Genomic DNA, 72,089 nt, shown 5'->3' with positions numbered 1-72,089 from the left:
AAAATACTCCAGAATGCAAGATGTGTTAGGCTAGTGTAGGTGTGACATTCCCCAATACATAGGTATTAATTAAACAATGATCAGCATAGCAATCTAATCAGTAAAATAAATATATATGAATCCATTAAACCCAGAGACAAGTGCTTTTGCAACACAGCCTAGTTCCCACCAAGGTAGATTGCAAACACTTTGACCTGTACTTGTAACAATACTGTCTCAGCTAAAGAAAAAAAAACGTTTACTTACAGAAAATTCAAGCTGCTGTAAGAAGCCAGACAAATCAGATGTTACAGTTTGTTGTCCATAGTATATCAGGTCAGTGTTTGAGCCAAAATGGCCAGGAAAATGTTTTTTTTTTTTTTTTATTAATGGTACAAAGATTTTCAATCTTTGAAAAGTGGAGTTGCTATAAAATGGTCCATCTCTAAGCAGCTGATATGTAATTTCAATGTGGTTTCCAGCTCTAAAGCTTTTTAGTGCTGCTTCTCTATTAGGAATTTTATGACAAAATAGCTAGGAAGGTCACTATTATTAACTTTATTATTAATTTTGTGCGGCCTTTCTATTATCAACAGGCTTCCTATGTATAGCAGAGTCTGTAGGTCCTTTCTTATGAAGATGATTCTGTTTGCACCTTCTAGTTTTTCAGGGATCCCTATTATCCTTAAATTATTATATCAGGCATTGTTCTTCATATCATCTATCTTTGATTGAACCTTTTGTGACTGTGTCTGAATATCTTGAGTCCTTGTGAGTGTGCAGTGATGATCTATCTCTCTTTTTTTTATTTTACAAAGTTTCCTGTAACTGCTCTAGACTGAAATCATGTTTGGCAAAAGATATTATGATTTTATTAAGGTATACAATCAAAGTCTCTATAAGCAATGAGAACACTTCAAGAGGCGTACTGTTTACCCTCATCAGTCATGATGCCTGCACATAGAGACAATTCTGTTGATCATTTTTCTAAGACAGTTTTTCACCAGGCAGGATTTGTTCATTTATTAATTATTGAACACTTTTTTTATTAAAATAAACTGGCTTGAAGGTATTGAGATAACTATAATGTTGCATGATTGCCTGTTTGAGGAGGAACTGACATCCATGGTGCTATTCCCATTTTTGTGCTCCTGCATACTGTAAAAGCAAGACCACTTTTTCTGAAACATAGCATGCATCATTTGTTTGAATGGAATAAAGTGCTCTTCGTCCCCTGCACCACTTAGTATAATCTGCTCTGATGCTCTTACACCTTGGGATAAAGCGACTTACTCTCTCATAATGGCCTCTGCAAGGTGTAACTACTGAACAGGCTTATGTGACATCTTGGTGAAATGCAGTCACCCAAAGGAATTGTGCTCAATAGTAGCTTTGTTGCTGAGTCTGTGAAAACCAAAGTTTTGTCCTGCACTGAAATACAATGATGTCAATACAACAATGTAAGTACAATGACATAAATAGAACAATGTGCCACAATCCTAATAACTACAAGCATAAGAACCTGACAAATTTCCTTCAAACAGCACAATTTATCACTGTCTTACCTGAGGTTTACAACAACTCATGTAAAGGACACTGTGTAATTAAATTACTGCAATGATATCAATCACTCAAATCCTACAATGTTTTATAGAAATATAGTAGCAGTAACCATGTAAGTATCCTTGGTTATATAACTACTCTAACAGTAACCACATAAATGTCTTTTGATATGCAACTGCACAAAAAGTAACCTCGTAAGTGTCCTTTGATATGTAATTGCACTAACAGTAACCATGTAACTGTCCTTTGACATGTAAGTGCACTGACATTAACCTCATAACTGTCCTTTGATATGTAACTGCATTGACAGTAATGATGTAACTGTCCTTTGATATGTAACTGCATTGACAGTAACCACCTAAATGTCCTTTGATATGTAACTACACTGACAGTAACCACGTAACTATCCTTTGATATGGAATTGCACCGACAGTAACCACATAACTGTCCTTTGACATGTAACTGCACTGACAGCAACCATGTAACTGTCCTTTGATATGTAACTGTACTGACAGTAACCACGTAACTGTTCTTTGACATGTAACTGCACTGACAGCAACCATGTAACTGTTCTTTGATATGCAACTGCACAAAAAGTAACCATGTAACTGTCGTTTGATATGTAATTGCACTAGCAGTAACTGCGTAACTGTCCTCTGACATGTAACTGCACTGACAGTAACTGCGTAACTATCCTTTGATATGTAACTGCACTGACAGTAACCAATTAACTGCCCTTTGACATGTAACTACATTGACAGTAACCATGTAACTGTCCTTTGACATGTAACTACAGTGACAGTAACCATGTAACTGTCCTTTGACATGTAAGTGCACTGACATTAACCTCATAACTGTCTTTTGATATGTAACTGCATTGACTGTAATAATGTAACTGTCCTTTGATATGTAACTGCACTGACAGTAACCACCTAAATGTCCTTTGATATGTAACTGCACTGATAGTAACCATGTAACTATCCTTTGATATGTAATTGTACCGACAGTAACCACATAACTGTCCTTTGACATGAAACTGCACTGACAGCAACCATGTAACTGTCCTTTGATATGTAACTGTACTGACAGTAATCACGTAACTGTCCTTTGACATGTAACTGCACTGACAGCAACCACATAACTGTTCTTTGATATGCAACTGCACAAAAATTAACCACGTAACTGTCCTTTGATATGTAATTGCACTAGTAGTAACTGCGCAACTGTCCTCTGACATGTAACTACACTGACAGTAACTGCGTAACTGTCCTTTGATATGTAACTGCACTGACAGTAACCAAGTAACTGCCCTTTGACATGTAACTGCACCGACAGTAACCACATAACTGTCCTTTGACATGTAACTACATTGACAGTAACCATGTAACTGTCCATTGATATGTAACTGCACTGGCAGTAACGATGTAACTGTTCTTTGACATGTAACTGCACCAACAGTAACCACGTAACTGTCCTTTGATATGTAATTACAGTAACAGTAACCATGTAACTGTCCTTTGATATGTAAGTGCACTGACAGTAATCTTGTAACTGTCCTTTGATATGTAACTGCATTGACAGTAACCACGTTACTGTCCGTTGATATATAACTGCACTGACAGTAACCATCTAACTGTCCTTTGATAAGTAACTGCACTAACAGTAAATGGAAAGCTGTCCTTTGATGTATTACTGCACTATCAGAGTAATATACTACCTGCTACATGAGCACAACTATGTGCACATTTTTGAAAAAAATCTTTGAATGCAATTGAATGCACAGTATTGCATTGGTAAGTTTTGCTACCTTGCAGCTTTTGGGTCCCTGATTAAGTTGCTGACTGCCAAACTTATATCGTAATCTTTTATCCACATGAATATTTCCTGCAATACCCAGATTCTTCACATTCCAACAATATGCAGGAAGGTGAAAAGGAGATGTCCAAAGTTGCCCCTAGGGGTGTGTGTGTGTGCTTGTTCGAGTATGTGTGTGTGCGTGTGTGTGTGTGTGTGTGTGTGTGTGTGTGTGTGTGTGTGTGTGTGTGTGTATGTGTGTGTGTGTGTGTGTGTATGTGTGTGTGTGTATGTGTGTGTGTGTGTGTGTGGGCACATATGCTGCAACAGGATTGTGTGAAATTCGGGAATGTTTTCTGATTCATATTCATTGCTTGACATGATAGTGTACAACCCAGTGTGATAGTGAAGTTAATAAAACAGGGTGAATAACTGCATAAATGAATGAATGGTTCGATGCATGGATGGATGGATGAATAATTAATGATCTTGAAGGAAAAAACAATATTCAGTATGGAAATATACACATAAGTTTTTTTTTAATTACAATATGTTAACTTAAACTTAAAAATAATACTCCTTTGTTTGAATAACATCATCAATAAATTATATTTGAAATATAAACAAATGTTTACTTTTACATCTTCAAAACATTATAAATGTTAATTGGAATGACTGTTTTTTTCTTTTTGTTATATTCACTTAAGGTGTATCCTTTTGTTGATTTTCAGTCAATGAAAAAAGTCAATTGTCCTTGGTGGTCACTTAGACACAATTAACCTGCTTTGTGCTGTCTCTAACACCGTTCACTTACACCAGCTGTTGTGCAATGTTTGAATTAGTGAATTTAGATACTAGGTCGTGGGCAAAGCCTTTCAAATAGGAATAGTTGGAAGTAGTCTTCTGCAAAAACATTGTTAATGTTTTGTGTTTTATTTATTTATTTATTGATTTTATATTTTCATGAAAAATATTTTGTTTTATGTGTGAAAAGTCGTCAAAATATTACTTGAAAAATGATGCTCATATGAGACGTTTACTGTATATCACAATACACTGTAAATCATATTGCAGTTTTAGCTAAACAGTATATACTCCAGTTGTCATGAAATATAAAAATGCCAATTTCGGAAGTGCAATAATACATGGTGGCATGTATATAGTACTGAATTTATCACTTTACCATGAACACAGTCTTACAACTGGGATTGTTTATAACTTCTGAGTGTGCAGTGATGGCTGTATTGTATGGAATCACACACAAACAGACACACACAGAGATGCAGACAGTCTGATGGACACACACACACACACACACACACACACACGCACTCATATACCAGATACACCTGTATGTACCTGCATCAATACGTTCAAGTACTTTAGAGCAATAGTCTCCTTAGCAGAAAATGTATGAAAGGCAGCATTATTAACACAAAAGGAGAAAGACAAATTTCACCTGTCCTTAATATATCCATCCCTCTATAAAATCTATGTAACAATTCACTTTTACTGGACTTCTAATTTTTTGTGATTTGTTTCCATTACTTTATTTGTAATTATCTGGCTTGCATATTCATCTTTGTAGGAACTGTCATCAAGTTTCTTGAGCCAGGAATAGCTGTAAATATCTTTTCTCTGGTTTGCATTCACTTCATTAAGTAATTATTATTTTGTGTTTTCTCTGGTTTGCATTCACTTCATTAAGTAATTATTATTTTTTGTCAGACTTCAGCTACTTCTTCCAGCAGTGAGTCATTTATCATAAAAGCAGTTAGAATATGTTAATAGTCTTTTTCAAAACTGATGTTTTCTTCTCTCATTGCTTCTTTTAAAGCTGTTGCATTTAAACTAATTTAAGGATGAAGTAAAGTTTGAAATCAGACCTTTGTTTTTTGTCAGAAAATTGCGAGAACGCAGGATAGATTTACTAGCAAATTGTTTAAGCATTACTTGGAAACAAAAGTTGATTGTTTAATGATAACCGCTGGAACTATGACTCTCATCTACAAAACTGCAATGTTTGTCTCACACAACATTGATTTATTTATAAATGGATTGCTGTTATCAGAAAAGCAGTATTTTTACTGAAATGACTGTATTTCTTACATTGCAATTTTTATATCATATATTATTCTTTTTTCAGTTGTTTTCTTATGTTTATCACCAAAGCTGTACTGTTGTTTTTGTCCAGTATTTCTTTTACGTTGTTCAGTCTGCATATAAGTGTTTTTAAAAGAATACAGTAGATGTTAACTGTGTAGGAGTGGTAAGTTTGGTGGGTGGTATCAGCTATTCAAACACCAGGGTTTGTTGTTCTACTCTATTCATTCAACAGATAGTGGTAACGGTCCAACGTTTCCTTGCTTCCGTAATTCATAATCAAGTTCTACTCATATAACAAAATATGCAGAAAGGACTAGTACAGGAAAAGAATAATCAGTAAGGCTGATGAGAATAAAATTATTGCAGAGAATTATGATTCTTTAGGCTAAAAAGGCAGTTTTAAAGATTTTAAAACTGTTGCCAATTTTTTTCATGTTTCTTTATTTGTTTAGTCTCAAAGGTCATTCCTTGCTAAAATACTTTCCTAGAAATACATTTTCTTTCTATGCAGTAGTATGGTGTTTTCTTAGCAATGAATGACTGATTGTACAGCCTCTACCTAATTAGCATGGGAGCAATTATTATCCTGCGCCTGTCTCACATCAGATAGTATGTCTAGCTTTTTTCAGATTAGCATGGATTGCTCTGATGTGCGACAGGCTCAGGCCAATCATAGCTCCCATGCTAATTAGGGGGAAGTTGGACACACAATCCAATGTGAGACAGGTCCAGGCTAATCATAGCCCTCCTCCATTCTTAAATCCCACCTCTAGTAATCCATATTGTAGATAAATCAGCATTTCACTGATTTGAAACTGCACAAATGTTCACTCAGCATCATTAATAAAGGCTCTGGTTTTCAAGTTAAACAGTCTCCACAATTTATTGAGTAAAGCAAGCAGCCATCAACGTAGGATTAAACTGCTACTCTTTTAGAGGCTCCAAGTGGGCTAGATCAGCTGGAAAATTCATTTAAAAACACTTTTTAAGGTGTGTAGCTTCCTAATATGCCTTTTTAGGACTATTTGGTATTTTTACCTTTGTTCATTTTCTCCTCTTAGCAAGGAGGAATGGGTTGGATAAGCAGGATCAATACCTTCAGGAGTGTGTAGATATTAAAAATGTTATCAAACTTAAAATTAGATGATCAGGGAAAAATTAAAGCTGGGGCAAGTGCAACCAGATGACTACTGTTGACAGCATTACAGTATTTAAAATCACACAGTTAATGAGTTCATACAGCAAGTTAGTAATCTGCAAAAAATATAAAGAGCATATATATCAACATTGTCTAGACCCAAGTGCCTTAGAGAAGGCAACATTAACTGTTGAGAAAACAGAAAACAATTTGGTTTCTTTATCAGCCATAATGATTCAACAGCATAAGCAACGAAATGAGAAGGGTTAGCAAAATCTCTCTCACAGGACAAAGCGTGTTCAGCATTGTGTAGGTCAGATTTTGATCCAGCCACATGGGATGGTGACTGTCCTTTGTTATCTGATAATGAGCACAAAGACTGTCATATTCTAGGTATGCTAATAGCAGAGGCACATGCTGTGATAGAAAAGAAGGGTATTAGTGCTGACATGTGACTTGGTCACATGAGTGGACAAAAATGGTGACGTAACTAAACAGAACATTTACATCTGATCCGAAATTATAAGCAGACACCAGGAAAAATAGATTTAACTGGGATTTGTTAGGTTTGGGACTTTGTGGGGTAATGCACTGCCATTAAATGAAGTGGCAATGCACAGATGTGCTTTCTTGGTGCTCCATCCACGCTTATAGCAGATTAATAAGGTAGCAGACTAACACAGCCTGGCAGTTCAAAATCATGGGGTAAAAATCTGAGAGAAAATAGCTTTTGGAAATTGTGTATCCATGTGAATCATGGCTGTAACCCAGCCACTGGGGATGCATAAGCCAGTGCATTTCTTTGTGCCAGTCCCAAGCCCGGATAAATGGGGAGGGTTGCATCAGGAAGGGCATCCAGCATAAAATTTTGCCAAATCATACATGCAGACAACAGTACAGATATACATACCGGATCGGTTGAGGCCCGGGTTAACAACGACCGCCACCAGTAGTGTTGGCCAACAGGGTGCTGGTGGAAATTAGGCTACTGTTGGCCGAAGAAGGAGAAGAGGGGAAAGGTATGTCCAAAGGCAGGTAAAGGCTAGGACTGTGATAGTAAGGGTCGGAACTTTGAATGTTGACAGTATGACTGGGATAGGGAGAGAGCTAGCTGATATGATGGACCGAAGGAAGGTTGGTATATTGTGTGTGCAAGAGACCAGATGGAAGGGGAGCAAGGCTAGGTGTATCGGAGGTAGTTTCAAATTGTTTTATCATGGTGTGGATGGGAGGAGAAATGGCATAGGCATTATCCTGAAGGAACAGTATGCTAAGAGTGTTTTGGAGGTAAAAAGAGTGTCTGATAGAGTGATGTTTATGAAGCTGGAAATTGATGGTGTAATGATGAATGTTGTTAGTGCATATGCTTCACACGTTGGGTGTGCGATGGATGAGAAAGAAAAGTTTTGGAGTGAGTTGGATGAAGTGGTAATGACTGTACCCAAGGGTGAGAGACTGTTGATTGGAGCAGATTTCAATGGGCATGTTGGTGAAGGGAACAGAGGGGATGAGGAAGTAATGGGTAGGTATGGTGTTAAGCAAAGGAATGCAGAAGGTCAGATGGTAGTGGATTTTGTGAAAAGGATGGACATGGCTGTGATGATTAAGTATTTTAACAAGAGGGAGGAGCATAGGGTGACATACAAGAGTGGAGGTAGATGCACAAAGGTGGATTATATCTTATGTAGAAGGGCCAGTCTGAAGGAGATTGGAGACTGTAAAGTGGTGGCAGGGGAAAGTGTAGATAAGCAGCATAGGATGGTGGTTTGTAGGATGACACTGGTGATCAAGAAGAGGAGGATGGGTGCTAGGGCAGCACCAAGGATCAAATGGTGGAAATTGAAAAAGGGTAATTGTAAGGTGATGTTCAGGGAAGAGTTAAGACAGGCACTGGGTGGCAGTGAAGAGTTACCGAATAGCTGGGTAACTACAGCAGAGCTAGTAAGAGAGATGGCTAGAAAGGTGCTTGGTGTGACATCTGGAAAGAGGAAGGAGGACACGGAGATCTTGTGGTGGAATGAATAATTACATGAGAGTATACAGAGGAAGAGGATGGCAAAGAATAAGTGGGATTGTCAGGGAGATGAAGAAAGTAGACAAGAGTATAAGCAGATGAGGTGCATGGCAAAGACAAAGGTGGCAAAGGCTAAGGATAAGGCATATGAAGAGTTGTATAAAAGGTTGGACACTAAGGAGGGAGAAAAGGACCTGTACTAATTGGCTAGACAGAGGGACCGAGCTAGTAAAGATGTGCAGCAGGTAAGGGTGATAAAGGATAATGAGGGAAACGTACTTACAAATGAGGAGAGTGTGTTGAGCAGATGGAAAGAGTACTTTGAGGGTCTGATTAATGAAGAGAATGAGAGGAAGAGAAGGTTAGATGATGTGTGGATAGTGCATCATGAAGTGCAGTGGATTAGCAAGGAGGAAGTAAGGATAGCTATGAAGAGGATGAAGAACGGAAAGGCTGTTGGTCCAGATGACATACCTGTGGAAGCATGGAGGTGATTAGGTGAAATGGCAGTGGAGTTTTTAACTAGAGTTTTTAATGAAATCTTGAAAAGTGAGAGGATGCCTGAGGAATGGAGAAAAAGTGTTTTGGTACCGATTTTTAAGAATAAGGGTGATGTGCAGAGCTGTAGTAACTACAGAGGGATTAAATTGACAGTCACAGCATGAAGTTATGGGAAAGAGTAGTGGAAGCTAGGTTAAGAAGAGAGATGATGATTAGTGATCAGCAGTATGATTTCATGCCAGGAAAGAGCACTACAGATGCGATGTTTGCTCTGAGAGTGTTGCTGGAGAAGTGCAGAGAAGGTCAGAAGGAGTTGAATTATGTCTTTGTGGATTTAGAGAAAGCATATGACAGGGTGCCTAGAGAGGAGTTGTGGTATTGTATAAGGAAGCCGGGAGTGTCAGAGAAGTATGTAAGAGTGGTACATGATATGTACGAGGGTAGTGTGACAGCGGTGAGGTCTGCAGTGGGAGTGATGGATGCGTTTAAGGTTTTAAGATGGAGGTGGGATTACATCAAGGATCAGCTCTGAGTCTTTTCTTATTTGCAATGGTGATGGACAGGTTGACAGACAAGATCAGACAGGAGTCCCAGTGGACTATGATGTTTGCAGATGACATTGTGATCTGTAGTGAGAGTAGGGAACAGGTGGAGGAGACCCTGGAGAGGTGGATATATGCTCTACAGAGAAGAGGAATGAATGTCAGCAGGACTAAGCTAGAATATGTGTCTGTAAATGAGGGGGAAGATAGAGGAATGGTGAGGATGCAGGGAATAGAGGTGGCGAAGGTGGATGAGTTTAAATACTTGGGATCAACAGTTCAGAGTAGTGGTGAGTGTGGAAGAGAGGTGAAGAAGAGAGTACAGGCAGGATGGAGTGGGTGGAGAAGAGTGTCAGGAGTGATTTATGACAGATGAGTACCAGTAAGAGTGAAAGGGAAGGTCTACAAGAGGATAGTGAGACCAGCTATGTTATACGGGTTGGAGACAGTGACACTGACAAAAAGGCAGGAGTCAGAGCTTAACGTGGCAGAGTTGAAGATGTTAAGATTTGCACTGGGTGTGACGAGTATGGACAGGATTAGGAATAAGTATATTAGAGGATCAGCCCAGGTTGGAAGGTTTGGAAAAAAGCCAGAGAGGCAAGATTACATTGGTTTGGACATGTGCTGAGGAGGGATGCAGAGTATATTGGGAAAATGATGCTAAGGATGAAGCTGCCAGGTAGCAGGAAAAGAGGAAGGCCTAAGACAAGGTTTATGGATGTGGTGAGAGAGGACATGCAGGTGGTTGGTGTGACAGAGCAAGATGCAGAGGACAGGAAGGAATGGAAACAGTTGATCTGCTGTGGTGACCCCTAACGAGAGCAGCCAAAAGAAGAAGAAGAAGTGCATCATGGCTATAATAGCTCTGGTAGGCATATACAATTTGAAAGGGAAACACAGCAGGTCCATTGGTGCAGCTCTGCTCTGTCAACGCAGTCAAAGCTGTAGTTCACTGTAAAGCTAAGAAGGAACCAATTTCTTTCTCCATGCTATGGATGATCATAAACATTAAATGACATAAACTCCCTGGATGACATGCTGAGACATCAGACAATGCAAGAACTATTGCAGGTTGTCATAACAGATCCAGGTGTCAGTCTGTCTAATGGTTCTGTGCCAGAGAAAAAGGCGGATGAATTGTGATAAATAACTGGATTATGGAGAACTGAGAAATCTTGCCCCTCTACTTGCAGTTAGTGTTCCAGACGTCATCGCTCTAATGGAAAAGATATCTTCAGTTACTAAACTATACCCTTTGATCTCTGGCTTGGCAAATGCCTTTTTCAACATTCTGATAGCGAACAAGAATAAAGGTCAATTTGCATTCATTGAGATGGCAAACAGTATATTTTCCAAATTACCTTGCAGATATTTGCAGTCTCATACTGTGCTACAAGAAACAGATTTAACAAACTGCAAATGAACAAAGTGAATGTATTTCATAACATCAGTGACATCATGATTACAAGTAAACAATCCAATGTGGATATTGTTTTGCAGATTGTAATTTCTACAACACAGTATAAAATGATTCAGTCTTTGTGATTATTTCCAGGATCATGCTAATGTGAAACATGACTGAAAATATGGATATCACCCCTACTTGTTGCATATTTCCTGAGAGAATCCACCAAAAATTGTGTATGAAATCTTGGAAGACTTGTGCAAATTCTATAAAAGTGCATCATACTTAGAAGCAGCCACATCTCCATGAAATACCTCCTGCACAGCCTATTTTAATTGGAAAAATAACCCCACAAAGACTGTTTAATCTTCAATTGTTTTATATTCCATGGACAATGGATCAACTGTATTTAATAGACTGAGACATCTGGTATGCCATGGACAACAAAGCAACTAAGGACTGGGACATGTGGTAAGATATGCCAAAAGCTGTAAACTGGTAAAAGATACCAGAGTTAATAAATGCATAAAATGTTGACATAACAAATATTGATCCATATTGCAGTACTGAAAATGTAAAAAATGTTATACACTCCACCGAGGAAGTAGATGTTGAATTGTTAACCAGTGTAGACCTAAACACATTATAAAGCATGTTGAATTTTATATGATATGATTTAAATTCAGCATTACAATAATTAGACAATCATGATCCAGAACTTAAAGTGTAGTTGATAGTGCATGGCTCAAATGAGAGTATAAAAACATATCAATCATACCACTGGTTTTTGTGCATCAAAGCACTGAAATTATGCCGAAAATGGAACAAAACATTGTGCTTTGTGACCCACAGTAATGCATATCAGCAGTACTTATTCTTTTATATGCATTATTAGATATACACACTATTACTGATTTTTGTAAATCTATCAAACTGACTAGATAAATGTCACTATCCGTGTTAGCGATGAGTCAGCAGTGAGCAGCTATATACATTAAATGGACAACTCTGATTCATCCAGACTTTCAGCAAGTTACTTAACAAGGGCAAATTGTGTTGGAACTACTGAACATGACTTTGAGAGATTGCACATCAACTGTGATAAAAAAAATTAAAGATAAAAGTACTGTCATAAAATTCAGAAAACCATCTCCATGAATACAAGAATTGTAATGTTATTGCATTGTTTATCGCTTGAACATGTTTATAATTTCTTCCCTTCATGTTGTTTTGCTGTTTGCATTGTATCATGCAAAAAAAAGTGCAAATTGTTGTTTAAAAACATACAGCTCCTTTGGCTTCATGTCCTTCTTGAAACAAATCAGAGGAGTCAGATATGTGTTTTATTTTATTGGTTTGCTCCCTTATGTCTGGCCATGAAAAGCATGAATTTGAATTAATTAGATAGATAGACATTATGCTTGCTAGCCTATTATGATATGGTTATTAGTGAGAATGTTTTTTTAATAATCTTGTATTGATTGATCAGAATTTCACATTTAAGTTATAAAATACATGAGATGAAAATATTTCTTGCAACGTTGTATCTCATACCCTGACATTTTCAACCCAATACTTGTGTATCAAAATAATAAAAAGGAGAACTATGCAGTGGCACGCTCAGTCTGTCTACCAGATTGGGGAAGCTAGTGTGTAAAAAATTAACTGAAAAAATATCATAGTTTCTTTTTAATTTATGCAGACAACTCAGGAAACTAAAAGCTATTTTTGATAAATGTCATAAGATTTCCAAGTTCTCAGAAAGTACTGCATCTTTTCTCCAGTGTATCTAAGCCAGGGCAGTTGCTTAATTTGATGACCTTCCTCCCCTTTTAGTCTTAGGACTCGAGTTTGATAACCAGTGTTTGAGTACCTTTTATGGATCAGGACTCAAGTTGCCTTAGTTGATTGATTCATTAATTGATTGCTTGAATGGCATAGTATGCAAGATGATTTTTTTAAGTAACTGATTTTTTGATTAAACTGCTTTTCGCTGCAACTTGGTGAGCTGTCTTACTCTTTCATCTGTATCGTGGTTTACCACCTAGTCTCGGAATCTAAATGAGAACCCAAGAGGCCAAGAAACCAAGAAGTCTGTATAGACATCAAAAAAGCAGTTTGGGAAACAGTCTGTAGCTTATAGTGAGGTAGATCAGCCTCTAGCCACCCTTGCAGGTAATGTGGTTGAATTAGATTTCCCTGAAGATGTTAATTTTTCAGGAGCAAGCAGGTGAAGAATATTTTGAAAGTTTGTTTAAATGTGTTACTCAAGGACAGCAGGCCTAGAATTTCTGAGTAATTTATTGAGAAAGAGTTCAGTAATTCCCAGCAGAAGTCCCCCCACCTCAGGTTTTGAAGGAGGAGGGTAGGGAGGTATCATCTCCTCATCATCAAGATTTCAATAGCTTCCATTAGCAAACATCTAAGTGCTAGTGGGGTGAGGAGGGGGTCTGAAAATATCTATTAGTGGCTGCAAGGAACACATCTCTTTTTGAGGCTCAAGTGTTATATCAGAAGCACTTGTTACAACACATACACCTGTTGGTATTAAGGATAAGATCTGTCATGTGGAATATGTGGATGTGTTTGATTTGACTGCTGCTAATATGAATTCAGCATCTTTTGGAGGCAGAGGAGATGAAAGCCAAGAATTTAGAAGTAGTCCTTGCCTTGTTGTTGAAACGGCAAACAAGTAAGTTTAGGTTTAAGATGTGGGATAAATGGGATAGCGACTTCATATTATATTGTAGGGATTGTTGAGAAGGGGCCTCAAAAGGCTTTGCATCTGTTGTCATATATTTGAGCCTGCAAAAAGCATACCATGATAGGGTGGGTTGGCCTGGCTCTGGTATGACCAGAATTTCCATAGGATGAAGGTAATGAATAGGACATTGTGATGGGGCAGTATCATAAAGATACTTGGCTAAGTGTGATTATCTATAGGCCAAGACAACCTGCACCCAGAGGTTGGTATGAACAGGCAAAGCAAAGCCTTCTTGGGCCTTCAATAGACGCAGAAATATCAGGTGGGTTTTCCACTTTGCTCATGTCTGAGCACAGTGTGCTAAATGGAACAAGCTCATGAGGGTCAGGAGTTCCTTCATGGGTTTTGGGTACTGTCTTTCTTTCAAGACAATTCCCAGAAGTAGAGTCCTGCATTGAGATAGAGGTCTTGACCAAGAAGCCTTTGATGTACCCAGGCATATGAGCAGTGCAGCATTTGTTTTGGGATTTAGTTTTCATTTTTTTTCCCATTAAATCAGATGTATCACAGAATGGGAGGATTTGCAATAACCTGAAGTCAGTTAGTGGGAAGGAGGATGCAGTCAGTAAATTGCTTAAGAAACAGATAGCTGTGGGTAGGGTAGCTGGTTCCTTCACAGTTCCTCCCTTAGCCCTCTTTTGACCTTCCCCACTGGGTCTCATTTCTAAGAAGAAAACAGGGGAGTTCAGGCTGATTCATCAGTTACCTTTTCCCAAGGGCTCATTAGTGAATGATTGTATTACCAGGGGATGATGCTGGGGTACATCATTCTTCACTGGAGAAGGCCATTTGAATTATTAAGTGATTCTGGGACCCTGAATTTTAAAACTGGATATTGAGGCTGCCTTTCATTAGTTTTCTACCAAGAAAATATATTGGCTGCTGTTGGTCATGAGTTTTGAAATCCTATTTTGTTTTGTTATGGCCTGCCTTGGGCTATGAGGCGGTTTACAATACATTTGAGAAAATCAGCACAGCCCTTCATTGGTGCTTGCAGCAAAGGGCTCACCAGCAGGTGGCAGTACATTATTTGGACATTTTCTTGATTACTGACAGTGTGATAGAGGTTACTAAAGAGGACATGGATCACTTCATCTACCTGTGTTAATAACTTGGGGTGCCACTTGCTGCAGATAAAATTGAGGGTCTACTAAAATCATTGGATTTCTAGCACTGGAAATGTGGCTTTTTTGTATTTTCAGTTGGCTTGAAATAATTTAGATAACTTGAGGAAGGTCATTGTTGTATACCTTGCAAGGTGTGGGTACGGGAATTTGTGGAACTATTGGGGGTCCTTAACTTAGCCTGCTGGGCAGTTTACCAAGATAGGACACTTATCAGGTCCATACAATTTGTTGAAGGGTGCTCAGAAAGAGTATCACTGGTAAGAGTTGATACATGAGTCAAGGATGACTTCCAGTTGGGGTATACATTCCTAGCTAACTACAATGCTGTCTCCTTATGACAAGATGATTAGATGCCCTCAGAGAGACTGCGCCTTTTTAATGATACAGCTGGGGGACATGGGATCCGTGCTTTCTTAAGCTTGAGGGTTACTTATTTGCAGTACCATCTCCAAAGAAATGGTCAATGGGGCGAAGGAGAAATATAACATTTTTAGAACTTAAGCCATTCTGTGTTGCAATAATAGCATGGTAAGTATAATTTTACAACAAAAGAGTAATGCTCCATTCTGGCAATTGGACTATTGTGAGGGTATTAAGCAGAAAATAACCAGATTGGTTTGGGTGCAGTCAGTGTTAAGATTATTGGTTCTTTTTAGCCTCCAAATTAACTTTTCTTTTTCTGCCAATTGTATCACTGGTGAACATAGTGCATCAGTTGATTGTTGTCCTCACTTGTGTATTCCCAGATGTCTGAAAATGGCTCCAGAAGAATGGAAAAATGGCACATTATCCTGCTGGAAAATATGAATGATTGTAAAAGAGTGATGGTTCAGATGTGAAATTCATCCTGAGCAGTTAGCAAGAAAAAAGCTAATGGGGTGACCTTGCAGACATTTTGGAGGTTTTACACCAGCTTGCAACAGCAGGACAGGTGGTGTTTGCTTTCCCTTTCTATTTATCATATCATGTCTAGATGTTTATTGAATGAGCCAATCAGGCCAACTCATGTTCACCTGTCAGCCTTTGACTAGTGAGCCAGGTGTGTTGATTTTGATAGCACGGAATGTATTAAAGGGTTGGCAAAGGATGCCCTGTGTCCTATTGGCAAGGAGTTGCTACCCTCCATAATTAAAGGAGTGCATTCAGTAGTCATTGATTATCACATATTTACCATGTATGCTACATTTATGCTCTGGTTATGTACTGGAGCTAGTGAGATCTTGCAGTCATTATACTAGATGGGGGGTGTTTATAGGGAACACAGTGTTTTGTGTTGATCTCTAAGTCTAAGACAGATCAGCTGAGGGTGAGTCATTAGATAATCTTTAGTACAGCAACTTGACTGCTGATTTGCCTGGTGCAGTGTGCGCTGCCTCTGCAAAGTAGCTTTTGGGACCTATCCAGGGGATTTGCTGCTTCAGCTACACTTGAAGTTTCTGGTCACTCAAATGACTTGGGTTGCATGCTTCAAAGGCCTTGGAGGTGCAAACCTTGCTTATTCAAGGTTATTCTTCACACTCCTTTCAAATAAGGAGAGCTACTGCCCCGGCTAGGGAGGATCAGTCAGTCCATTGAAATCTTAAAGTGAAAGGCAGGTGATCCTCCAGAGTACTTCTGTCATATGGTACATAAGATTGATGTATTTGTTGTAGTTGCTTAGATGAGTTTGTCTGGTTTCAATTTCAGGTGTCAGGCTTGTTGTAACATAAGGGTATTCATTCATACTCTGAGCCACTAAGAGATCAGTGGTGTAGATGAATGGCTCAAATTTGAGTTTCTACTCTCTCATCTTGGAAAGTGATTTGGAAGAGTTTACCAAGACTCCAGGAGGATCATTTCTGGTCAGTGATGGAATATGTTTTTCATTGGGTAGGCCAACCTCATGCTCTGTTGATTCATTTAGAGGCCAATGATAGTGCTTTTGTCTCTAAGCCACAATTGCTGTCCTGCTCTTCAGGAGCCTTATGGCCATAAAACAGATGTTCCTGGTATGACAGTAATATGGTTGTCAATAGTACCTAGGCTGTAGTGGACAGGAGCAGCAAGGAAGTTCTTCCATCAAAGAATTGCCAAAGCCCCTCCATTCTTGAGCTTTTTTGTCATTGAGCACCTGGAATTTGTGGACAGTAGAGAATATGTTTTTCTTTTGACGGGATTAATTTATACAGCATTGAGTCTGAGTTATGTAATGGGCAGCTCTCATTTTTTCAAGAGGTTTCTGGTAGCACTAAATCTGCAGATGTCCAATGAGTATGTTAATAAAAGTATGGGTTACTTGAAAAAAAAGAACTATAATAAGTGAGGTTTTCTACACTGATTTAAAAAAAAATGGGTGTGTTTGTTAGTTACAGTTGCAGAAAACTTGTCAGTTAGGGATGTTGTAGATTTGCTTTGCGGGCTAACACACTTATTTGGTTGATGTCATTGACCAGGTAGTGGTAATCTTAAAAGGCTAGAGGTGCTCATGGGATAATGAACATGACAAGGAAAAGGAGGGAAATGGCTGCTTATCACAGCCTGGTGGGCTCTCACTATGTGGCCTTTTCCCTTCTCACCCCCCCCCCATTTGTTTACTAGTCCACTTGCCATGATTATCACATGGCTGTGCTAGAATTATTTTTGTGGTAGCCAAAGAGGAACTGTGATTATTCCAATTGGTTTGGGGGTGGGATAAGCAGCCTGGAATAATAAGGATGTTGTTCTACCTAGCAAAGGTGCTTTCAGGAATGCTGAGGCCTTAATGAGTGCTTTACCATTCTCATGACTAAATTATGCATACTTGTTTATTGGTTGAGATGAGTCATTGGTCTAATGGTATGGAATGGTGGCGTCATCAAATACACTGGTTGCATTGGCTTTATGCTTGATTATTTCTTCATTGGGATGGCTTTGCGGACAGTATGATGGCATGCACAATGGCATATTTGTTAGCTTTGCTATCATACTGCACTTGCTTTTCTGGTTTGGTTCACATCTAGGGTATCTTCTGTGTGGAGTCTACACATCCTCTCTGTGTCCACATGGATTTTTTTTCCAAGAGTTCTTTGTCCTCCCACATCCCAAACATATGCTATAGGTGAATTACTATTATTCCAGGGTGGAGTTCATCTAGCAAATGCAAAAGTGGTATGGGGATTGGGGGTAGTGGGAGGCTGTAGACACCAGAGATTATTCTAAACATGAGTGCCAGAATAGTACCATTAGCAGTAGGAGGGATCATGAGGTGAGAGGAAACTCTGGCACCAGGCACACAGCATTGCACCATAATGGCACTTACAGTAGTATGGGAATGGTGTTTTTTGGGGGAACCACTAAACACGGGGAGAGCAGACAAATCAGGGACTGCTACAGGGATTGTGGTGTTATCTGTGTGTGCTTGTGATTGAATATGTACATCTGTGTTGGAGAGTGACTGAGGGGTGATGCAGTTACCTACAATTTACACACTGCAGTAGTAACTGTGGTTCAGAGACATGCCAATTACCATATAATGAGGTGTTTCAGCATCACAGCTACCATGTTTCTGTATTGCAAAATACTATGTCATGGGAGTAGGGCCTTTTTAGTGCAAGCAATACGGCTCATGCAATGCCCTTTAATGAATCCTTGGGAATGTCTTTATTACTGAAGAAAAGCTTTCCATCAACTGCAGTGACCTGCCTTTTGAGCTACTATCATACAAGTTAATTCAATTTTTTATGAATCAGTGTGTATGTCTCTGGGCTTATATAGCTGATTTTAGGCAAGAGTTTTTCCTATTACCATTTTATAGAAAAAAATCTGTATTTCATGGGAAAGTTGTTCAGAAAGGCAATGGGCATGTTAACTCTTTGAGCGCATGTTTAAAATTACTTTTTGTACTAAGGATATTAATTTTTTTCTTAACTATTAAACTATATAAAGCTCTAACAAGAAATACTTCAGAGATATCAGTTGATATAAATGCACCTAAGATCTTCTTGGAGCTAATGTGATACCTAGTTTATTAAGAGAAATATAACTAAATCCAACATGGATACATTTTCTTGATTGTCTACAAACAATATGCTTTCTTTAACAAAGTGGGTGCAATAAAACATGCATGTCTAATGAGACACTATAGCAAGGCAGATATAAACAGAGCTATCAGTGAAGTTATGACTGAAAGATATAAGAAGCACACATCATATTTTAAGCAGACTGATACCAAAGTTACTTAGCAGCCTGAAATGAATTCCATCGGACTGGCTCAGATAAGCCCCCGGATTCACTAATCCTCCGTGTAAGACTTAATAAGTCTTACTCGGAGGCTGCAGTTGAATGGTTTGACGTCAGCATGCCATGAATATTCATGAGGGCATGCTGACTCAACTGTAACTCTTACACAGACTGGGTAGGAAAGCAGGGGGCGTGTCCGACTGCCGAGCAGTCTAAATGTGCACGCCCCTGCAAGGTTTTAAAAAGCATAATGTCAACACACAAGATCGAGTTCGCTCAAATGTACTTGCACCCAACACCACACTCCCTGACACTGCAAACCCCCTTCACACATATATAAAGTAAATAATTATATATATATATTTTTAAATCCACGATATAGCTGCCCGTATTTGCGTGTGTGTGCACGGGCGTGCCCATTGCTTAGCTAGAGTTAGCAATTCTGACATGGAAGAGCATAAGAAAGAATGTTTATGCAAATCACACCAAATTGCAATAGCATAATGGTAGAGTGTATGCGCAAAGAGAAGCCATTCACGGTTGGAGTCCCACCACTTCCCCTCTTATTTATGTTTTAAATCAGTATTTGAAATAATACCAGACATATATGATTAAAATTTTATTAAAAGCAGTGACATGGCCAATGTATCAGTGAACAAAATATATATTTTTTAAAGGACCCAGATATATAATAGCCTGGTGTTAAGCAACACTTTACACAGCTAAACAGAGGTGCCCATTGTTTAATAGCACTTTACCCAGCTAAACAGAGTTGCCCATAGTTTAATAGCACTTTACCCAGCGCAATAGAGTTGCCCAAAGTTTAAAAGTGCTTTACCCAGCGCAATGTGTTTGCGTGGACGTGTGCGCCGCACCAACCAGGGCACCGTAGGGCACCGTGGAGCAATGTAGAGCTAAGTTGCTTAAATGCAGCCACACCCCCTAGCCTGTCTAGACAGTATTAAAATAAAAGAATGACCAGGCTCGAACCAAGGACCCTGTGCATCACAATCAAAGTACAGAACCACTAAGCCATGACAACACAGGGGAAGCAGCCACTATTAACATTCATAAACTTACGAATGGTAGTTAAACCATTACTAAGCAGGTCTGCAGTCAGCCGAGAAGTTTACAAAACGGCCAATCACAATAAAGTGTGGGAAATGCGGCATATTTAAGCCCCATAGGTGGGAATACTCGCCATAACTGATTGTAGCTCACATTTGCAGTCAGAATGGCAGGTGCAGGAGAGGGTTCATGCTTCCGAGCGCAACGTTAGGGCATCGAGGAGTCCAAATACATGGTTTGGCTCCTTGTCCACTGTCACGAGTCAATACTCCTGCAGGGCCAGTTCCAAGGAACGGAGTACAAGGCAGAGGCTTGGAACCGGTTAGCTTGTGACCTCACCAGTGCCACAGGCGTTCCTTGGACTGGTGAGCAGGTCCGTCACCACCACCATGCAGACCTGAAGAGATGAAAGCAGGACCGCCTGAACCAGTGGATACAGGAGGCCCGTGGTATGCAGAATGCCCCACAACTGAGTATGTAGTCATGGAATGCAGTATGTAAGAATTGATAATGGAGTATGTATAACAGATAGGTATGTCTCAATATCCCTTCATTTACTTTACAGCTGCAGGTGACCATGCTACGAATCAGCAAGCCTATGCTGATAGGCTGCTAAGGCTGCGCCACCAGGCAGGTTAGTGATTATTCTACATGTATTGTTATATAAAATTTGGGAGAGAGCATGAAAGAAAGTGTTGTAGTCCAATAAAACAGCCATAGAATTGCCTGAATAAGTCCTCTGCATGTACTGTCAGATAAAAATGTCAGAGAGGCAGACAAAGAGTGTAGTAACCCATTAAGAAAGGTAACATATGTCTGGAATAATATCTCTGCAGGCACTGTCATATAACATAAGTGAGTGAGCCTGAAAAAAGATTGTTCTAACCTGTTAATAAAGTATAATATGTCTTGAACATGTCTGCCATAAACACCGTTAAAACAAATAAAGGAGTGAGCCTGTGGAAAAGTGTGCAATGTCATTAATAAATGTCTAAAACCCAGAGTGTGTCTGTGTCACAGAGTCTGAAATGTTGTTGTACCCTTGCATTATACAAACAGTACTGTTTGAAAATGTGCTGGCAACCCAGAGTTATGCAGTCCCATATAAAGTGGGTGATGGAAGTGCTAGTAGCTGTGAAACATATATACAGTCCACAATAGTCAGTTACTGGCTGGCATGAATACGTAAACCTGGCACACGTGTAGCATGTAATTATTCACCAGAAATGTGAGTGTGTGTCAGGAAATGCAGGGTTCTGTACAAATCGAAGTAAAAATGTCATGTGAAAACATCCCAGATATATAGATCAAGAAATATAAATGCAAACAAGAAATATGTAGCAGTAACATCTGCATCCTGGACAGTTCGTATGTCAGATATAGGTCAGGCATATATTGAACTAGCCAAACCCATGACACAACCTAATGTATGGTGGCAAGTATAATAATACAGGTAGGGGATATACACTTGCAGTCACTGGGAATGTAGTGTAGACTAAAAGGTCATTATAAGATGTTAACAAAGGTTTTTTCTACACCCTACCGTATGTGCATAAACCATGCAATTCCACACCTCAATGGGTATGTGTAATCTTAAATATTTGTTGGGACATATGTCCTATTGTTTTATAAATATTTGCATTGATGTTGATGCATGTGCCCTGTTCAAACACCACGTTCATGGTGGCCTGTTGCTACCAAACATCCCTGATGCTGTTGGAATATCCACTGTCATTCAATATATGCATGTGTTATGCTTGCTGTTCAACTGTTGGAACCTTGGTGTGTTGGGTTAATGGGAATATTACTGCATGCTGTTACAACTAATCTGGAATGCTGTTGTTTATGTTGTAATTAGACACACCTAATCACAGAACGTATGGGAAAGCTGGTCCCAGCGGACCCACTGTCCCTCCTCAGTTGGCGAGTTCACCTGGCACCAGCGGCTCTGGTGCCCAGCCCGGGCTCCCCTCCTTCGTTGGTCCTGTGCCACCTTCAGGTGGAAGCACTGCAGGGAATGGGGCTTGTTTCCCCCAGTGCAAGCGTGGGCGAAGGAGGGCCACCTGTCACCCTTGCTAGGGTCCGGGCTGTGGTGCATAGGGAGATCCAGCATTCAGTCGCTGATCCCCTACGCCAGCTCGAGGCGAGAGTGGCGCGTCTCTCGGGTGAGCCTGCCCATCCTACACAGCCCTCAGCACAGCCACCCTCGGGGCTGTGAAGGTGCAGTGGTGACTGTCCATGGGTGGGGATCTCAGTTCCACTGTTACCATCTGTGGGCTCATGAGTTTGCGAATTCCAAACATCCTTCCCCATCAATTGTGTTCACCCACCCCATGTGTCAAACTCCACCCCTGTATGCGTCTTGTTTGTCTTGTCTGTTTACCTCCCCAACCTATCTCCTCAAATATACCTACTTCCTCTACCTCACATTCCACTCTCATCTGAAAAAAAAATAAAAAAGGGCAATCTGTTCCCACAAAAACATTACACCCCATACATAGCTACCCAATTCGCACACATGTCCACTGGACATGTAAACTGATAATTCTAATTGGCAGTACAACATATTTTGTTGTCCTCACCCGTCTCTCAGGGGTGGAAGGTTTCAAATTTCACACAAATTTCAAACATATGCACAGCTGTTGCTGGTAAAGAAATGGGCAGCTATGGACCTTCCCTACACCCATCCTGCACATCCCGAGCTGGTTTCCCTACTGTCTTTCCCTCTTTGTGCCCCCTTTTTCACCACTTTCCTATCTCCCCATTTTCTTTTCTTTAAAAGAAATTAGCGCGGGGATTAGCGGGAGTAAGCACTTTTAAGCAGTAGTTAGTGGGGGTGCGCGACTGTGAGCTTGTGTGCGTTTAGCTAAGCATTGCTAAGCATCGCTCAAACCCATGCAAACCCGCTTACAACTGCTTAAAAGTGCCTTAGTCACTCTGCATGGCAGGGCCCTTGTTCTGCTGAGCAGCAAAATAAAAAAAACCTTGTCAGTCTTGAACCCGGGACCTTGGACTCACCAGTCTGCATGAAGTACCACTACACCACAGCAGACATACAATAATGTCATGCTGAAAGCAATATATCATGCATTACCATGAGTGAATGTAAAGGAAAAATAGGAATGGCATAACACAAATCTTGTTCTGTGGGCCTTAACCAGCAGGTGTTGTGGAATTGCATGACATGACTGTGAAAAGAGAATCAGCCATGCTAGTAGGGAATAATGTTACAGTAGCACATTACAAACCCCACACAGTATCAGAGCAGGTTAAACACTGGTATATTTGCATAGGTCATAGGCCAGACCTCCCAACAGTGGCTGATCTACAGTGATGACCCTGATTTGTAAACAAATGCTAGCTGTGCCCCTCTGACTCCCTGTGAAATGTACTAACAGTAGGCAGAATGGTGGGGAATCTCACTTAATGACAAATGTCAATAAGTGAGAGTAGACACTGCTTGCACATCAGAAAAGGTGTAGCAATACATATGCTCTGAATCCCCCAAAGTCTAAACTGCAAAATGTCTGAAATATATCACAGGTGTATCCCAGGTATATGTACCTTTCCCGGAGGCTGTTCAAATATATACCTGAGAGTATCTGAGGCCTGGAAGAGTCAGAAACACACAGGCATATCAGCTTGTCTGCTGTTATACACTCTGCAAATAGCTGTAGAATGAATCCCACAAGCATGCCCTTATGTAGAAGTACAACACAGAAATATCAAAGGATGTAGCCATGTACTGCTAGCAACAACCTGTGACAATGCCTTTGTTCAGGTGCTGAAAAGACTGCTGTGGTACACAGTCAAAGAATACTAGGCTGACCTCTGTCTACCATCTGGATATGTCCACAGGTGGGAGCTACTCAGACAGACTACTAGCCTTTATAGACTTACAGGTACACAGCAACTCTGCATGTTCAGTAAGATAAACATCACACGATAATAAATAATGCACTCTGCACTTCTGCACCCCTACCCAAAGGTACTATATACCCATGTAGTCAGGCACAACCAAGGGTGTAGGTAGGCATACACAGTAGTGAAATATGTCCAGTTGTCCTGACCAGACTGTGCTAATGTCAACACAAACAAACCACAAACTGTTCAGAAGTGAGTAACGTACTAATGACAGTGTAGCAGTTCACAAACAGTGCATGTGCCTGATATTCATAATTGGTAGTACAACATACTTAGTTGTCCTCACCCCTCTCTCAGGGGTGGAAGGTTTCAAATATCCCTCCTAATGTATTGCATATGTACAGCTGTTGCTGGTGAAGAAATGGTCAGCTATGGACCCTCTCCACACCCATCCTGTACATCCCGAGCTGGTTTCCCTACTGTCTTCCCCTCTTTGTACACCCTTTATCACCACATTCCTATCTCCCCATTTACTTTTCTGACAAAGAAATGAGTGCAGGGGTTAGCGGGAGTGAGCACTTGTAAACAGTAGTAAGCGGGTTTGCACCAGTGTGCGCATGCGTGCGCTTAGCTTAGCATTGCTAAGATATGATAAGCTAAGCCAAGCTTGGCTTAGTGTTGCTAAAATAAAATAAGCTAAGCTAAGCTTAGCTTAGCATCGTTAAGCGTCGTGCAAACCCACGCAAACCCGCTTACAACTGCTTAAAAGTGCCTTAGTCACTCTGTATGACAAGGCCCTTGTACTGCTCAGCAGCAAAATAAAAAACCTTGTCAGTCTCAAACCTGGGACCTTGAACACACCAGTCTGCATGAAGTACCACTACACCACAACAGATATACAATAACTTGGTGCTGAAAGAAATATAACATGCATTACAATGAGTGAATGTAAAGGGAAAATAGGAAAGCCATAGGAATACATTGCAATAACTACTGTTGTATGCCAGTTAATTCTCTAATTCGAAAAGAAAGTACATACATGTATCCAGTGTTAGCATTAGGAGGTGTGAGTAAACCTACACACTGAGAAGAGTGTACTGGAAGAAGCAACAGTCAGGTTTCAGTACAACATGCATTTCACTGGCTACAACCCAGCTTCAGATATGGGACATATACCAACCTTCTGACTGAGACAACAGTGTCCACAGCAAACAAGCATGGTCCCCACCTTGCAAAACTGAAAGGGCTACACCTACCTAACCTATTATTTTATAGCAGTGTCCTGAAATCACAGTGAGAACTGCAATTACCACACAGCAGGCTGCATGCAATTACTAAATGGTGGGCACCAACTGGTGCAGAGGCCATCACATGCACCTGTGCAGATACCTAGAAAAGCAGCATGTATCTGCTGTCCACAAATGCAATAATATCATTGCAACAACTGAGAGAGAGAGAGAGAGCACGAGTGAGAGAGACAGACAAAGACATACAGACACAAACAGGCAGAAGGAGACAGACACTGAAAACAAATAGCAACACACAGAGGAAACAAAACCAAAAAAATAAATAAATAAAAAATAAAAAAATCAACACCTACAACAGACGAAGGAATACAAAGGTAAGGTATGTAACAGATATGTATTTTCTGACATCCAAAAGATGTGTCTGAAGGGTACTCTACATACTGTGAATCATCCATATGTGGCACCAGTCCGTATCTATATGTACATGCACATTTGCATAGGGCAAGGGACATACTGCAACTGTTAGTGAAGGCTGGACATAAGTATGTTGATGAAGGCTGCTATGTGCACATATGTATGTAGGTTGTAGTGTGTGGCATTGCAGAAAGCAAGCAGTGCTGGTATATGTCATGTGGTGTTAAACGCTGTGGGACTGAGCTACAGGCAGTGAGGCCTGCAACAGCTATACGGCCTGAGGACAGCAGAATGCATTCTGCACAACATTGTGCAATAGTATTACATAACCGTATGTCTCACAACTGTTGCATAATCGACATCCCCACCATGAAAAGTGGGCAGTATATGTGCCTATATGTGCAGCTATATGTACAGCAATGGATGTTTACATGTATGTGTATATATACATGTGTGTATATATATATATATATATATATATATATATATATATATGTGTGTGTGTGTGTGTGTGTGTGTGTGTGTGTGTATAGATATATAGATATATAGATATATATATGGATATATTTAGATATATATGGATATATATGGATAAATATGGATATATATTGATATATATGGATATATATGGATATATATATATATATATATATATATATATATATATATATATATATATATATATATATATATGGATATATATGTAGATATATATAGATATATATAGATATGTATAGATATGTATGGATATGTATGGATATGTATGGATATGTATAGATATGTATAGATATGGATAGATATGGATAGATATAGATAGATATGTATAGATATGTATGTATGTATGTGCATATATATATATATATATATATATATATATATATATATATATATATGTATGTATATGTGTATATATATATATATATATATATATATATATATATATATATATAAGGGAGAGTGAGGGAGACACGGGGTCATATGTACTGCAACAGGTGCCTGTTGTCCAAGGCATGGACTGAACACCAGTGTTGATACTGCAGTGCCATACCCTATTCCAAAACACCTTACGCAGTAACTGCCACATAGGTGGTAGCCTGCCTAACACTGATGGTGTCAGAAGGGTACACGGGACACAGGTGGACAGTAGGCTCACCTTTGATAATCACAGTGCCACAGTAGTAATGTAATCTGTTTAGTAGTAATGTAATCTGTTTACATGGTACGTGTCATCACAAAAGGTGTGTCATCTAGGGAAATATAGGTCGGTGTTCCCCTCTACTCATCACAATGCCCAATGTGGTATGTACCTCACATGACAACTACAGCAAGTGGAAAGGCCACAGACATACCTAACAAAGAGTAATACTGCCCTCAAACACATGCCCTATGCAGATTGACTCACCAAACCACAGCTAGAGTGCATTGCATACGACCCACCCAGAGGTTACCACTGCCGGACATACAGAGGTATGTCACACCCATAGCAGTTGGCCAACCACCATGCCAGCACCTCACAATCCCTCCGGGCTACATAACCTAGGGCCCTAATCCTTGTCACCTCACTAAACAGCACATGCTGGAGGTACAGGTTCCTATCCACAAATTTGCCATACTCTGGACTAAACCACCCAGCATGAACAAACAAGGCTCCTCATTAGCAGATGTCATACATACCTCTGATGATTGTTTTGGAGATAGGTAATATGCCCTGGGAGTCACCTCTGTGTATCCAGTTGACAGGAGCAAGTGAAATCACATTACATGTGTGTGTCAAAGGCCAGGGTAGCATATGGCTAGGCTGCTCTAGGCCCTAGGGCCAATAGCGTATTACCTACCTATGACACAATGAACACACACATGTACTCAGTGCAATTCCTGCTATGTGAGGTGGAATGAGTGTGACAGTGACTGTGTGCAAGGTTTGTAAAGGTGTGATAGCTTAGTGTGAGGTTGTGTCTGTCATGGTAGTTTGTGTCCTAGGTGTGAGGCCGGAGAAAGATTGTCAGTTATTGGGATGCAGACATAGTAGGATGGCATATGTTGTGACGTAGTTCCTTGTGTATGACTCTGGTGTCCCTATGTAGGCTGAAGGAATACATGTATGCTCAGTAAGTGGTACTGCTGGTGACTCCAGCTCACATATGAACTGCTGTACTACTTGAAGCTGTAGGCCTAAACAGCACAGTATGGTGTATGTTCACAGTCCCTGGTAACACTGTCTTGTGTGTTTCCTGTAGACTGCACAGCTTACATACCACAGGCATAGGTATCTGTAAGTAGGGGCACACAGTACTATAAGGTACACAGGTAATGCTCATCTGTGTCGGCATACATTTGTGAATTTTATGTATGTCTGATGTGTGTTTAATGATGCCTGTACCATGCCCGCAATGACATGTGTTACAGGGTATGTGTGTGTACCTAGCAACATGTATACTCTGTTACAGCAGTATGCCAGCTATATTAACAACCGTGCGCATATGTTAGGTAGGGGTATGGCATCAAAGACTAGGGTGGTTTACCGGTAATACTGTAAATGTACATGCCATTCATTGCATTGGATGACATATTTCTTTATGCATTAGCTTGATATATACCCCCAGGGCGATGTTGTGCATTGTATCCCAAACAGTGTGCCAACTACTGGTGTATACTGGTGTGTTATATGGAGTGTTGCAGGCACTGTCAGCGAGTTGTGGGTTGAGCACTGATATGTGGTATTGAATGTGTGTATCCTCTGATAGACAGATAGATGCTATATATGGCATTTAAATGATATCTGTACTTCATAATGTTAAGTGTGCCACGTGACATGCTCACACATATCATTTAATTGTCTTCCAGGGTTATGGTTCATCAACGTAATCCATCGTATTCAGCTGCGGAGGAGCAGGAAATTCTGAACAGCCTGGTGCAGCACTATAACCTGCTTTTTTCCAGGGCCAGCCAGCACCAGCATGACCATACTGCACTGTGGCAAGACCTTGTTCGCTGGGTAAATGACATAGGCATGCATAACCGGACATATGAGCAGGTACGCCATCACTGCAGTGATTTAATTAGACATGTCCACCTGCGTGCGTCTGATATCCATAGGCAACAGCTTGCCACAGGTGGTGGGGCGGCCATAGATTCCCCCCCCCCTCACCAGAGCGGAGGAGCTGCTCCTAAGTGTGGTGGCTCCTGGCCTACAGCAGCAACAGCGTCACACATGTGTCATCATGGGGGCCGGAGCCACCCAGCAGGATGACATGGAGCATGCAGATAATACGCCCTAGCTGTAGACTACCGTTACCTGTATTGTTATAATATGCATATGTGATATGTGTACTGTGTGTTTAGCAGTTGTGCTGCCTAACATGTGCAATACTGATACTTGGAATAGTATCCGTACACCTGTGACTGTTGACTGTTGTTCCACTGTCGTTTAGCACACTAACAGTAGCAATGCCACAGTTGTGGCCACTGACAAACTGTGTCATATTCTTCTAGGTCCCTCTGATGTGACAGCAGGGCAGACAATACATACTGGCGAGTGTGTTAACACTTTAATATTGGTAATGAAATCTGCATGTCATAGGTGATGTGTAGGCCATGTATACGTAACACACCTACGCATAATACATGCTGTGCATGTTTGCTGTGAGACATCAGTCATCTTAGTAAATTAAGTAGCTGCCTCAATCACATGCAATGCACAGTGCAGCAGACACAATTGTGGCAACACAGTACTGCACATTGGATATGCATAGTTGCTACAGCTGTACACAACAGAACACGTTTGTCATACGCAGTACACAAAAGCATGCTACATTTGGCATTACCACACACCCACTGTAAGGTCACACTTCAGTATCCCACATGTCATGCACACACACATGATGTACCTCAGGGGTAGAGACCTGTCATGGGGCTGTGCAACACTCTGCAACACATAACACAGTCATGTTAGGCAATGCTCCCTATTGGGCACCTCACACACCCATCTACAAGGTGGCTGTGTAATTGTGAACGTAGCCACGGCACTGCAGTTCAGGTACAGCATGCTAGGCAGTGGTCTTGCACACATTAGTAGCTGTGAGTGACCACAAGATGCATGTTGATGATGGCACAGGGTACAACACCCCATCCAGTTACAATGACCACAGTACTACTCATAGAAGTCATTGCTTTGCACCTCAGTGTTGTGTGTGTGCAAACATATGCACCTATACACAATATGCATAGCATGTTGTCTGTGTGCTTACATATGCCAGTATACACAATATGCACAGCAGTCACCATCCACACAAAGTGTTACATATATGTCCTGGAATGCTAGTGGGTGTATAGGTCACTTGACACACATTGGGTATGTGTGGTGTTTAATGTTTCAGTCGTGTAGCATGCCATGCCATGTCTGGCACCCATATATATGCAATATATCCCACACTCACCATAACTACTGTACACTGGCCATGTCGAGCATTGGGATTCCTTCATGTCAACATGCACCGCACATCTCGTGTGTGTACATAGCATGCATGTGCTACACCCGTGCCCACTATTATCTGCTATGGACACAGACACTGCACTCAGACATGGATATCTATGTGTCACACAGATAACACATGCAGCCATGGCATGTATACTTGTGAGTGATGGTGCACAGGGCATTGCAGAGCTGATAATACCTGCACAGAAATGTTGTGTCCATGTACACATTGTGTTCTAGGGTGTAGCCAATCACTGAACAACTATACAGTTGCATCAAAGCCATGTATACTGCCATTTAATAGGGGCGTCTACACTTGCACTGCATGGTCTTGTGCAACACATATTCTGCATGCTGACATGTGTGTGGTGACAGTCTACCTTGTGATACTGACACTCACCTTCACCCACTATAGAGTATGTGTTGGATTGCTGGTATGTGTGTGTATGTGCTGTAGTGAGGGGTGTGTGTTAGTGTTCATGTGTGCATGTGTTCATGTGTGCATGTGTCCATGTGTGCATGTGTGCATGTGTTCATGTGTGCATGTGTGCATGTGCAGACCGTAACGTGTGTTTCCTGTCTTCCTCTCACAGGTGCTGAGTTAGGGGTTGGCGAAAGCAGCAGGCAACCTGAAGCCACAGCCACAAATAGTGGTGATGATGACACATGTATATTGGCACAGGAAGATTTGACAGGGTCTGTCGTTGGTCCTCCAATCGACAGTACACAGCGTTCAACCCCATCTATGTGCACACTCATACTGTCAATACATCCCTCACCACCAATGGCGATAGGCGAGGGACAGCATACAGTTGGCATTGACCAGGAGAGTGTGGTACCCATGGCAATTGCATCCCCTCACAGCAGCCATAGCCATAGACCTGTAACGGTACCACATAGGCTGAGGTCCAGGGGTTCTTGGGGGAGCACCACTGGTCGTATTGTCCCTGGCAGGCATGCCCTCACAGGTCTTATGACGACCAGTATGTTCCGGGCTGTAATGCAGGCAAAGGCACGTATGGAACGGTACACCAGACAGGGACTTAGGGCACAGAGGGCACATTACAACGCTATCAATGACAGCATCCATGACCTTGCCGGTGCCATCCAGACTTACACCAAGGTCGTTGATAGACATTGGGGGGAGACATTAGATGCCCTCCACAACATGTCTTCAATGAGCCAGGACCATGCGGGACAGTTGCGACGTCGACGCGGACGCATGCCAGCAACAGCAACAGCTGGCAGTGGTCATGGACGGCCCACAGTTCACAGCCACTCCCGTAGTGGCAGTACCAGCCCCAGCAATGCTGGGGCTGGCCTGTCCATTGACTGTCCCAGTAGACCACGTGCACATGGCTCTGGCCAGACCCAGCAGGGACATGGGTCCAGTCATCATACCTCTGCCTCTGATGACAGTACCCAGTCAGGGTTGGTACACAATACTGCCCGTAGCACCTCTGCCAGGCACAGGTACTGTGTCCGTGGCCAGAGACAGTGATCTGTACATCCTAGCAGGTACAGTCTGTGGCTGTCCCACAAACTACCGTATATGGCAGCCACATGGTGGAGCTGTGTGCATGCAGACACACACACATTAACCAAACAACTAGGGCTCACACATACACACACACATTACATCAACATTGGCCCATGCTGTATTGTTGTCCCTAACACACACACACACACACACACACACACACACACACACACACACACACACACACACACACACACACACACACACACACACACACACACACACACACACACACACGTCGATTGGATGGGTCAATGTTAGGCTCTGGCAAACAACATAATGCCCTGTGCATATGATGATACCTGTGTCACCTCCTGTATTTTGCATCATTGATGGAGGGACAGGATAACATGGTGCTGATGCACAGGGTGACACTATAGCAGTGTAGCAATAATAGCAAGTTGTCAACAAGGAAGTGTAATGACATCCTTGTAGGTATATCTGAGCGGACATTATGCATCAAAGCTCTGATTGTCAATGTAGCGTTGTTTACACCACTGTTAGGTCTGAGTATGTATTGTCCACCCATGTGCCACTTGGCTGAAGTGTAATGTGTTGCCAGCATGTGTTAGTGAGTGGACAGTATGTGTGTGATGTGTGCAGTACAGATTAGCAAGTGTACATCTGTGAACATGGTGGGTGCGCACTGTCTGCATGTACATGCATAGTGGACACATGGGACGTGTGGCATACCCTGTCATACACATTGTTAACATCTCATAGTATCTTTCAATGGCCAGTATGCATTCTACTACAGATGTTCTTCATTCCACATTGCTGCAGTCCTAACTATTGGGTAGTCCGCTGTCCAGTCGGCCCGAATACCAAAGTATATGGCTGACGTCGGTCAGGGCGCATTAGACTGATGTCAGTACGTCAGGGTACTAATGCGCATGACCGACGTCATATCCTCAGTCTTTTTTGCCGCATGGTCCGATGCAGAAGCAGTTTTGCGAGTGCAGGTTGGCGTTCTGAAAGTTTCTGAAGTCAGAGTTTCAGACCGAATCAAAGTTGGCTAAGTACCCCGTTGGGGAATATTTTGGTTTTTCTTGCCTCAGTATTTAACCGGATGTCAGAAAAAGTGAATAACTGTATTTCTTGTGGGAAACAGATACCTCATAGGGATTACCATACTTTGTGTATACCTTGTTTAGGGCCTGAGCACGACGTTGTTGGATGCCTCTTGTGCTAGGTTTAACAAACGCACTATTAAGAGAAGGTTAGACTGTGCCAGGTTAGTTTTGGGAAGCGTTGTAATTATAAAATGCCGCCGGATGCTCCGACGCTTCGCCAAAAGCGCAAGGACAAAGCAGCAAAGCCTAGAGTGGAAGAACCGACAGTCCCGGACGTCGGTTCTTTAGAAGGCTCAGTGGAGCCGGAGGTTTTGCCAGGAGTTTCTTTGGAGTCTCAGGGAGAGACTTTACTGTTACAGGATGTGTCCTCTCAGGAAGTAGGCCAGGCTGAAGGGGCTTCTCAGGTGGCTGTTCTTCCCTCTCTTCCTAAGGTGGTTAGGGCCTCCCCTTCTGTTTCCAAGGCTTCTTTAAGAGGCAGGCCTAGTTTAGCTTCAGTGGGGGTTTCTCTGAGTGTTTCAGGGTCTTTGCCCAAGAAGCATATGCTAAAAATGGCAGAGGATTTGATTACTATGATTAGAGGTTCTATGCCCCCTCCTGATAAGAGGCCTAGGGTGGAACCTGAGTTTGAGAGTTTTGAGCAATGTTCGGAGGCTTCTGAGTCTTCGGCTGAAGACTTGCAGGAGTATCCTCCTTATTCTGATTCTGATGTGGATGATTCTACTCCTTCAGCTTCGCCTCCTGAGGATTTTTCATTTTCAGAGACTCTGCATTCCATGAGGGAGCATTTTAAATGGGAAGGTCAAGATTTCTCTGATTCCAGGAAGAGGCTTAGGGAATTCTTGTTTTACCCCAGCATAGGCCTTTAGCTATACCTCCTGTTCTGAATGTGGTAGAAGATGTTTTGCGGAGGCTTCCTGAATCCTGAGTCTTTGCCTCCTGCCCCAGTTAAACCGGATAGGTACTATAGGGTGCCTGAAGCCCATAAGTATCTTTTAAGAGTCCTAGGGCAGACCCGAAACTGTCTCTCAGGGGCCTAAAGGTGTGAAGGCTTCTGTTGTTAAAAATCCTGTTCCTCCTGATAAAGAGGCAAGGGCTTTGGATAGATGGGGAAAGAAAGTGTATACTTCTTCCACTTTAGCCATGAGGGCGTTGAATTGTCAGTTTCACATGTTAAAATATCAGAATTATCTCCTTTCACAATTGAAGTCTAAGGTGGATGCTCTGGCTGAAGGTATTGAGTGTAAAGAGTTGCAGGATTTAGTTCATGTGTCTGAACAGGTGGGTAAGCATTCCTTGCAGTGTGGTTTTGATGCTGTGCAGGCCTCCTCGAGGGTGGCTGCCACTGGTTCTGTTCTTCAGGCACGCCTGGTTGAGGGATCAGAATTTAGCTGAGCATGTTAAGACAAGGATTTTGGATGCTCCTTTACAGTCTGATGTGTTGTTTGGTTCGCCTGTGGAAGCAGTTTTAAAGAAAATGGAGGACAAGGCTAAGTCTATGCAAACTGTTAAGGATTTTTTGCAGGTGCAGCCTCCGAAGTTTAGTAGAAATTGGCCTACTAAGGGATGGACATATCCTGCTTATGATTCCCAGTTTAGGGGTAGGTCTAGACATGGTAGGGGCAGAGCTCAAGGTTCTTTTAGGCCTAGAACAGGGAGTTCACCTGCTCAGACTTCTGGTGAGGGCAGGGGTCAGTCCTTTCAAACAGACCCAATGACCTGCCTTTTCAGCTGCCAGTACATTCTCGCCTGGCAGCACCTTTGGGAGGAAGGCTGTCTCTTTTCAAAGAAAATTGGGATTTAATTACCCAAGACAGATGGGTTCTGGATATCATTCACCACGGTTACAGGTTTTATTTCCATACCTTGCCTCCTTTCAAAGGCATGCCAGACATTCCTCCTCTACAAAGAAAAGAGGCTCACAAGCAAATTTCTCTGTTGCTCCAAATAGGGGCCATTCAGCCAGTTCCTGTGCCAGAAAGGGGCCTAGGATTTTATTCTCGCCTGTTCCTAGTACCAAGAAGGGGAACACGTGGAGACCAATTTTGGATTTATCTATCCTCAACACTTATCTGGACATTCCCAAGTTCAAAATGTTGACGTTACAACAGCTTTTACCTCTGCTGGGCAAAGATCACTGGATGGTAACTTTAGATCTCAAGGAAGCTTACCTTCATGTGCCTATCAGACTAAGTTGCAGGAAGTATCTGCGTTTCGAGCTGGAAATTCTCATTATCAGTTCTCTGCATTGCCCTTTGGCTTATCTACTGCCCAGAGTATTCACAAAGGTTCTGGCTCCAGTGATAGCTTACTTCAGACTAAAAGGAATTCAAATCTATCCTTACTTGGACGACTGCCTGATTCTGGCTCAAGAAAAGGAAGACCTTTTACAGCATTTGGAATATGTGATAGCAGTGCTAAGATGCCTAGGGTATTCTGTGAACGAAATAAAGTCCAGTCTAGTACCCTCTCAAGACATGTGCTTTCTGGGTGTGAGACTGAATACAGCAGCCCAGATGGCCGTTTTAACCCCGGACAAACAACAGAATCTTTCCAGTTACTTCCATCACCTATCTCTTCAGTCCGGGCTGACTGCAAGGACAGTCCTTCAAGCCTTAGGGTTCATGGCATCTTGTATTCTGGTGCTTCCCAATGCCAAACTGCATATGAGGAAGCTGCAATGGTATCTCAAAAATGTATGGACACAGCACTGCCAGGATTTGGACACTGTCATTCAAATAATGCCTTGCATTCAAAAGGAATTTATGTGGTGGGCTCAGGAATGTCACCTAAACAAGGGACTCTCTGTGACCCGGCCAGAGGCGAGTCAGATTCTAACGACAGATGCCTCAGACATTGCTTGGGGAGCTCATCTAAATGGAAAGTGGATACAAGACAAGTGGCCTGCCAGACTACAGCATCTACATATCAACATGAAAGAGATGTTAGCAGTCCAGTTTGCATTAATGGCTTTCAAGGAGTTACTTCTTCCAGGGCAGGTGTTGATTCTAACAGACAACACAACTGTCATGTGGTACATCAACAAACAAGGGGAACACATTCTTACCCATTGTGCAGGCAAGCAATGATTTTATGGGAGACTGCTCAGCTTGCAACTAACTCTTCAGGCAAGGTTTCTGCCAGGAGCACAGAACTCCTTAGCAGATGTGTTAAGCAGACAAATCATGGATCCCCACGAGTGGAAACTGGATCTTCATGTATTTCAAAATTGACAGTGTCATGGGGAACTCCAGACATAGATCTGTTCGCTTCTCCACTAAACCACCAGCTGCCAAAGTTTTGCACAAAGAGGTTTCATCACACAGCTTGGAAAGTGGATGCTCTTTCTTTCAGTTGGAAAAATCTTCATGTGTATGCCTTTCCACCTCTGCCTCTTCTCCCAAAGGTGCTCCTGAAGGTCAGACAAGACAAGCCAAGGATGATTTTAATAGCTCCAGATTGGCCTCGCAACACTGGTACCCATTACTGAGGAGTCTGGTAAGGAAGCCTCCATGGCCTTTACCTTTGATTCCACACCTGTTGTCTCAGAGGGACGGTCACCTGCTCAATGTCAAGCTACACTCTCTTCATCTAACAGCCTGGCATATTCTGTTTTGAAACACAGCAGGTCTCAACTTCCTCAACAAGTTTTAAATGTGATTATGGAAGCCAGAAGACCTAGTACAAGGAAAGTGTACGCAGAAAATGGAAGAGATTTTATTTTGGAGTGCAGCAAACAATTTGGAGATTTCTGAGCCTAATTTGAGTGTGGCTCTTCAATATCTTACTGAGTTATTGGACAAAGGTTTGTCTTTCTCTTCCATTAAGATTCATGCTGCAGCAATTTCAGCTCACTATGATTGTGACCCACCATTGTTTTCGCATCCTTTGTTCAAGCAATTTCTTAGAGGGCAAAGAATATAAGACCCCAATGAGAGCTCCTACTCCTGCTTGGGATCTCAATTTTGTGTTGGAGAAACTTACTCTACAACCTTTGAGCCTCGCGGCTACTGCTGAATTGAAATACTTGTCATGGAAGACTGCTTTTTGTTGGCCATTACTTCTGCAAGAAGGGTTTCTGAGTTGCAGGCCCTTATGGCGGTAGAGCCTTTTTGATTTTTCATAAGGATAGGGTATCATTACGCACTAATCCTTCCTTTATGCCTAAGGTGGTTTCTAGTGTGGCTTTAAACCAAACTATTCATTTGCCTACTTTTTATGCAGATCCCCAAAATAAAGGGGAAAAGATTTTGCACACTTTAGATGTACACAGGCAATGCTATTATTTAAGCAGGACTAAGGATTTTAGGCAGTCTCAGCAGTTGTTTGTTTCTTTTGCTTTGAGTTCAGGCAAGGGCAAGCCTGTGTCAAAACAAACTATTTCTAGGTGGATTGGGTTTTGCATTGCATTTTGTTATTCCCATCATGGCAAGGAGATTCCAGCTGGGATTAGGCCTCATTCCACTAGGGCTACTGCCACTTCAACAGCATTTCTAAGGGGTGCAACTGCAACTAAGGATATTTTGGAGGCAGCTACTTGGAGTTCAGTGCATACTTTCTCTAAGCATTATCACCTTCCTCTCTACTCTAAGTCTAGGGCTGGTTTTGCCACAGCTATTTTGCAAGGCATGTTGTCAGCTCCTGCTTCCTATGATTTGCCAGCCTCCCTTACCTCTGCTTTGGGATTCTACCCAATAGTTAGGACTGCAGCAATGTGGAATGAAGAACATAGTACAGTTTTGTACCTACCATAAATGTAGATGTTCGAGGATCCACATTGCTGCAGTCCAATTTACCCTCCCTCCTTCCCTCTGTGTTTAGGGGTGGTTGTGTAGGTGAGGTTATATTCTGGTAATTTTGTATATATTGTACATATTTTTGGTGCAGGTATGTTTGGAGTTTTGGTTTTGGCCTTGTCTTTTTAGGGTCTTCTGACATCTGGGGCAAGAAAAGACTGAGGATATGACGTCGGTCATGCGCATTAGTACCCTGACGTACTGACGTCAGTCTAATGCGCCCTGACCGACGTCAGCCATATACTTTGGTATTCGGGCCGACTGGACAGCGGACTACCCAATAGTTAGGACTGCAGCAATGTGGATCCTCGAACATCTACATTTATGGTAGGTACAAAACTGTACTTTATGTACTAACATGGGTAGACGTGTGTATGACATTGGTTGACACTATGCTTTGGGTGATACCGTTGATATCTGTCAATGATTTGCGGTCTGGTAGTATACACAACCTCAACAGCATGACTATAAGCAATCATTGGATGATGTCCTGACAAATGACACACAGTAGTAGGGAACCCAGTAACAATTGGATCCTTCCGGTGCTACACTATAACACTAACCAGTGGTAATGACCGCCACCCGTTCCTGTGACCACACCTGTTTGGCATATAGCCCCCTTAGATACATGCAGACACACTAGGCATATGTCCATCCAAATCTGGAAATGCATGGATTGGCCTACAATGCATTCCCTGGATGGGACACATATCCTACACAAAGGTATCATACAGACAGATACCTGTTGTCTGATACATGCTGTATAGCAGTAAGACGACTATGGCATAGTCATCCTCATGTACTATACATACTATCCCGTCAGTACCACACAGGTGGTAGCCCTCAACATGTATGTTGGGTACCAATGTGTACATACAGCCTCATGTTATGTCATGTGTCCCTTGGTATCCACATATCCATAGGTATTGTGGAGTCCCAAGGTGTATCACATAAGACAATAGAGGCCTGAATGCATATCCACAAGGCAGTCATACACCTATAAAGACTTTCCATTCTTGGCAGGCTTTGTTGTGTATGACCATGTCTGACATATACCCCAGGCATATACCCTCACTCACACTACTCTTAAGTAACTGTCATGGGTGTGTGTGCCACAGATGACCTTGGCCACAGAACACGACAGTGGATGGCCTTGTCACATACATGCATATGTGACCTACGATCTGAGAAGCAGCGGCACAACCTGTCAATGGAAACAAATGTATTCATGTAGTATGCAGGCTTCACACCTATGTACTGATTGAGGGGACATGTACACATATATATTTGCCACGCAGATACCTGATGTGTGCAATGCACTTACTGTTGTAATCATACTATGTCATACCATAGTAAAAGCAAAGCCCACACTGCATTGATACACACACAGTCAGCATTTACAGGATTCAAACCCCTACCTAGCTATGTTATGATACTAGAGAGTGATGCAGTAACATGGTGCGCTATCTGCTTTACTGGGTGGTTTCCCTTCTCTGGCTGTATTTGTAGGATGGTGACATCATCAGTCTTTCCAAAGAGGAATGTACCTCTTTTAGTGTGTTTTCCCAGTCTCCAAAAAGGGCACTCCTTTCAAAGACAATTGCACACTTACACCCCCCCCCACATACACACACACACACACACACACACACACACACACACACACACACTGTGCAGGATTCAAACCCCTACCTTACTATGTTATGATACTACAGGGAGACGCATTAACATGGCACACTATTTGCTTTACTGGCTGGTTTCCCTTCTCCTGCTGTATTTGTAGGATGGTGACATCATCAGACTTTCCAAAGAGGAATGTACCTCTTTTAGTGAGTTGTCCCAGTCTCCAAAAAGGGGACACCTCTCAAAGGAAACTGCACACACACACACACACACACACACACACACACACACACACACACACACACACACACACACACACACACTGTTTGCAAGATTCAAACCCCTACATAACTATGTTATGATACTAGAGTGATATTCATTAACAAGGCGCGCTATTTGCTTTACTGGCTGGTTTCCCTTCTCCTGCTGTATTTATAGGATGGTGACATTGTCAGACTGGACATGGTGATGTGTGTACACTTTGTTTTATGCCATTCTAGGAATGGTCCATGTGGGTCAGCAGGTGTCAACAGCTTGAACAAGACCTCAGAATCCTTACCTTGTGTGATCTATCTGCGGACACATTGACATTCCGTCATATGTCATCACATATTTATGCACAGCTTGTTGGTTTTTTGGACACTACATGTGTCTGGGATGTTGATAAAGGGCTATTCAAAGTCTATGTGACACATGTGTAGATGTGTTCATTGATGTATGTCCTGGGTGGCTGCCTTGCAAACAGTCTAGCATGTTTGGGAACCATGATCCGCACATGAACATACCACAGTTGGTAGGGTTGTGTGTATGTCAGCTTCCAATAGCTCTGTTTATGACTGTAGCCATGATGGACTCCATGACCTTGCAGATCAGACTTCATAGGCGTACTGGACTTGACTTCCCATGGTGTGTTGTGCACCAGCACTTGTGGGGAGTGCCATATGTAGCTGTGACACATTCAACGATTCCACATCCTGTGTACGGGGTGAGGCTCAGCTGACTGTTCAGATGCATGATCTCTTTGTTCTGTAGTTTGTGCATGACACATATTGGGAATCAATGTATTCCACTTGCTGACATGCTTTTGGCAGTGGGGGTAGCTGCTCTTCCATTCTACATGTGATATCTCCTGGTATGATGATATGGACTATTGTCAATGGGAGGTGGGTATGTACATATGGGCCTGTCTGTCATGATGTCTGCATTGTCACTCAGGTACAGTTGGCCCTGACTCAGGACATATATGGGTGTAAATTGCTATTTATGACATAGCTGAAGGAGGTGTCATGATTCAGTCTGGACTCCTTCTCAGCTACTCTTTACAAAACACCAACGAACATGAGCACTAATCCATGTTATACTCTTTTACACGCTTAACACCCTATTGATCCTTTGTGATCAGGCTACAGAGTATGTCATGATAATATCCTGGCATGTCCAGGGGTCGGTTTTGTGTGTACTCTTCAGTCCAGCTGGTGGATATTGTGATACTGACACAATGTCACATCTGCCTCATGTACACAGACAACCCTCTCCTCCTCCTGACAAAGTCAGATATATGTGTGAGATGCACCTATGTAGACATACAGGGTGCTGAACTCTCTCGACCCATAACTGGCACAGTCTATCAGGTGGTGAAGGTAACCACACACACCACATATCAGTCTCACATATCCTCTAGCAACAGCAACACAAACCAAAAAGAATCACTGTTCCAATGTTCACCAAAACACCAAAAATGCAGAACAGATGGAAGAGGCACAAATCCGTAATCCACACGAATTCCTTTATTAAAACGACTCTTCAGTCCAATAAAATGCAGAAACAATAAGTTTGACTATACAGTCCACTAACGTGATTACACCAGCACTGCATTTTTGTTTAAACCACTTCATCAGATGGAGACAAATGCATACCTACTCAAGCTGAGATCAGCTAAGCTTTAAGTGTTTTCATTTTATGTTTTTTTATTTATTATTTTTTTCTATATTTATCTTATGTTAAATGTGTATTAAAATCAGTTTACATTATAAAGTGTTGGTAGTATAGGATACCACAAGCTGTAATGCTTTTGCTGGTTGTATTAAAGAATTTAGTTTGTTTTATTAGATTAAGTTATTATAAAGTTTTTATTAAATTTTGATAATAATATTAATTTATTAATCCATTAATGTATCAGGTCAGTGTGGGGGGAATCCATTATAATATATTTTAATGTATGTGTTGTATGCATTATAAGTCTTACCCCTTTAAATGTTTAAGTATCTTGTTCCCTTTAATTAACTAATTGTTTAATTATTTTGATGAATATATAAGGAGTGGTTTTTGTGTAGGTATGCATTTGTCTCCATCTGATGAAGTGGTTTAAACGAAAACGCAGTGCTGGTGTAATCGCGTTAGTGGACTGTATAGTCAAACTTATTGTTTCTGCATTTTATTGGACTGAAGAGTCGTTTTAATAAAGGAATTCGTGTGGATTACGGATTTGTGCCTCTTCCATCTGTTTTGTATTTTTGGTGCTCTAGCAACAGCACTCAAACCACATTATCACACATAGACATACTCGGATGCTGTAAATGTACTCTACCTAAGCAGCAGAGACCTCCAAAGCAGACACACACACACCTGCTACCCCACTACAATACCCACATATCACATAGTTCACAATGTCAGTGTGCCACACAGTCACTGCCCTTCGGGTTAAACAACACACCTAATACACTTGTAATAGGTGACACTTATTGTCAGACACACTGATGTACCACTCACCAGCCCTAACAAGGGAATAGTCACTTTGGGCTGTCTGTTGGGTGCCAGGATCTGCCGCATAACACAGGCAGTCAGGTCACTCCAAAGCAAGTACAGGACTGGCACCATCATTGTCCATGCTGGTGTGTATAACCTCAGACGTTACTCCCTGGACCACATGACATGATACATGGCAGAACACTCTGATCATGTAGCCCAGGCCAGTATGACCCTGACCTTGTCTAGCATCTTACACCCACCAATTATGATGTCACAGTATATGTACACACATATCACATTTAACAATTGCCTAACAAATGTGTTTAATTCATAGGGGATACAGTGTCTGTCAGCCTATGGTGACATGCTCAACATGCCACGTAGCTTCACTATGGACAGCTTGCACCTGTCACCCTTGGACTTTGGAATGCTGGCTAAGGCTCTTGCTACCACCATAGTGTCTTTTTTAAGCAGGGCTCAGAAGACAAACCCACCTCCATAGACATTACAGGTTAAATGAAACTAAGGGTAATGCTGCTCAACAACAGTTGTGTTAACCTCATATTGCGGCCACTCAGGACTCTCCTCAGTATGGAGGATAGCGATATCTGTGCACTGACAGATGCCTGGTTCAGGCTCACTTATGCACACCAGCATTACCAGGTTATGTTTCATACCATGCTGTCTGACAACAAGACTTGGAACAGACAACACAATTAGGGGGAGTATCCATATACATCACAGATACACAAACCTCCGGGTTAGTAGCACTGCACAAAGCATCACAGACCGTACATATACAACTACCATTGTGCAATACTGCCTTTCAGTTTGTTACCTGCTACAGAACACACTCCCAAACTCAGGAACCACACTCGGCCTTCGTGGGAACTATGGAGAATATGAAGGTCTCCACAAACACCATTATATTGTGTGACTTCATATACACAAATATTGACTGTGGATACTACTCAAGCCCCGACATCCTCACCCAACAGTCGCTACAATTTATAGACTCATATGCTATGGCACAACCAGTCAGCACAGCCACAAGGGGGAATACATATTGGACCTGATCATCACCAACATGGGGACTCTATGTTCCACACCAGCGATATACCCCTCATTGGTAAGGTCAGAACATACATGTATCTTACTGGACATACATATACCCTCCACACACCCATCCTGGGTAATCTTGGTGAACTTCTCATGAGCCAACGTCTCACTTCACCGAAGCAAGGTGGTATCCTTCAGAGACCCTGAGACAGTGGCAAATACGGCTCACACTGCTGCATCCTTTACATACACATTCTGTGGACACCTAGTGGACTGCATGGATTGTGCTATACCAAATAACAACAGGACTCACTACTCCATTGGCAGGGGACCTGTCTGGTAGACCCCAGCCATTAATAAGCTGTACAACATCAGGATGAAGCTACTACATGATAGAGCACAATCCCAGACTGGGAAGGCATCTGTGATCTGTACTAGCAGACAGCTACAATAACTCATGAACTTTTCTAAGGGCTGCTTCTACCAGACAATTGCAATGGACACGTAGGACTATCACATGGCCTACTTCAGTTATGTCAGGAACTTGGGTGGACACTCACTGATATGCTGTGAGTTACTGCATACTGACTAAACCTACCCTGAACCCACTGGCATTGCCAACATCCTGGCAAACAGGTTCAGTGCAGATGTCTCCCACCCATCCCCCCTAAGGAGCAACTATCCATCTCAACAGAGTATAACCTCCCTGACATCACACAGTAACAGGTGAGTGCTGCCCTCCCCAGACTGTACATCACAGTATCAATTTGACCAGATGGTGTCCCAGCTTGCATCTTACACGAGCATCATGACAGACGCAACCCTCACATTACATCCCTGTTCAATATCGGAGTTACCACAGGATATGTACCCAAGGAATGGCATACAGCAACAGTGGTCCCACTCCACAGAGTTGGTGCCACAATGGACCACAGACAATATTGCCCTATAAGCCTAAGTAGCCTGTTCTGCAAAGCTATGGAGCGTATTGTCATGGGACTCATACACATACACATCAGGAACCTACAGACACTGTGTCCTGCACATTTCAGCATTGTTGTGAGCAGATATTGCCTCTTGAACTTGTTTGTATTCTTTAAATTGCTAACAGGTCCATCGACATAGGGACGGCTGTCCACACAGCCTACCTGAACCTTGCAAAACCCTTCAACACAATAACCCACTGGGCCATTATGCATAGGCTCACCAGTGTCGATATGGACACATATCTCACACGATGGATTGATACCTGGATCAGGGATAGCACCCACATGGTCAGAATTGCAGGTGCCATGTCTGACTATACACCAGTTACATGTGGCATCCCATACGGCTCGGTCCTGGGACCTCTCTTGTTCAGTATATATTTGTCTGACGTATGGGCTACCACAGGGGGAATATGGCTGAACATGTTTGCACTTGACTGCAAACTGGGTGCCATGATCAACTCTCCAGCTGCCACATGCATACTCAAACAGGGTCTCACAGAGATGGATGACTGGTGCCTGAGCCATGGCCTACAGCTAAATGCCATTAGTTGCATAGTCATCCCCTTTGGGAATAACAACATGCCCACACATTACCACATAGGTAGTACTCCATTACATACGGTAGGAGTTGTTAGGGGTTTGGGGATATGACTTGCTCGTACTGTCACCTTTGACATTCACGTTGCCAAAGTGGTTGGACACACCTCCTATGTGGGCCACCTTATCCCATATGGTTTCACATCTAGATCGAGTGAGGTCATTGTGCCCCTATACTCATCACATCCATGCTTGGTTACAATGCCACATTTGGGGTGTACCTTACCCGACACCTGCAGCAACTGTACTGGCCATGGAAGTTCCTCACCAAGCAGATCTAGGGACTCACACAGATGCCCTGCACAGTTCATATGCAGTAACTCCAGCTCTACTCAGTCGCTTACCACCTACTCAGATATGATGTGTGCCTGTTGTTTACAGATATACCCAACCCAGAATTACTGGACATGCTCCACCTCAGGATATCAGACTCCCTTGGGGCTACACACTCCAGGGACATATACCTCAGCACAGATGTTAATAGGACATTGTGGAGGGACAGATTCTTATCCCAGGGGCTCCACTCACTCCAGAATGTAATCCCAGTTTCACATAGGCAGAGCCACCCACTGACAACCTACTGGAGACATCTTGATGACTGTATGGGTGATCGTATGTTTACCCCTGGGATATCTTCTGTGTCCCTGCTAGACAGAGGCACACTAGCCTAAACGTACATGGGCTATCGTGTGTGACCTACTATTCACACACACAGTGTAGTAATCTGACAGGGTTGCGAATGCCAAACACACTTTGGCTAGGCTTGTACATGCCCTAGGGCAGATAGCCTAGTATCGACCTCTGAACCTATGCTAATGTTCAAGATGCACAATGTTTATTGCTGATACTGTTTGCAGGTCTTTATCATCTTTGCTTTACCAGTTTCTATGAACAACTTTGTTATCTGCAGAACATATTTGATTATGACAGGGTTCCACTATATTATAGATGTGTCTGTTGTCATATAACTGTGTGCACAGGGTGGATTACTGTATAGTGACAGGTTCCTGGGTTAACACATGCAACTGCCAGATGTGCTTGGCCCACTGCTGTACTCAGACATGGCCTAAGTGTGTGAGCATGCCCAGTTCTGCCATTCCGTGTTTTGTTGCCTGACATTTGTCTCATTTATTCAAGTGTGTGAGCATGCCCAGTGTGACCTTTCAGTATGTTGCTATCTGAGGTCCACTACATTTGTTGATGTGTGTGAACATGACCGATATTAACATTTATACTGTGTGTGTTGGAAGTCAAGTTCTGTTCTCACTGCAGGACTCACCTTTGTGTCATAACTCGACAAGGATTATGATGTGCCTGCAGGGTTACCATGAAATACTTTGCATAGACTTATCAACATTCCTTCATACAGGCTGGCCACTGCAATACTGTCATGGTTTAGTGGTTCAGTACTTTGGCTATAGTGCTCAGTATCCTGGGTTCGAGGCCCATCACTGCTTTATATTTTAATACTGAGCAGACCAGACTGCTTAAGGGCCAGTTAAGCAAATATGAGCATGTTGGCTTTTGTTCAACTATGTCCTACTTAGACCAGGCTTATCCAACATTGCTCAATATTCACCAACATTGCTGGATGTTGCCCAATATTACTGAACATTGACCACAGTTGTGCTAGTTGGTGTGTGCGATTTTGTTTGCATATACTACATGGTGGTAAATGCTGTTTAGCACTGCTTTATATTGCATAACACATGGCAATCATGCCTTAGGTGGTGCTGCAGGGCTGCCTATGTCGGATGCAAATACTACACTCCCTGTACATGTTTGAAAGTAGGTAGTGTTAACTTAGGCATCCCTTTTACTATATGTGTGAGTCGGAGAGAGGTATCATTTCCAGAGTTCCTACTGAGCCAGTGTATGTGCTATGCGTTGCCTCTTTGCCAAGGCCAAAGCATACTGGGCATGCTTCCTTCTGCCTACTGGGGCAGGCTCAGGTTGTTCCTCCTCCGAGTCATACTCTGCCTGTGATGGCCTTGACAATGGTGGGGGGCTGTTTGGCCCAGGCCTATGCTTGTCCTGCTACAGCTGTTTTTGCAGGATCATATTATGTAGCATAGCACATACCATGACAATTTGGGTACATGTAGTTGGTGAGTACTGCAAGGCTCCACCAGATGTGTCCAGGCACTGGAACCATGACTTGAGCAGCCCAAACACATGCTCTATTACATTACGTGCTTGTGCGTGTGCCTCATTATGGTGTTCCTGTTCAGGTGTGTGTGCGTTTCTGATGGGTGTCATCAGCCATGGCTCCAGTGCATAGCCAGCATCCCCGACTAGGTGACCATGTGGGATGTCACCATTGGCAAATGTCTGGTACAGCTGCGTCAGATGCCAGATATGGGAATCATGGTAGCTTCCAGGGCAGCCTGCACACACATTCAGTATTATGCCCTGGGCATCACACATGACCTGGCAGTTGATGGAGGGGAAGCCCTTGCGGTTGAAGTAGACCCTACCCCGCTCACCAGCTGGTGCTTTGATGCATATGTCTATTGCACCCACTACCTCAGGGTATTCCACTATTTGCTGGAAGAGATGCATATTGCTGGCCAATACCTCACGGGAATTGGGGAAATATACATGATCACCGACATGTGCTGACATGGCATCCAGAAACTGGTGTAGTACTCTGGATGCTGATGCCTGTGATATCCCATCATATCACCAGTTGGTCTCTGGAAGGTACCTGTTGCTAATATTCTTAGGCCAACACATACCTTGGTTTCCACTGGGATGGGTTCCCCTCTGTTGGTTCTGTGTGCGAGGTGTGGCCTGCACAGTTCAACAATTTGCTGCAGGAGGTCTCTGTCCACTCTATAGCGCTCCACTATCTCCAGCTCATGTAGCCCCTGGTACATTACCCTGGGCCTGTACACTCTTCTCCGTCTCCTCACTGTGGGTTGTCCAGCAGCATTTCCATTGTCACCACCCTCAGCATGTTGCATATGTCGCCTTATAACAGCAATGGCAGCCCCTAACATTTCTTTGTCTCAGTAAAGCTTTTTCAGTTTTCACTTCTATTAGCTTACTGCAGTGTCTCTTGTGAGAAACATAATGGACTGTTGTTTGCAGAGTTTTAAGTGCTAGGCTGGGCTGGGCTAGTGTACTGCCTGTGTAATTGCCTGATTCTGATTGTTTTCACCTGCTAGCTCTGCTAGTACCCCTGGTAGCTTCCTACTATTTGTTGTGCTTCCTTTTTCCTTTCTGTTTCCTCAGGGGGGGGGAGCGCCGTGCATACAAGCGCAAACAGGCGCACAGCACCTAACATGCACGCACACATGCTTACACGGACTAAAACTTGCTTATTCAGGTTAAAACACCCGCACACAAGCGCAAACGCGCTTACAACTCTTTAAACAGCCTTATACATGCTTACTCTGGCTTAAACACGCGCACTCACGCTTACACGCGTGCACTCTGTTTTACTCGGGTTTACATGCGCGCACACGCGCATACCCGCTCAGCAAGAAACTTTGGTGTTGTACACGGCATACACCTTCCATTTCTTGCCTTTCCCTAGCCTACCTGTTGACACACCTCTTTCCATGATGTGTAAATGACAATGAGCTTCACTTCTTTCATACATACCCCTCTCATGATGTCACCTATCTTCTACTCTGTTACTCCACATATCCTACTCCTACACTCCACTGACTGTGCTCATTTGCTATGTAAACTTGCAATTCACTATCCTAATGCTCATTTACATAGGATTGCCTACTAATGCTTGGTTACATGTCGTAGACTGAGCTTCCCCCCTTGGCAACCTGTACTCGGTGGCCATGTTGTCTTCAGCCTGCCATTCCCTTGCATTGTACATTAACAATTTCAATAAAATCCACATTTGTGGGTTTTAATTTTTAGTATTCTGGGTTTTAGAGCGCAACCCATTTGCGCAGCGCTGCACTACACTTAAACATCGGAAATCGGCGAAAAAAAATTAAATATTTTTATTTTCATATTGCATCGGGAAACATTTCACATAGATGTATATTTGGCCATTGGCATGCTTCCTGCACTGGATGCAACCTTTATTTGGAGCTGTCACGGCTCTGTTTTGCTATTTGCAGAACGGTACTCAGTTGTCAACTGAGTACATTTCTGCAAATAACACTGCTCTTACTCGGATAGGTTCGGGTTTCCTGAATCACAAATCTACCTCATTTGCATGCCTTTCACCTGCAATTGAGGTAATTTGCATATCCCAGCCCTGTCCGTGTAAGAGCCATTTTAGGAGCTCTCTTACACACTCCTACAGGCTGTTCCTGGATCGCTCATCAGACATGATGGCTGCATGGAGTCTTACTCTACTCTAAGACTCCATGAAAGCCTTCGTGAATCCAGCCCAAGGTAATTTTCTAAAGCAAATGTATGCAATAAGAAATGTTATAAACTTCAATTTAGTGGTAAGAAGAATATGTTAAGCATTGTTGGCCATGTTCCAATATAGTTAACATCCGCTAATAGCAAGCCCATTCCAAAAGAAGGCCTAGTGTTAAAAATAAGGAAATGTATGTCAAAAAAGAATACACTTTTTTATGAAATGATGGTTCTGTATGTGAGTGTTTAGCTTTAATGTCTTTTCACTGTATGACTCATAAAGAAAATTTCTTTGGGAATGATGTGTCCGTTAACAGGAAAATGGTGGATTACATTACTATCTGTGACACACAGGCACATAATTCAATATGAGTAAAACTATGAGAAAGCTTCATGACAATTTTTACAAATATTTGTATGCCACAAGACCACAGAGAAGCGACCATGCTTTGAGTAAGCATCATCTCTAATGTATTCATTTTAACTGCTTTAGATTTGTACTGACAGGCATATGAATTCCAGTCCTTAGGCTGGTAATCTTAGTCATTATTTAGAGATAAGATAGTACTTGTGGAAAACTGAAATGAGGGATAATTTCCAACCTAGGATTAATGAAATTGTTAGTATAAAGCTAATGCTTAAGAAAAGACTGTTAAAACACAAATCATTTAACTACCTGTTTAATCTCTGGTACATATGGGATTATGCGTTTATTCAGTTGATTGATTCATTATGTACAAAAATGCTTACCTTTTTGATTTTAACAAAAATGTGTTTTATGCATATTGACTACTGTTTATTAAATTGTATTTATCTAATTCTTCAAATATGCAGAATCCTTTAAGGTGGATCACAGAAACCATATAACTAGTATATTATATACAAAAAGACTAGTCTACTATAGAATGTTCCTGTAAATTCTAGTCATTGTCAAGTTCAGTAAGTAAAGTCACTGCTGTTGTGTTATAGGTCAGCAATCAAGGATTAGCAATGCTTTGTTAAATGGGGGTACATAAAACATAAGAGTTCTAAACAACACAGCGGGGCACTAGTCAGCTTTCACATTCAGTGTTCTTTGTATTTCTGAAAGCTGCACTTTAAACAAGGAATTCATTTTGGTAGAGATAGTTCAGTGCATGGCCACCAAAACAGTCCAATGTCTGAGAAACATCCAGTGCAACTGTATTCATCATGCTGTTAGCAGTTATTAGCATCTCTTGGTCTTATTTTTTTCACAAATAATAATCTACTTAGTCTGCTAACACTCAGTAAAGGTTTTCCTCAAGGTTCAATATTTGCCCTGCCCTATATAGCCTTTTGGGTAATTACCAACTGGTCTAAAAATAAAGGTTATTATCTTCTGTACCGATTATATTTCCTTCTAAAACACTGCCAACTATAATTCAACAGCAATAATACTCCAACATGTTCTCCATAACCTGCAGCCATGGTTGCTCCATATGAAAGATAAAAAGATAAAAGCGATGTTCTTCCAACCCATAATAAAAACAAAAAGTATCCAGTTTCTAGTCCCTTTTATACAACTAACCTAAAGAATATGCCCATACCTTCAAACAACCAGGGGAAAACCCTTAATCTTTGACTAAATATGCAATTACATATCATTAACCTAAAGGGAAAACATAGTTCCACTGTCTTTGGCTACCACAAATTAAATTTTCTCACTCCTAAAGGAATGTGGGCTGCAGGGAAAAAACATGTCACAACATCACCTATAACATGCCTTACCATTGCTTGCTGTGTGTCTATGACAAATATCAAAGAACTCTGAACTCTCTCCAATAGGCTCAACCAGTTCAAACACCTTTCTTTTAATCTAGAACACCATTGCACAATTCTTTAAGGAGTAAACATATAAGGGTGCACAGTCCTACAATTTCTCTGTCTCACACATAAAACTCTTTGCATTGGCTTTAATTCTCCCCTACCTCATAGACTAACCATCAAATATACCTCATATCAATTGCAGTCTTAAACTAACAGTAGGCATATATCTATAACACCGTCAAACGTATTATAATCAGCTGCTGTTGGTGGCAGCAGGGCGGATTTTGGCCTTTGTTAACCTTGCTCTCCCTCACACAGGTTTATCGCTGCATTGCAAACTGGCTTTTTTGCCAGCAGAAGTCTTCAACAAAAATGTTTGTAAATTATACAAAAATGCCTATCATCCTGCAGTCGTTCTATTTTAGTCATAGCAGTCAGAACACTGACGATGATTTCTTAGGAAACATATGGGAGAAAACCTCCAGATGATGATAAAGAGAAGAGAGTATAAAAAGACAAGGTTAATAGTATCTGTGTAGTCAGTTATCACTACAATGTGAAGAAAATATACAATGACAACAATAACAAGTAATAAATTAATTAAAATATGTTCAAACATAGTGAACCTCAGCAAGTAAACAAGTAAATATTTGATACAGTTATACAATGACAAGAAGAGAGGATTACAAAAGAAATAGGAAAATTTTCTATATGGAAAACAATGAAGCAGATGTAATGAAGAGAAAGAAACTGGATGATAGGCAGGCAGCAAGGAGAAAACAAGAAAGGGGTCATGATTAAGGTGACAGTATGAGTAATGTGGAGACAGGGAAAAACATATCTAGATATATCAAGTTTTATGTCTTAAAAGGCTTATATGCATGCATCATCTTGGCTTATGGAGACAGAAGTAATCAAGAGAATAAAACACATTGATAGGAGAGAAAGAGTGAGAGAGCGAGAGAGAGAGAGAGAGAGAGAGAGAGAGAGAGAGAGATTAGAGTAAGCCTGGCCTAACCATGACACAAAAGGAGAGGGGTTGTTAAAAAATGTAGAAGAAGCGACAGCGTGAAATAAAATTCTTGACCCTAGATGCCAAGGTTTGTTTTAAATTATTTCATCAGTATAAAAACTGGCATGACTTTGATGGTTTTATTTGGGAATTTGATATATCTGAGAATATCATGAGCAAGTATGTATGCTGTGCAACCCTAAAAACAACTAAGAATCCAGCATGTGGGTTTATGTAGTCTCAGGAGTAGATAGGATCTGCTAAAATGGTACAAAACAGAATGAAGAGACTTCTTAAAGAAGAAGAATTTTATTGTATCCCAGAAGTCCTTTGTATTGGGATGAAAGTGATTAATGATTTACAATGTTTTTTGGGATACAATAAAATTTGTCTTAATATATGTCTGTTCAGTATGGTTTATACCATTTTGGTGGAGCCTATCTACTCCTGAGACAATATGAACCCATGTGCTGGATTCTTGAGTGCATAATCTGAACCCAAAAGACCAAAAGCAATAAACAAGAACTCTTATTCATCTGTTTAGTTATAAAACATTCATTATCAGAGCTGAGTCCAGCATAAAGTAACCTAGGTAGTTGCCTGTGGTTTGTGCTGGCTGGGGGACATTGTGCTACCCTGGGAGATTGATGAAAAATAAAATTTCTGCCATAAAAGAAAACAAGTGCAGGATCTCATGGTAGACTTTCTGCAAGAACACTGTAGGGCTTTAGGACCTGAAAGGAAAGCCCCAAAAACTTCAGCTTATTATTGTCCTAACATAACCCATGGCAGGACTGAATTTAACAGCAGGTGGAGATTTCATTCAGCAAACTAAGCAGGACTAAATCAATTTAACAGCAGGATTATGAAACAGCAGTGAGTGTAGCAAGCCATCTGTTGACTTAGCAGCAGTGAAGCCACAGTGTGTGTGTGTGTGTGTGTGTGTATGTATGTATGTAATGCCCCAGTCAGATGGGCTGTCTAGTTAAGTGCCTTTGCTCAGAGTCAAACCCTAAGCCTTGATCATTGGCAAGCAAGTGCCTTAAATCTCCACAACAACTGTCAGGCCTCCTTTAATGCTTTAATGTTATTTATTTATTTTTTTTGTAAATTGTTGAGAATTATAATCTGTCAGTGTCAGTCATAACATTTCAGTGCAGAAGGCTGAGAGTTCACTTCCCACACCACATAGACTGATTGCTAACACTATGGTGTAGTATAAAGGGGGGTGCTTCACTCCCGAGTGTGTCCTCTTATGGATGAGATGCCTAGTAACTACAAACCTGTTGTTGGTTTGTCAGCCATTCCCTATTGCATATCACCAGCAGACTATTTTTATGTAATATAGGCAATTTATTCTTCAAGGGCCGCAGACACTGAATTTGTAGATGAAGCACTGAAATGCAAAGTTGTTTGCCAGCAGCAACCAGTGGCCTTTTATGGTTGAAATTTTCTAAAATGGATAACCTTGTTATTATCAGTTCATATACATTTTGTTTCACTGCTTACAGGAAAAATGTTTGAAACTACAAATTTGAAACATACTTGAATGAGTGATGCTGTATTAAACAAAGAATATAAATTAATACAATCAGGAAGGTGAATCAAAGAGCATATATATTTATGCATGAACCTAAAAATGTGTACAAGGTGCTTATGGTTTGAAAACAACCCAAAGGTAAACTTAACGTGCCACTGGCCAAGTGCATTTTCTATGAATGTGAGATTCAAGGGTACATAAGTTTACTATTGCTCATGCTGACTCTGATTTAATTGTGAGACTGCATTGTTTTGTATTAAAATGGCTATTGGTGTTTGTGTTATAAAATTTGGAATAATAGTTTTAAATTGAATCCAAATATCTATAATCATTGTAGAAGTAAAGAAAAAAATAGTGTGTACACTGACAGGTTTTAACAGTGTTTATGGTAACTGGGGGGAAAGAGAGGCACATAATGGGATGCTATAATGGCTGCTAGGTGAGGATGTTGGGGGGAGGGACACTGGGGGTTGGAGACATGGGGAGGCCTGATCCATTACCCTGCCTAGGTTCCTATTTGACCATCATCCGGCTCTTTGAATGTTATCAGTAACACATCCCATGTTGATTTTACTGACATCAAGAAATTAAATTTGTGTTTTTTCAGAATTTTTAAAATCATACCTGAAACCTACAGAACAAAACATAAAGAACATTGAGCAAAAAAGATCATGTCAGTTATTTCACTGCAAAAATAAGCACTTGTTTTCAAAGATGGGAGTATATATGTCAAGACACTGGCTATCTGTCTATTGAAGCAGATAAAGTAACAAATGCTCTGTTAGAAATGTTCAGTACGGGTGGATTTCCATGATTTATACTGATGGACAGATGTGATAACTGTCTGTCACATTTGCTGACGTGTTTAAGTATTGTGGGGTGAAGATGGTAAAGGCTAATCACTACATCCAAAAATAAATGGTTTGTTGGAGAAGTTTAACTCTGCTCTTAAAACTATGCTGGGAGTATTTGCAGAACTGTTTGAGTAGAAGTAGGAAAAGTATTTGCCCAATCTTTGATATACATGTTGGTTCCTCAAAAATACATATTTTAACCATTTCAGCTACTTTCTAGTTATTGGTGTAGGGTAATTTAGGTTTAATTCTTAATGAGTGGAAAGGCGGTGATGATTCCTGCAAAAATTCTGTTGTGGATTATGTAATAACCTTCAGGAATAATCTTGGGGGCCTCGTTGTTCTGACACAACACCGAGGTCAACCAGAAAAGCTAACAATAGTTGATAAAAATGAATAGTTACAATGGAAAAAAAGGTAATGCTGTTCATTTCTTTTTTTGGCAAAATAAACTTTGCATGGAGGGACCTACCTCTGCTGTAAAGAAGGTAAGTGATGTTCATTGGATGTTTGCGCTGAAAGGGGAGAATACAGAAATACAGACTTTACCATGTTAACATGATGAAGCCCTACCACAATTTAGAGTCACTGGTACTCAGGATTTGAAGTGGAATACAACAGGAAGCAGAGAGGGAAATTGGAGTAGACTTTCTTAGTGAAGCTTGGTCATATACTTCAGTGAATGAGGTAGTGTTGCCACAGCAAGTTATTTCCTTTTCAAGTTCTGGAAATGTTAAGCAGTACTGCAAGAGTTAGGAAGCACATTCACTACTAAGCCATGGTATATCCAATGGTGGAATTCTGAGTAAATAAAGGAACCGAATCACAATGAAAAATAATGGTATTATCTACTAAACAGAAAATATATCTGCTGTGAATGGCAAAAGGGGCTTACTCCAATACAAGAAATGCACAAAGGTCTTCCAAGGCAAGGGAATTTGGTACTTAACTATGAAAATATACTATCTCTTCAAGTTATTTTTCTTAGGGGTCTCTGAAAATACTGGAATTGGGAAGAAATGAAATGTCAGATTATGCATGTTATCTTGAATTACAAATGTAAATAGTTATGTGTTTATTTGGATGTTTATAACCTAGAACTGTTTCTTTAATAATATGCAGTTGCTATGGTTCCTTACTCCCTGCTTCTTTCAGAAGATGCAAAACATCATCACACTGCAGATCACTTCAAAAGGAAACCGATTCTATTTGCAGTGGAAATCTCTCTCACCTCTATGGAGTATACTTTACCACAGCCAATTATGTCATTTTTTTTCTTTTTGCCGAGCAAATGTTAACAATATAGAGGACCCAAGCAAAAGTTAGATTGGGCTACCCTCCAGCAGGTTTGTTCCTGCATCACAATGATGTACATCAGACATTACTTTCTCAAATTCTTTTTTTTTTATTTTTCAAATACATTTGAATGAATTTCATGGTATTTATACATAACATCTTAAATATGTACACTATTTACATTAGCCTGACACTATAACAGATCTTAATGTATACAGTTACTGTATAAGTATGTCCAATGCATTATCAGAGTGTCTGATCAATTATTGTATAGTGCCAGTCAATGATAAGACTTTTCCCCAAGGGTTGTTGATAAATGGCTTTGGATAAATTCTTAGTTCTTTAATTTTAATTTCCAATAATGCTGTGGTCTTCAGTTGGCTGTAAAAGACTTCCAAAGTTGGTATTGTGTTTGTATTCCATCTTCTTGTTATACACTTCCTTGAAATTGCAAGTATTGTCCATACTAGATACATGTTTGACCTATTCAAATGAGGTCCTTCGTTCACATTTAATAATACAAAAGCTTTAGTTAAATAAAATGATTCATTAAATAAAGCCTGTAGAAGGTTATTAATACCATTCCAAAGTGGCTTAATTTAACACAGTCAAAGAAAATGTGGTTCCAATCTGCATTGTGTACTTGCTCACATCTCCAAAATATTCCTTTTATAGAAGAACTAATTTTACTGACTCTGTCTGGAGTTAAGAATGCTCTGTGCAAGCATTTCAAATTAAAAACTTTCCAGTATTATGTAAGGCATGTATATTTTATCGATAATAAGATAGTTGTTTTAATATCTTCAGTTAACTGTAGTGAGTGTCCTTTTGTTATATATTTCCAATATGAGGATTTGGGTGTTGTTTTATAGTTTATCAATATTTTGTAAAATTTTGATTTACTGTTTCCCATGTCAAAGTCATTATATATGATTTCATATATGTATTTCATAAATTTAGGTATTTCTTTAAATGAAGAATTGTTAATTATTCTATTAAATCTTGCGAATATGACAGACTAGTCTGTAAAGTTAGTCAGTCCTGTTGTGGAATTTTTGTATGTTGTTTATTACTTGCATATCTAAAACCTTTAGTTCTTTGATACATTGGAGCCAACAAACAAATCCTTTCTGTTCCCAAGAATTAATAATTTCTTTATATATTTTATGTGGAAAGTTCTTTGTGACTATAAATGGTGTTAAAAGATCAAACCAGATTTTTAAATCTATATTTGCATTAATAATTTTCTTAAATGAGTCAATGTAATAATTAATCATACGAGTTTTAGTGGGTTTAGTTATGTTATATTGCATACTAATACATAATCCTCGTGATTCAGCAAACTTCCGTGCAGGAATAGCTTATTCCTGCGTGGAAACAACTGTTTAAGAGCAGCACAGCAGTGTGCCATGCATAGTTATGATGGCGCACTGCCTCTGCTCCTAAATGGACAAGGAGCATAGACGAGAGTAGGGGGTGTGTCTGAGAGCAGAGCTCTCACAATATACATGCCCCCTGCACTCAAGAATTGCCATTTGGCAATTAGAATGAGCAAGAATGCTCATATACATATAGGGGTTTGCCACCTCTTCAAATGCCCAAAGTAGGAGTGTTAGTGTACAAACGTGACATGTTGCAGGACAAAACACAACCACAGCCATTGCAAAGGTCAAAGCCCCACTTTCCAAGAAAACCCTATGCTCGTAGCAACAGAAACATGCCAGAATTTCTGTCAAATGTGCAGATGCATGCAGAAATCCACAGCTATAAGTGAAACCTGTCCCTTCTTAGAGAAAATAACACTAGAAAATGTTTTTATCAAACTGATTAAATTTAACCATAGCTGTGTGGATTTGCTCATTGCTTAGCTACGCATACTGTAGCTTAAATGACATAAGAAGGTAAATAGCAAGATAAAACAGTGCAAGAAACTTCTGTGTGTGGAAGATTTTCAGTCCATATAGTTCTAGTTAATCACTGTATATTAATCAGATCAGACAATACTAGTAGAAGTAGCGAACTTAAATTCGTCTTAAGTCAAAACGAAACAAAACAAAAAATAATAATAGAAAATTAATTTCTAAATGCTGACGACGAGAACACCAACACCAGAAGATCGACAACAGAGAAGACCGACAGCTGAGAATCCTGACGCTGAGAACACCGACATGTTAAGGTAAGTGTGCGATAAGGACGGACGTTAGGGTCAGGGTGTGGGTAAGGTAAGTGTGTGATAGTGACGAACGTTAGGGTAGGGTGCAGGTCAGGTAAGTGTGCGATAGTGACGGACTTTAGGTTTATGGGCGGGTTAAGTGAGTTAGGGTTAGGGTGCGGGTAAGGTAAGTGTGCGATAGTGACAGAGTTAAGGGTTGGGGCGGATTAAGTGAGTTAGGGTTAGGGTGCGGGTAAGGTAAGTGTGTGAAAGTGACGAACCTTAGGGTTAGGGTTTGGGTTAAGGTTAGTGCATAGATAGTTGTGTATATAAGGTTTAGTGTAGGTTTGTTAGGTTTTTGGTGTGCTTGTGTTGTGTGTGTGTTTTTCGAGAAAGGTATTTGTTTTGTTGATTGTTGGGATTGAGGTTTGTCGGGCATGTGAAGTTTCGTGTATTTGAACTTTCTTTTTTTTCAGTTTTGTCGTGTCGGTTATTTCGTTGTCGGTGTTTTGGCGTGTCTGTGTTATCAGGTAGACCTATATATATATATATATATATATATATATATATATATATATATATATATATTTAATAAAGGATTTTCGACTGGAAACAGACTGCCTGCCTTGCTTGGATTACTTTCAAATACTTAGTAATGCTGTACAATTATAAATTTTCTATTATTATTTTTTTTATTTTGATTTGACTTAAGACGGGTTTAAGTTCGCTACTTCTATTGTCTGATCTGATTAATATACAGTGATTAACTAGAAATATATGGACTGAAAATCTTCCACACAGAGAAGTTTCTTACACTATTTTGTTTTTGGACCCACTACATTTTAATGGGTTGTTTTGAGACTTTGGGGATGCCACGGAGATTACTTGTTGTTTAAATAGCAAGATACATTCAGTGAAAACAGTGTTGCAATAGTGTAGTGGTGAGAGCGTTCAAGCAGTCATTCCTGGTTCAATCCTCACTGTATTAAATTCCATCTTCCATGTGTAAGCAATTCATGAACATTTTCTTTTGCTGTATAACCTACTAAATGACATATATTTGTGAAATGGAGTACTGCATTAAGTGTAGATGCGAGGTGTCATTGTAATAATGTGGTAAAATCCACAGATAAACACAAGTGCCCCATACAGTATATGTACACATGAATCAGGGATACTAAAAAAAGTTATAATGTGTAATGAATGATAAATCAATGCCATACAGCAAATAGTGTAAAAAATATATAAAGTGTCCAAATCTACCACTTTCCCAAGACCCATGCTTCTTTTCTTTCTAAATTAGTGTGGGGGTAAGTGGGAGTAAGCACTTTTAAACAGCAGTAAGTGGGTTTAACCCTGTTTGCACAAGGGTAAGCAATGTCTATACAAGATAAGCAATTTAGAGGCTAACTGAGTGAACGAATATTTAACCGGAAGACAGTATTGCTTACCATTGTGCAAACCCATGCAAACCCACTTATAACTTCTTAAAAGTGCCTTAATCATTCTGTATCCAACAGCCCTTATTCTGCCCAGCAACAACATAATCAGCCTTTGCATGTCTTGAACCCAGGGCACCATAGCCAAAGTGATTTACCACTAAATCATGTTAAATATAAATAAATCTGATGTTTTCTCAAACATATCATCCAGCACAGTCATTCAACAGTAGAGGAAATGCATTTATATATATAGATGTAGATATAGATATACAAAAGAACACAACAAATACATATATGACCAAAGGCACCATTAATGGGGGCGAGGGGGGCCAATTTAAGTACATCTTGTAATTATTGATATCATCCCCTCCTCCACAGCCAAACAGATCTGCCTTGCAACAGAAAACCAACACTTGCAAGTCTCATACCCAGGACCCTACACAACATAGCCACAAGAAGTTAACAGTAATCCATCTCACCTGTATGATGTCAGGATGGTATCAATTAGATATCATGCATAACAGTCTCTCTACCATAGGGAATGTACAATGTGGAAGCAGTAAACATTCCAATGATGCATACACACACACACACACACACACATATATGTATAAATATATATATATATATATATATATATATATATATATATATATATATATATATATATGGGTCTCCTTCTAATGACCGAAACGCCGATTCGCCGACAGTGAAATCACCGACACGAAACGACCGACAACGCAGTTGACCGACACGCTCGAATCCCGACAGACGGAAGACCGACAAGGGAATGTGTAAGCGACCTGGTAAGTATGCGATAGTGAGGGATTTAGGAGTAGGGAGCGGACAGGTAAGTGTGCAATACTCAGGGATGTAGGGTTAGGGTGTGTGATAGGTGAGTGTGCGGTAGTGTCGGAGCTTGGGGTTCGGGGTGTGTAAGTGAGTTAGGGTTAGGGTGCAGGTAGGGAGAGTGTGCGGTAGTGTCGGAGCTTGGGGTTCGGGGTGTGTAAGTGAGTTAGGGTTAGGTGCAGGTAGGGAGGTGTGCGGTAGTGTCGGAGCTTGGGGTTCGGGGTGTGTAAGTGAGTTAGGGTTAGGTGCAGGTAGGGAGAGTGTGCGGTAGTGTCGGAGCTTGGGGTTCGGGGTGTGTAAGTGAGTTAGGGTTAGGGTGCAGGTAGGGAGAGTGTGCGGTAGTGTCGGACCTTAGGGTTAGGGTTTGGGTTAGGGCTAGTGGATATGTGTTGTAGTGTACTGTGTTGTTTACGTGTAGTGTGTCGGTGTTATGGTGTTCGGTGTTTCGCGTTGTCGGGTTTGTGTGTTGTCGGGTTTCTGGCGTCGGTGATTTCACTGTCGGCGAATCGGCGTTTCGGTCATTAGAAGTAGACCCATATATATATATATATATATATAAACAAACTATAGAGAGATATATACATATATATAGATATATATGTATATAAACACACATATACATATAATACTACTTATAGATTATATAGGAAGATACATATTTAGAGGGTGCACAGCATATTGAACAGCCAGGATTATTACAGTTGACACCTTTTAAAATCAACAGTGTTTGATTCTCACATACAAAAGACAATTATTGCATGAAACATATACCCACAGGGAAGTCAAAGGATATGACACCACAGACAGGTTTGCATACATAAGAAATGTTTATTTGTGTACTATTTCAGTTGTATATGCCATTTCATAAAGCTGTTAGGTGTTTGAAATACATACTAACTGAGTAATGCAACTCTCAAGCTAAACATTTTATACAGTAATCTGAAAGCATAACATATGTTGCTGTCCAGGCCAATGCCTTCAAGTAGTACAACAGTAAAGAAATACTGGCCCGGAAGATAAGAATCAATCAACAGTAATTAATGCAGATGTAGTTAAGCAGCCTCCAATTACACCCTGTACTCAACCCCCAGGGGGAAAAGAGTTAAGTTGTCACAATGAAGATCTATCTGCTTACATAACAATGCTTAACTTAAAACATCACTATCACACTGACAAACAGAACTGTACGACAGTAAGCACTAGCCCACCAATGTTCCCAAGGTGAAATGTATGAAAATGTACAGCCATATACCTTAAGGTGTTTGACTACTGATATCCCTCACATGTTGTAACAACCTAGGTTATATATGGTGCATACCCCTCCCTTATAGAATGAGTTACAGGGGCAGATAACAGTGTTACATACACTGACCTCTGGACTGTGCAAGGACACAAATGTTTTGTCCAGCTGTAGCCCACATATATATGGAGCCTACCTCACAATATGTGTGGGGGTCCACAACATCACTGGAATGATGTTAGGAATGCCAGCATGATGTAATGATAGGCCACAACTTAACCTCTTACTGCATGACATATGGACAAAGCCTGGTATATAGGTGGAGGACAGAGGCTGGAACACAGTGCCATATGTGCAATATTGTTGTTATACACTGAGAAAGTTGCTGGTGTTACAGGATTGGTTGCAACATATCCTTATTCAGGAATATGAAGTCAGAAACATAAATGGATGTAGCCATGTACTAATAGCACTCAACAGACAGACGGCCAATGATATATCTGAGACAAGACCTGTGTGGTGAACAGACAAAACATAACAGCCAATCCTCTGGCCATCATGTGGATAGCCCTACAGTTGAGAGCTATGCAGACAGACTGCATTCTATGCTAAACTAGCATGTACACACATAGCCTGTAAAACTGGCGGTAAACAATGCATATAACAACGCTACTCACACTGTCTGTAGGTCTGGAACCTTATTCAAATATGTAGTTGGCCTGTGTCTGCAAGTCCTGTTGTAAGAGGTATTACTACCTGCTGTCTGTAACACTGCTGACAACACACAGGATGGATGTCCTCCATACAGGAAAGATAAAGGGAAAATGCCCGCATGATTTAGTAATGCATAGTAGTGGGTTGCCATGACAGTAGTAATTGGAAATACTACACAGCTGGCAGCATGCAGGTAGCAAGTAGTGAACACTGATTGGTGCAGAGGCCATCACCTGATCATGTGCATCACCTACATAATCCATGCTGCAATCTATTCAAAGCAGCTCAAATCCCTGTAAAAGAGAGAAAGAGAAAGAGAGAGAGAGAGAGAGAGAGAGAGAGAGAGGAGGAGAGAGAGAGATTCCTACAACAGGTACGTGAAACATATATGCATGTAACTGAATGTAGTACTTGGGCTATAATAATGGGATAGATGATATGGAAAGATTTATATGTGCCATCAGGAGTTGTTGTAATGATGTCCTGCTCAACAACTGCTATGGACAACAATGTTTGTCACTGTGGAAGTGGGCCATACCTATCAACTGTGCAGATCAGCACTGAATGACAAGTTGTAAGCCATCATAGTGTGTGTTCTGTAATACAAGTAAGCCATCATAGTGTGTGTTCTGTAATACAAGACATGCATATTAGTGTGGCAAATAGCTGGTAGCGGAAGTAATGCCATTATGATAGACACATGAGTTTCAGAGTCCACCACTTGCAGGACAGTCTTGCTAATGTGTAATGTAGCATGCATAAACACCATAGGTATGTAAAGGCTTACCTGCAAGCTGTCCCTCTATATACTTCACTAATGTTTGGCTGTGTCCACATGTGGCACCTGTCTGTGTTGTAGCAAGGCAAAACAGTGCAGCTGTGAAGGAAGGAGAGTTAGACAGTGTGGACCAGATGTTTGAATGTACCCTGTATATATATATATATATATATATATATATATATATATATATATATATATATATATATATATACACATATATATATATATATATATAGATGTGTGTGTGTGTATATATATATATATATATATATATATATATATATATATATATATATACATGTATGTCTACAGTTATACATTTTATATATATATATATATATATATATATATATATATATATATATATATATACACATATACACAACTCAAAATATATATCTACACACACACACATTTTATATATATATATATACATGACCCCTACTGTTGAATGACAGTGCTGCATGATATGTGTGAGAGAACATGTCTATATATCTATATCTATCTCTCTCTCTCTATATATATATATATATATATATATATATATATATATATATATATATATATATATATATACAGTAGTAAGTGGGTTCAAAATGGACAGTTATGTCTGGTGTGAAATACATGTTGGGAACACATTGCTCTTGTTTGTGAAGCTGGAATTGGTATTTTGGGGAAGAATAGTAGGTATGTTTGGGGAGGGAGGTTGGGTTGAAAGACAGACAAGACAGCATACAAGGGTGGCATATGACACATGTGGTGGGTAAACACCTTGGATGGAGAATGGTGTTTGGAATGTGGAAGCTCATGAGCCCCCATATGGAAACAATGGGACCAAGGTCCCCACCTATGGCAGTCACAACTGCATTTTCATGGCCCTGAAGGTGCCTGGGCTCGGGGGCTGAACAGGAGGAGCATGTGGACCCTGTGATTGTGTTCTGAGGCCCTCAAGGTGGTGTAGCACATCCCCCAAGTCTCTGTGGAGCTCCCTATGTGCCAGATCCTGGACATGACTTCGGGTGACAGGATCCCATCTGTGTGTGCTTCTGGGGGGGGCGAACACCATTCCCTGATGTGGTTCCACCTGAAGGTAGTGCAGGACCAGTAGATGAAGAGGTCCCAGGGTGGGTCTCAGATGTGATGTGGCCTGATAAAATGGCCAGATGAGGTGGGAGAGGTGATTCTGCTGACAACTGTCTTCCCAAACATTCTATTGTGTCACATTTATAGAACATATGTGGATAGTAATAGTCCACACATTCCAGGAATATGTCTAACAGCATGCATAGATATCCCCATTAAGACAAAACACCTGATTTACAGCAGTCACATGGCAAACAGAGCACATACATATATGAAACCATAGTGGCCCTTACAATGGCATGCAGGTGACATTGTTTGTAACAGGCCACCAATGATAGTGTTTCGACATGGAACATGACTACAAACACATTGCTCACACAACTCACCTGGTATGTTTACAGCAGACCTACTGTTGGGACATATATCATATTGTACAACAATTTGTGCAGATTGTTGTTGCAGATATGGTGGGGGGAGACAGAGATGTGTATTAATAACTATTATATCCTTGCAGTATAAGCTCCTCAGACCTGTTTTCCTCTTTAAGTCTTTCAGGCACCATGTCTCTGGAGAGGTTACCATTATACATGCCCCAGGAGAATGATGTCATCATTCAGTACCAGGTGCAGCACTACCACACCCTGTTTGGACATACAGCCCATGATCTGCAGGAGAGGACCACCCTGTGGAATGATCTTGTCCACAGGGTAAATGATGTCAGCCTGCATAACTGTAGTTATGAGCAGGTCCGACATCGGTGCACTGATGTACTCCACCATGCCCGTCGGCGTGCTGCTGGGGTTAGGAGGGACCAGCTTGCCACAGGAGGGGTCATGCCATCCAGCCCCCCTGACACATGCTGAGGAGCTCCTTGCCAGCCTCGTGGCACCTGCCCACCCACAAACACAAGATCCTCCAGAGAGCATTGTGGAGGTGGGTGCTACCCACACAACGGATGAGGACTATGCAGGTAAGGCCACAGGGCACATCACTAGACCACTGTTGTGTATCCATCTGCATCTGTAGAGTTTAGTCATGCATATGTGAGATGAAATATATATAGTCTGTTGTTGCATTGTAGTAATAAACAAATGTGCATAGTCTGTAGTATTGTGGGTTTGTACTGTTGATGTACTGTAATTCTGTTCCCACCCTGTACCAATGCCACAGGTGTGGCTACTGACATCACATCTCTCACACAACTATGTATGTCCCTCTGGTATATCTCCGGGCCAGCAGCCTGCAGCTGGTGAGTATGGTATTTGTTTAGGTTTGCCAATACACTGGCCATGTTATGGCCATGGTATATTCCATACACACACTTAATACACCTAAACATAATGCATACTGTACATGTTCACTTATTGTTGCTGTTAACTGCACTGCATCACAGTGGTCACCATGGTGGCATATCTGAAGGGCATGTAAGAGTCCTGCAACATAACTAACAACCTGTCATTGCAAGATGTGAGCACAGAGATGAACATAATGGTGGGATAAATGGCCTACAGTAGGGACATGTCTGAAATATCACCATTATACAGTGCTACAACAGTGTATATACCACTATTACAATGGCAACTGTTACAGATCTACACAACGGCATATCACAATACTGCATTCCACAACCCTTACAACCTGTAATGTGGTTCTAACATGAGCAATGAATGTATAATATAGATTCTTATGTTAGGATAGCAAATATGGAGAATACATACCTTCACAAACACTGGAAGCATATGTGTGCATACACTACAAATAACATATTGTGGAAGCAGCTTTTGAGGTTCTGACAGCATGCACTCTTCATGAGCATGGACCTTCCAGCAAGTAGAAGTCCTCAATGTCACACCAAGAAATGTTCTGCTGTCCAAGAAGTTTGCCCATCAAATGTGCCCACTTACCTGCAACAGAGGCAGCCATGGCTTGCACACATCTTATAAGCCATGGAATTGATCCCATACCCAACAGGTAGCACTCAGGAGTTGGACATGTAGCCTTACCTTACCATTGCATATACCATGGCAAACAGTGCAGACAGTCATGTATGTGGCGAGGATGTATGGGACAGGAATAATGTAGAAAATAAACAGATGGCTATCCAAGACACATGATGACACACGTGGCAAACTGGTCATGCAGGCTCCCTAGTAACATGCCATAACACTAAGGGAGGTGCAGGAATGTCTAGCAAGTACTGCCTGTGCAGTACCTGTGTTAGCAATTGCCTGGACTCTGCATAAGTGTGGCCCATGGGTTAGGGTATTCAGATGGGACAGTCATTCCACAGGAAACATCAGCCAGGGCTCTCTATAGGTAGCATATGCATAACATCAAAAGTCCCCCAAAGGCATGCCTTGCAATGTTTACTGGTGTACCAAGACCAAGTTGGAAACCTACAGACAGTGTCTATTAAGATACATATGCTGCACAACCAACACCTCACCCCACCTCAGCCCCACCATCCCCATAAGTACCTTGCTAGTGCCAGTGTACACCTGTATGTTTGCCATTCATTAGCAGGGACAAGGCCAGTACACATGATGTTCAGAGTTTGGTACACTGCAAAATGACACACATGTGTAGTCCATAGTTGTCAAGCATCTGCAAAAAGGCGGAGGATGGGGAGTGGTGTCATCCTGAAACACAACAGTGCACTGAAGCAGAGATCCAAAGCTTGCTAAGTATTGCTCTATCTGTACATAGTCAAGGTCATGAATTGTGGCAGACATAACCCTGACTCCACAGCTAGAGTGATGGCACTGTGTGACCTCCAAGGGCTGTGCACATGAGTTGACCTTGCATTCATGTAGAGTTGGGGGACATTTATAGGGCAGAGTGACCCAATACTGGCAAATGCAGATGGCCCATGTTAGTAATCCCTACTAGTAATCCCTACTAGGAATAGTGAATGCTGTAGTATACATAACAGTTGGTGCTGCAAACCATCATAATAAGAGTGTGCACACATATGCACCCACAAATTGTATGCATCTCAGTCAGCATCTGCACAACTAACACATTTGTTTGATCCTGAATTTGATTGCACAGGTCATATGTCACATATCAGGGTTGTGTAATGTTAACATATGCAGTAATGTGGCTCCATGGCATATCAGGGAAGAGGGTGCCATATCAATAAATGTGTGTACACTCCCCATATCCACATTAAGGTTTAAAGGTTGTCAGTGTAATTGTATTTTATTGGCCATACATGCACCGCTGATGATGAGATCTGTAAATCAGACATCAGGCATTCACAAATTACATCTGTCCACGTATCATCCCAGGCATGTGTCGAACAAACACATAGGGGCTGTGAGCAGCAGAGCAAACATAACTGACACACATATACATTCAGCAATGGTGTATACACCTGTGAGGTATGCTACACAGTACCTGCCAGGGTGCTGAACATGTGCAGAGCAATACTGTGTACATGGGTGCAGTGTGTTCCAGGGGAAGGGGCATCACCTACTAACACAACCCATGCATCACAGAGATGTATAATGTTGGTAACAGGGATTGACTATAGCTGCACTGCATGCTGTTGAGTGACATATATCATGCATGTTGACAGATGGGTAATGAGAGGTCTGTGTGTAATATCTTTGTGCAACCTCACCTCTAAGTGTGTGTGAGAGAGAGAGAGTGTGTGCGTGTGTGTGTGTGTGTGTGTGGGGGGGTGAATTTGTCTGTAAGTGCTATCTGGTGGAGTGGAGGGGGGGTTGATGTATGTAGAATGTGTGGGGGTTTGTGTGGGTGTCCATGTATGCTCATGTGTGAGTGTGGGGTTGTTCATACCTGTCATCTTCCCTTAGAAATTGTGCAGTAGATGAAAATGGACAGACACATTAGACACCAGGAATACTTTTCTTAAATGTCATCACAGGAAAGCTGATAGAATAATAAATTCTGCAGCATGAAAGATACATTGGGAGGGAAAACTAGACATCAGGGATACTTCTTTAATTGCAATCAGCAGAAAGGTGAAAGAATACCCAAGTATGCAGCACTAAAGATGTATTGGGGAATTACTAGACAACACCATGAGTGTTTCCAACTATTACTGTAGTCTACATAAAAAGTTAATAGAGCAACAGATCTTGCATCTACTGAACATTAGTTAAGTATGAAACTCCATAGCGTGACATTATTGACTGACTGTTGTAGCCCATAACATATGGGGGCCATGCTCAAGACTTCTGGACAATACCAGGGTGAACACTTGATGACATCAGGATGTCTTTGAAAAAATAACTCCAATCAAGTTAAAGAGTGAATGGAGTAACATGTCATGTTTTGTGATCATTTTCTGAGCAATTATAAGAATGATGCATTAATGATTGGTATTATTGACTGTAATTATTCCAGACTGATGCAGGATGGGGAAATAAGAAAAAAAACTAGGGACATTCTGTAAACTCAGGGACAGGTAAGTAGTATGGTGGAATTTCTGTGTGTGTGTGTGTGTGTGTGTGTGTGTGTGTGTGTGTGTGTGTGTGTGTGTGTGTGTGTGTGTGTGTGTGTGTGTGTGTACTGTTAAGCAATGGTGTATAGGTCTTAAAGTGCATTTCTTGTTTTCCTCTTACAGGAGCTGAGGTGGGTCAGCGTCCCTCCTGCAGGCAATCTGATGTTGGTGTCCATACAGACACTGATAATGATGATAGGTGTGTTGAGGCACAGGCGGGGTTGTCAGGGGCTGAAGCTGTGCGATTGTTTGACATTCCACTGTTATCCATCCCATCCCCGCCACAGTCACATTGCCTAAACATACCTCATCACCAGTGACCATAGCTGAGGGACAGTTGGCGGTTGGTGGCATGGGACAGGACAGTGTGGTATCGATGGCATGTGTGTCTGGACACAGCAGCCATAGCTGGATGTCCAGCAGGGTACCACATAGGCAGATGTACAGGGGTGCTCATAGGAGGGCTGCAGGTCATCATGCCCCTAGCAGGGGTGCCACATCTGGTGCCACCAGAGCATGTTTCAGGTCATCATGGAGGTGCAGGCATGTATGGAATGGTATACCAGACAGGGTCTGAGGTTGCAGAGAGCTACTCATTCAGCTGTTATTGACAACATCTGTGATCTTGCAGGTGCCCACCGTTATTTTGCAGAGGTCATGGATAGACGGATGGGTGAGATGGTGAGAATCCTCAACTGTGAAATGTCTGTGCTCAAGCATATGGTGGGAGTAGTGCGATGGCCACGTGGACGTAGGCCAGCAACACCAACAACTGGAAGTCAGTGTGGACATGCCAGAAGTCAGAGCCACTCCCATAATGGCAGTACCAGCCCCTGCACTGCAGATATGGTGCTGTCCACACCACAACACAGCAGGCCATGTGCATGTGGCCCTGGCTGGTCCCATGAGTTGGGACCTGGATCCAGCGGACATATGTCATCATCAGGGGAGAGTACCATATTGTGGCATGTATCTGGTGGTGCCCGTGGAACTCCTGGCAGGCACAGTTCTCATGTCCATGGCCGGAGACGGTGAACTGCATACCCTGCCAGGTACAGTCTGCAGCTGTCCAACAAACCCCTGAATAGCGCAGCCACATGGCAGAACTGTGTGCATGCACACACACACACACACACACACACACACACACACACACACACACACACACACACACACACACACACACATCATCATCAACACAGCTAAGACAACCCCATACCTACACATCACATCACAACAGCCCAATTAATAATTTAACCCCCTCACACAGACACATGATGTCAAACCTATGGCTCAACCTATGTTTCTGGCAAACCAACACACCCTGTGCTTTTTAATGATACCTGTGCCACATCCCTGTCATCCATAACATCGATGCAGGGGCAAGCTAAAATGGTTCTGATGCACACGGTGACTGTACTAAGGTGTACCAGTGCAATGCTGTGTAACATGTTGTCAGCAGTAAAGTTTAATGCTTACCTGTCAGGAAGTGTACGTGTCCAGCCATGATGCATTATAGCTGTTATTAACACTGAGTGATTACGGTCTCCATAATGTGTTCTGTTTGTGTTGTAGGTGTCCATGTGTCAGCAGGATGTTGGTCTGTTGTTGTATCCTACAAGGGGTATGGCACTGTGGTGATACCTTGGCTGTGCTATATCCTGGGTACAGGTGAACACATGTCACAGGTCTGTATAAAAGTTACTACGTGTGCCACATGGCTGATAGGTCTGGGGGTGTATACAGGTGAGTGCATGGTGGCTGATGTCAGCAGCTCTTCTACAGTGGACAATGGTAAGTGCACTGGGTGGTACATACCACATGTTTGTGTATAACACACACAGAGGCTTTAGTGTTGATGCAATACACAGAGAATACTGTACACATGGATGGATGTACTTGTGCAAGGAACCCATTTTAACCTATGTAATTCCACCAAAACAGAATAGGTACAACAACACATTGGGTAATAAGCAGTCTTCTAGTTTAATGTCATTGACAATGGTACTGGCAGGGTATATTTCCCCTTCCCCAACGTAGTGCAATCCTCAACTCTGTAAACATAGGTGTGCTGGTGTGGGTGGCACAGCTCTACCCTTTGGAGGGTGTGAGGTGATGTAGAACCGCAGATAGTGTGACTGACAACTACTTAACCTGTTAACATGAACTGTACAGTATTACAGCCAGCTAAGCAGGGGGAATACACTCAACATAACTGCAATGATGGTGGCTGTGTCCACAAGAGCCACACCCAGCTATATATACCAACCCCAGTATCGCTGTACACCTATACAGTGGGGAAGAAGGCATTTACACATCTACCACTTGTTGTGATGGAATGTATTTCCACAAGATGATACCTGTAAAATGTTAGCATTTGCCAGGCAGTTCTCAGACAGATGACCTCCTGGGACATGTATAGTCTGCAAACGGAAGTATATTCCTTCACATACACACACGCTCCTACTTGGCAACACTGGCACTAGAACTCCTACCTAGGTATGTAGTGCTAGCGATGTCTGTGGCCTTAATTGCACACACCGCACAGCTTTTAGGATGAGGTGTGATCCAGGTTACATGTTACGTGAAGAACATCACCAGGCCCTTTACAGTATGGTAATGGGGATGTACCGCCTGTTTATGGATAATACTGTCATATACACATTGACAAACACATAGTCATACACACATCTAAGAGACCTGGGCTTATCAGTGCAAACAACCTTGTCAGTGTGTCCATTCTGTTACAGATAAGTTGCACACAGCACATGCATAACTGGGCTGGAGAGTGGTATCATTTACCTGTATGGTTGATGGTGACAGTGGTCCCCATACAGTGGAACATGAGGCATGTACTTGGGGTAAAGACAGTATACCCAGCACCCACACCCCACAGTGGATATTGTACACACTGAAACCCATGATAATACTCTGACATACCCACCATCACACATTAATCAGGACTGCAATACAACCCCTTGTCTATCCCAAGAGTGCTACTACAGGGATATGCATCTAATGCACATGCCACAGGGATAGTAGGGTGATGCATTGTAATGGCTCTCCTATGATCAGCAAAATCACAATCCCTAATACTGTGTGGCAAGGAGTATTGTATTAGGAGAATGTAGCCTCAGAATGCTGTATCCTACAAATATACACACTTGCACACACATACACACTTGCCAGAAATCAGAGGGTATCTCATGCCTATCAACCCATTTGTACAACAGTTTTGTGCTGATACTGCAAGCCCCAGGTAGCTCATAGGGTGAAGAGTCTAACAAGGTACATATAATGTCCAGTACAACAGTAGCCACATCTAACTATGGCAATGGGGAGTGCAGAGTGTGTGAAGGGCCTCAGGGTATTATCAACTACAGGTCTACAAGCACACAAACACTGTTATTCTGAGTAATGCACATGTACACATTTGTCAGTACTGGGGTCCATTGGTGCCGCTGTTCATAGGTGTGTACCAGGCTATTGTCCATGGAGAGATGGGAAGTGTAGGGGATGTGTGTACAGTGGTATCATGCCACCTGCCATTTACCAGCTAGCCACCTCTCAACAGATACCACAGGGGTGATCCTCAGGGTGAGAGTTACATGCAACATACAATCATCTGGTTGCCTCTTGCAGAGGGCCAGTGAGGTACTCCAATTGACATGTATGCAACATGTCTTACATAACATGGTCAGTGTCTGTCATGGAGACCTGTACCCAAGCATGTTCTGTTGACTGTGGTAGTGTAGTTGAGGTATCAATGGCATGTGGTGCATACAGGGTGTCGATTCCTAGCTGTGGCATTCATAACACAGCTGGACAGACATGTCAGTTTCGCTCAAGCATAGATTACCTGTAAGCAGCCAAGATGGAGTCCCGACATCTGCACATCTGTACA

The sequence above is a fragment of the Protopterus annectens genome, chromosome 1.part2, assembly GCF_019279795.1.
Source record: "Protopterus annectens isolate FY-2018-M chromosome 1.part2, PAN1.0, whole genome shotgun sequence".
NCBI lineage: Eukaryota > Metazoa > Chordata > Ceratodontiformes > Protopteridae > Protopterus > Protopterus annectens.
Note: the sequence above shows the minus strand (reverse complement) of the source record.